The 72,089-nt window shown below is 37.7% G+C and overlaps 1 long non-coding RNA gene across 1 annotated transcript; it reads left to right on the plus strand.

The window, feature by feature from the left end:
* The first annotated feature begins 3,035 nt into the window (after positions 1-3,035).
* LOC120542550 lies at positions 3,036-13,819 on the plus strand. The gene is made up of 3 exons (XR_005636202.1): positions 3,036-3,127; positions 9,409-9,799; positions 11,389-13,819. It is a non-coding gene; the product is annotated as an uncharacterized LOC120542550 (long non-coding RNA).
* Positions 13,820-72,089: the final 58,270 nt, after the last annotated feature.

Below are 72,089 nucleotides of genomic sequence, written 5' to 3' on the forward strand. Positions count from 1 at the left end.
CAACTAAAGGGCTTGAATGTATGTGATTCCACACCGGACCAGGGGGTGGCGAAGTGCACTAATTTTCCCTCTCAATCTTTTGCAGACCATTCTAGGGAAATCCCGCCCGGCTCTGGGGCAGCCAATGACGTCACTTCTGGTTCCAGTAATGACGACATCACCTCCTCCACTGGCCTTTAAAGCTGCCATCCTGTGTCAAGAGAGGCAGTTCTGTTTTGGACTCTGTTATGTAAATATGACAACTATTTGGAATCAATTTTGCAGACCTTCTTAACGTCTTATGGTCGTTTTTGTGACACTCCATATACAGTATGTTCAAGTTTCTTTACTGTAATCAGACATTTAGTCAATTTCTATGCCTGCAGCTGTAATTTGTTTTTCTTAATTTCTCTCTTCAGATACCTTTCTTCTGCAACTCATTTAACATCTCACAATCTAAATACAAGCTAAAATTGGACTAGCGTGTACCATTGTTTGAAGTCATGGGTCCATACAGCTGGAACATCTTTTTGTTTCTATTTCTTCAAACTTTATTCTTCCATCAATTTGATATAAACACCTCATAAATAATAACATTTTTTGTCATTATTATTTTATAGAGTCTCATAAGTTTTCTCATTCAGGGACGATGAGGGAAAGGCTCCTTTAAGGATTGCTTTGACTTGAAGCTGTGCCACGTAGCTAACTGAGCATGCATTTGCCCAGCATACAAAATCAAGCATGCGTCACAGAGGCTATGACTAAGTGCACAGGAATTGCTATTATGTGTTAAGTAGTACTCATAATATTCTTATCATGGTCAGACAATGTAAAACTCAAATAAAAATACGAAAAATTGTTTTTTTTTAATACATGCTTGGTGAAAATCCAGATGGTAGTGAGGTCAAGCATGTGCAAAGCAGATCAGGCAGCAGTATAATATATAAGGAGTGTCACACACATGCAATGATAGTAACTACCCTTCAAACAAAAAATCTACGCTGTCATCGAATGCCTCTCTTCTACTTTCCACAGTAGAAAGAAAGATTGATGGACTGGCTTCCAATTATATCACTTCTGGTTTTCAATCTATCAAACCCACCTTTTCCTCTGAGTTTCCTACATACAACACTATCTTAGAACAGTCGGATGATGACCATCTGAAGAAGACTTGTCTATTCGGTTTGCTAAAATGTTATCATAATATACAGTACATGGATCACTTCAATGCCCAAAACCTTCATGATAATTTTCCTCTGTTCTTTTATCGGTGAAATATGCTGACGATACTCATGTGTGAAAGTATGTTATCAACATTGGCCTCATTAGAGATCATGGGGTGCTGATAAAAAAATGTTTGTCTAAGCCAGCTGCACTGCGAATTTCCAAGAAAATATTTTTGACCAATAAGATCACTGGCAAATACAGCATATTTGCTGTAAAAATTGTTTATTGAATTTCGCCTATGAACACTAGAAAGTTCATATGCCTTCATAACTATTTAATATATAAAACACAGTGACATGCTAAGTATTGGTTATATTTGCTGCACAGACCCCTAAGTAATGCCCATTGCCACTAGTATAGGCTCTATCTTTCCACCACCTAGCAGTCAAATAAACAGTTTCAGAAAATTAACACTCAGTGAGTTTTTTTTATCATGTCCACTTATTTTTAAACTGTTAATATCCCAGCATGTATGCTGGTATATCTTTATATTATCTTCTGCATGAAAATGCTTGCTACATAATGCACTAAATAAAAAAAAAATATGTCTTTGTTTTTGTGACACTTTTATAGTGATCTTCCCCACAAGCTGCTTTACAAAGTATTTTTCTCTTTTCCTCCATCCATTTATCCCTTTACTACAGTATATCTGCTTAATCAAATGTAAGGGTTGTGGGTCAACCGAGTACAAACATAAAGGATTTAACAGAATTAAAATATAATATATGAAATGATTTATGCATATAGGAGCAAAAATAGACATTACAGTAAAATCAGGAGAATAATACAGGAAACGTTTCAGTTTAAGATTAGAGGGCAGGCATGCAAATGTTACATTCATTGGGAGCTATGACATATTTTTGGAAGGTACAATGTAAGAGGGAAAATAAGCAAATATGTAAAAGTATGAATATGTTCATGATTTGCAAAATTAGTTTTTGAATTCTATCAAGGCTGAAAGGAGCTATTTTGAGTACATTCCACCGCAAACCATCCAAGTCCCCAGGTTTTCATCATAGCTTTAACTACTACTAGTAGAGATGAAATACAGCTGGATGATTATACATTAATGTGAATTTCAGTAAAAACATTACAGTTTTAAATAAGAACAGTTCTTGCTCTTTCAGTACTGAAGAAACACTGATCCAGTGTGAAAGCCATGATAATGAATTTTAGGTTAGCAATGAATTTGTACCGCTTTGCCTAACAATTCAGCTTTACTTTAATTCCGTTCAGCATTTTCTTTCCCGACACGCTGGACTAGCAGATTTCAAGACATTTGCCTGTATTATGGCCACATAAGCCACTGGATCTACTGGAATTGCCATCTGCTCTTTTTCTAATGAAAAGATTTGCCACCACACATTTTGCAGCATTTACTGCTGTTTAGAAGTCAGTTTAATCACTGGAGAAGATCCTCCTCAAAGTCATTGAAGAAGGAAGAGAGAAGCAGAATATATGTTAAAAGGCTGTGTGGTCCACATTTTTTAGGGAAGGAAAAAGAAAGTGCTGTTTAAAGGCAGGTTTGTTCAGGAGAATATAGTCATTTGAAAAAAAAAGTTAAACATTCAGTGGAAAACATGCAAGAGAACCAAGATCAGTCCCTCTTCCTTGATAGTCTAATATTTTAGCAGGAATAACATTAAATACAGTATGCATTACCTGTCAAAACATGTTCTTCTATACCACTTAGCAAATCAAATATCAATCATGAAACAAAAGATAATGTGTTGAATGTGAGTCACCAGATTATTGAATGCTTTGCCTACAGAGTTGGGAACCATGGGTGGGGAGCTTCAGTAAACCTGTAGACCCATTTCATCCTCAAGCAAAGACGTTCTTCTGTTAGTTACTGTTTTTACTAGCAAGAATGTTTTCCAGCATAAAGGAGAAAAATCAACCACTTGCTGTTCTATGCCAGGTAAGATTTGCCAGCTGTTATGATCAGTACCTCTATAGGGAAGGGCAAAAGAAACAAAAAAAAGAAAACTAGACTAAACAAAATTCTAAAATATTTAATTAATTGATTAAAAAATTCAAGATTAACAAATTCTATAAAGCAAAAGTCAAATGCTGAGTTCCAAAATGGTTCCCAGAAAGAAAAAAGTTAACCAAATGGTAAATAATTAATTATCAAAATAATTACTTAACTAGAAATCTAAGTCAAAGTTTGCTAATCCAAAATTTTATCCTTAAAGCAAAATTAAAGTAAAAAAATTGCACTATGAACTCAGTGGCCTAGGGACTTCAAAAAGAAGAGTTGAAGAACATTTTTGCAAAGAGCAACTACTATCACAGCAAAGATGCTTTACCTCTGGTAACTGCAGCTATAATGATGAAGACAACGCTTGACGGCTGTAACCTAATTTGATGTCATTTGCTCAGAATATTAATTAATAACAATTAACCAAATTACATTATTAACAATAGACAAAAGGTAATTAAGGAAACTAAAACAACACACAAACATTTGTCAATATTATTATTATTATTTTTTTTTTCTTGGCTTTTATTTAAGAATTGTTCCTAAGGTTTTGAAGACTAAAGAATATTTTGGTAAATATTATTTATTGCTCCCATTCACTTTCATTCACTTACTTACTTCTTACATTCTGTTACCATTCTGTTTTTCTTATGGGTGCCACCATTCAAGGAGATTTTTGTTGACAGCTGCTAGACTTAACCACCGGGAGTGTGTGATCCCACTAACGTGACACCACAAAGGTTATAGTATTATACTTCCTGGTCATCCAAGTTTTGAATTAACAAACAGGAACCTTTTTTACTTTTTGTTTCTGAATTACTGGTTACAACTTTTTCTGATCTCTTATTACATACTAGCAAAATACCCGCACTTCGCAAAGGCGAAGTACTGCCTTAAAATTTTTATTAAGAAGAAAATTAAACCTTTTTAAACTGAGGGAAAATCTACCAATAATTATTTGTTAAGGATCTCTTTGTATACCACATTGTGAGTTCGGCCCTCCGATTGTAATATGACCAAGCTGTGCGCTGAGCTTACTCTTGAGCATGTAACGTACAGTTGGCCATGTGAACAGTAATCTTGTTTCAAATCTCACAGCTTGGACTGCTGCTGTCATAATCAGTTTGAGTTTCATTGGTTCTTTCAATTACGACAGTTTTGTTGAAATGACATTCGGCATCTGTCAAGCGTTGTAAGCACACAACCGGTTTCATCGATAACTTCACATCCAGCTTTTGAGAGTTTAAAATTCATAAACATCATAGTGTCTGTGACGCTATAGCCTCACCGTAATGCTGATACATGATGGTTTAGATGGATATGGGGCAGGACTATCTAAGTTTTAAGTGTGAACCACGGTGAACAATATATCAGCAAGTTTACCACGAGGGGGAAAAAAAGATTTTTTTTTTCTTTTAAGATTTTTGGTCTTACCCTCCGGTTGTTTAGTTTATTTTCTAGGTGTTTCACGTGTAACATACTATTTTTACACCGGGGTTTTTTTTTTCATTTAACAAGGGCACAGATGCTAAATGCAGTCACAGGTGCCTAGGAAGATCAAACGACAGCTATAGAGGGAGTCCAAGTTGTGTTAGTTGTGTACGTGTGTCGTAATGTTTAAAGTTTGTTTATTAGTAACCTCGATGTTAGAGATAAATGTTTTTTTGTTTTGTTGTTTATTGTTTTATAATGTATACGTTGTTGTCAGCTATTTTGATTTGTACTTGCAGTGTACAATTTCCCCGGCAGGACTTAAATGGTTTCTCCCTATGATTAGGTAAGCTGATCCTGGCAATGGAAAAGGCTTTATAAGTATTATTGTGGCCGCAAGAAAGGGGGAAAGAAAGGATCGCTTGGAGAGAATTAAGAGGAGTAGGTAGTGCGAGGCACGCCAGCCTAAGAGGTGCCTAGTGGCTGAGCTGTTGGTTGCTGTAAAGGAGTGTGTTAAGCTCCTGAGGACCAAAAAAAAGACTCCTGAGATTTTTTTTTTGGAGGAGTTGTACTGGTGACCTGGACTGAAACAGAGTCCAGTTTGTATTGTTTTAAGGCTGCCCTGGACTTTTCATGGACGGGAATTAATTATATTAGGGTAAGAGCCTTGGTGTTTCCTAATTTCTATTTGTTGTCTTTTTTTTTTTTCTTCATAATTTGATTTTGTCTTGTCACTGGATTATTTATATGTTTTTGTTCATCCTTTTTTTTTTTTTTCCATCAACAACTATAATTTTTTTTTACTCCATCGTGGAATAAATAAATTACCTTCTGTTTTGAACATCTGCCTCTCTCGTGCCTCTCTTGTTACTCCCTCAGTCCTGATTGGTCCCAAACTACTAGCAGGATATCTGCTTTAGTAGACGGCTTGTGACAGTGTCCACTACTGAAATCGTCACCTGTGAATCTAAGATGTTTAAGAGGCATTGGCGGTTGTCGAAAGGTGTAAAATATTTGGCCATTTTGGTACACTTGAAAGCGACAGCCGAACAATTCAGCGGCAGCCATCAACTCACATGCAGATGCATAGGTGAAGGGCTTAAGCATTTCACTCTTCTAGTGCTCCTGGGTAGAATAATTATCTCCTGTACCGTCATCAGTCCACACCTTGAACCTGTCCCAGTCATTCAATACATAAGACACAATGTTCCTCCGGATATCAAGAGAGAGCCTGATATGGCCGTGCAATATGTAACAAAGAGAATGGAAATGGTAGGTGCCATCTCCGGGCATGGAAACCACTCGGTAAGTGACAGTTCTTTGATTGATGGTGATCACCTCGATAGACATGTTAATGGGGGTACGGTTGGAACGATAAAGGAAATGGGTACCTGAACAATGTAAAGTAAGTCTAAAATACCTACACAATAACTACAATCGTAATAAACGAACAATAAAACAGTGGAGAAGCCGTGGATTAAATAAAAAGGCTGTAGTTATCAGCAGGGAGACGTGAATCCCGTGGCGAAGCAAGGAAGGGAATGTAGAGACCAAAGCGACAGACAGCCTTATATAGGCAGGCAGCCAACAACGTGGGAGGCATTGGGATGGGGGACCCAACGCCGCCTCACACGGTGACCGAGCTGCAGGCTATGGACGTATATACAGTATGTACGTAAGTAAGATTCATTTAGCGTTGGGAACCCGCGTACCAAATTTCTTGAAGATGGGCCCATAAGTAACAAAGACCGTTGGAAAGTTCAATATGGTGGCTGACAGTGGCGTCATACCACCGAAATAAGTTAGCGCAGGAAAGCCGCCTACCAAATTTCATGAAGATGGGGCCATAAATAAGAAAGTTCAACATGGCAGACGTTGTGGACCGTTTTGACCGTTACGTGTAGAATTTCGAAATGAAACCTGCTTAACTTTTGTAAGTAAGCTGTAAGGAATAAGCCTGCCAAATTTCAGCCTTCTACCTACATGGGAAGTTGGAGAATTAGTGATGAGTGAATCAGTGAGTGAGTGAGTCAGACAGTGAGGGCTTTGCCTTTTATTAGTATAGATAATACCTCATTTTTTTCTACTCTAGTTATATATACACTTCTTGGCTTATGATTTACTACTCTGTTCTTTGACCATAATTCTTGTTTCATAGTCTGATATTTGTTTATTTAATATTGGTGCTCCCAATTACCACTCTTGCTTGAACACTGATCTGCCCATGTCATTCCTGATTCCATTCTCTGTTTCAAAACAGCTGCTTTAATGTGCACTTAGAACAACATTAAAACACAAATAGCATGTTAAGAGCTTGCCAGAAGGCAAATGAGAAATTATGAGGTCAACTGGAAGAAGATTCCATGGTCTGAGGAAACCAATATTGACCTTTATGACCATTAGACCAAAGGCCATGTTCATCATAAGCCAAACACTACCCTTTATCAAAAACACTCTATTCCTACTATGAAGCATAGAGTTGGCTGCATCATGCTGTAGGATGCTGGTCTGCAGCAGGCCCTGAAAGGCTTGTGAGGGCAGAGGTTAAAATGAATGCTGCTAAATACTGTGAGTCTTGGGTGGAAAACCTGGTGCAGCCAGCAAGAAACCTGTATGTTGAGAGAAGATCTGTTTCCCAGTAGGGCAATGACTCCATATATAAAGCCAAAGCTACACAAACAAAAACAACAATGTGAATGTCCTGGAGTGGAGTCAGAGTCCAGATCTCAATCCAACTGAGAATTTGTGTCTGTAATTAAAAAAAGCTGTTCACTCACAATCCCTATTCAACCTGACAGATATTGAGCTGTTTTATAAGGAAGTATGGGGAAAAAGTGCAGTGTCCAAGTGTGCAAAGCTGATAGACCCCAGTCCACATAGACTGAAGGCTGTTATGACTGCCAAAGGTGTACCTGCTCTATATGAAGTTCAGATCTTTGATGCTTGCCTACAGAGTAGTCAATGGGTCAGCCCCTATGTACAGTATATGAAAACACTTATAAGGTCCTATGTTCCATCTTGTCCACTCAAGTCTGCTGGTGAACAGTATTTGGTCATATCGCCTCTGTGCAGCATCAAATCTCAAACCAGACTCTTCATGGGTAGCTCTGTCTAATAGAATGAGCTGCCTACCTCCATTCAAACTGGTGACAACCTCAATTTGTTTAAGTAATGTTTGAAGACTCTTGTTCTGTGACTTTCTGTCTAACTGATAATGGCTTTGATACGTGCTTGTAGTGAAATAAATGTAAGTTCACTTGCATTTTGTTCTGACTTCTGAGCTCTTCACTTGTAGTGATAAATTTCATAACCTTGTCCTATCACACTAATATTTACTTGATTATGTTGACATCTTTCGTAAGTCACATTGGATAAAAGTGCTTGCTAAGAAAACAAATGTAAAAATAAATGTACTAAATACTTATTTGATCAATTATTTCATGGTTCATTTTTGTAATTAATTTCAATAACTTTGCAGAGATTTGTTTTCATTTTGATATTAGGTAGTCTTTTTGTTGATTAAAAAAGCCAAATTAAATCCACTGTGATTCAATGTTGTGTAATAATAAAATTTGAAAACTTCTAAGAGATGATTTTTTTTGTAGGTATAAAGTAGTCACAACAAAGGAAGACTTACCTTTACTCATTTACCAGAAATTAAACTCATTGCTTCCATGCTCTAAGGAAACACAACACTTTCCATCACTGATTTCAGCATTTGCCAGATGAGGACCCCCAAATTTTACTCTGCCATAGCCACACTAAATGGCTTTTTGGTATAATTGCTTCACATTTTTGTAGTTGAAACATTATAAGTGTCTTCATAAATTTCTTAAAGAAAGAGTACACGTGTCAGTAGAGCATTCAGACAACATTCATGTGAAAAGGAGAAATAGCCTTTATGATATTGGTTTAAGGTTATATATGTAACAGTGGTCTTTCTCGAGTCTTAGTTACTAGTTTATGCCAGCTTGCTTTTTGAATTGCTAATTTCATCACATTTATTTTCTGTTTTGTTCATTCTCAAATCCCTGCTTAGTTGTTTGATTGTAATTTCGGGATATTCATTACAAATTGAAGTTTACTATTTCTTTACCAAGACTTTGTGGCCTTAAAAATAGTAGACACTCAGGGGAAAATTATTTTCTTAGTTAGAACACACCTCTTTCAGGTCTTTTGGGTGAAGCTTTAAAAAAGAAAAACACATTTCAGACTCTTAATGTAGCATGTCTTGGCCAAAACAAATGCAGTAGACCAGAATGCAGTGTTTGCTTTTGCACATAACGTGGATATTTTCAACTGATTACTAAATATTAGAAGGAACATAAATTAAAAGTGTCTAATTATTCTTGTTTCTTAATGCATCAGTATATAGACTGGAGATACATCTGTCACAAAGATGACTAATGAGTCTGCTGTGTATTTCTTCAACATGCATAAGAAATGGGGCGAATTATGTTTTGTATGTATCCAGGAAATTAAGGTCGTATAGGAGAAGACAGAATGGGAGTCATTTTAACATGCAGAAACTGATATTAGTACATATTATATTATGATGTGTTAGTACATGTGAAACTGATATTAGTCATTAGGTATAAAATGAAAATAGACAATTTAAGTAGAGAAAAATATTGCAGACATTGAAAACCAAATAGACAAATGGGTTTGGTCAAAAATGCGCATCAGAGGATCACCCTCTATATACTGTACATCCCATGTATGTGATACCACCTTAGGCTAAAACAAGATGCTGTTGTTAACTGTCTTGTCTTTTTCTTCCTCCACAGTACAGAGTAACGATCCAGTGAAGGCAACTCACTCTTCCCCTTCTGGTCCTTGGGCTATAAAAACATGACCGCCCGGAAGAAGGTGTCACTTCTCTCCAGAGCAAACAGAGCTGAGAAGCTCCATAACTTTTAGATGGCAGACAAAACAGCCATAATTGTACCAGCCACATTATGCTGGTGACCACAGTTTTTTTTTTGTTTTCTGTTTGTTACACTTTTACGCTTGTGGACGGCCGGGCTGGTGCCCCAAAATTTATTTTTGTTTGAGCCTGTTATTCCTTTGGATGACCTCAGTTCAAACAAAATCTTTTTAGGAAAACAAATGCAAAGATTATTGTGATTTATCTCAAAGCTAGGATAACAAGCTCATGGTGTCACCATATTAAATAAGGTAATGTCATTATGTTACATGCATCTACACTGATGATAACATGGCAGCACAGTCATCGTGTGCATATTGATATTTGAGTCAGAGAAAGGTGTGCTTTCACTATTTAGACTTGTTTTAGTTTAAAAGAGAACACTAGTAAGAGAGATGCAGGATCAGCTGTGTTAAACATCTTAACATGCCACTCTTATATCACAAAGTAATGAAAGTCTTTATAAGTCCATGTCTCTGTAATACAGTCAGCATTTTCCTGGTTGTGGTGTCTATCAGTTCTCTCTTGGAGCTAGTGGTCCTACCCCTCTAAAGGAGAGCATGCTGTAATGAAGACGCTGTTCAGTTTTATCAATATCAGGAAGACAGAAAGAGAGTCACATTTTATTGAAGAATGCTTAGATTTGATTTTCCATTTTAATTGTTACTACAAGACTTCAAATCTGCTCATACAAGTCCAGGAGTAAAGTATGATTTGAAAAGAAACTGTTTATAAGCTTCATTTATGAAACTCAGAGCCCAGAACATGAAAATACACAATGGTAATAAAAAATAAAAATGAAAGAACAAAATCTGACAGAGAAAATGGACAAAAATTAAAATACATGCATAAAAATCTTGAATCAGCCTATAAGGTGTCTGTTTCCTCTTTAGCCTCAGCTGGAAAAGCGAAGATATTAAATTTTTATCTGCTGGCCATTCATCATATGTTTCATTGTAACTACAAATTACTGTATATACTCTCGGATAAGTTCTCCCACGGATATATCGGGACTTGATTTTACAGTATAATTTCTAGTATTTTATAATGTTGCTCATATAAGTTGAAAGCAGAAAACTCATGCTATTGGTACAAGGGATTGTGATATGCTAACGACCTGAGAGAGACAGAGTAACCATGGAGCACACTTCCTTTTTTTTCTATTGGGGTGCGGCAATGTGCTGTATCAGTGCATACTCCTAACCTCTCTCTATATCTCTCTCTCTGTTGTGCCTATGTGACCACACAGTAATACCCAAACTATTCCAAAGCAACGTTTGCACTGGTTTGTGCTTTTTGCATCTCACACTCTCATACATCTTTATCGTAAGAGCATCCCTTATCTATGATGGAGCGTTCGATCAGAAGAAAATATGAAGCTGGTTTTAAATTAAATGTTGTTAAAGTAGCAAAATAAATTGGTTACTACTCTTCTGCAACAAAATTTGATGCGTCTGAGAAATTGATTCAAGATTGGAGGAGGCATTTTTGAACGGGTGTATAAGTCAGGGTCTGATTTTATGATCGATTTTTCAGGTTTCAAGACCCAACTTATACATGAGTATATACAGTACTTATAATGTGTCTTCTGTTATAGCTTACTCTGGTCCACAAGGCTCAAACCTTAGACATTCATGGGTAAAGTTGCAACATATTCCAGGTTAAGGTGTTATGCTGCCACCTGTGTTATGAACGTGATAGTACTTCACATCTGAAATAATTTCCAGTAAAATCTGTGGCAGAATAGTGTCATGCATGGGCTTAGGCAAGCTATTTAATACTACTCCAGGATGAGAGTGGGTGCTATTGCTAACAGTATTATCTGTTTTTCTTTGCACAGTGTCGTGAAGACGACCAATGAGGGCAACTGAATCCTGCCTACAATGTCTTCAGAAGACCCGCTTCTTCTGATTGGAACACTATAAAGACAGAAGTCCCTGAAAGGTGTCATCTCACTTTGGACTTGAGCCACCACATGATGGAGCATGACCCACTCAAGTCAGCTAATTTAGCAAAGCAGCCAGCTTGTCTGTTAAGGCAAATATGAAATCTAATTTCTGCTGCGCTGAGCACTGGCGTTTATTCTGTTTTCTGGTGCATCTTATTAAATTGGGTGGCCAGGTTGGCACCCCAACTATTGAGATTTTGAGATTCATCTAGTTATTTAGCCCTTCACAACAGGCAAGAAGCCCCTATTGTGCAGAATCTGTGAACTAATGGATAGACTGGAGTTCTGAGGATGAAACAAAGTGTAATATTATTGTTTTAAAATCATCTCAAAGTGTGCTATCGCTTCTGCACAAAGCACACAACAAGCGTGAAATTTGTTTAGCAAAATATGGACTAAAGCATAGAGGACAGGTTTTCAGAATGAAACATCTGTCAAACAAAAAGTCATGCACTCCCTGAGGTGTCTCAACATCTTTTGGAAAAGCCCTAAGTGACCTTGATTGAAACTGTACCTATATCATGTTGGCTTCTTTTCAGGAAAAATGAATCTAGCAACATTAGGTGCTTACCCAGAGTGGATTTATGGTTCCCTAATGACAGCTGCAACTGCTGAGTGAAAACAGGCATACTTTCTCTATATGGGAGCTGCCTGAAGTGGTCATAACAGACATTGGTCCCCAGTCTGTGAGTGAGCTATTTTTGGAGCTCATGTTCTAAAACAGTGACAAAATCATTCCAACTATCTTGTACCCTGAAGCTTCAAATGGTGTGACAGAGAGGGCAGATCACATCATCCAAAATGAACCTTGGAAGATGTATATAAAGGAGGCAATGAAATCAAGTGTTTTTATATCTTCATTTTAGAATCACTAATCTAAATCACAGGGAAGTCAAAAGCAGAAGCACAGAGCAAGCAGGATTCTAGGCCTGATCCATGGGACCCTGTCCTATAGAGTTGCTCTGACTACTTGTCATTCTCTGATTTTGAACGACCTTAAAATGATGCCATTTTCAAATACATTCTATAAATTTGTGGAATACTTATTAAACCTTGTCATTTTATTAAGGCATTCACTGTTTAATGACATCCTCAGTTTTAATTAGCATTGTGTTATTAATGAAGGGCTGTATCCATGTCTATCTGCAAAAGGAAACATAGACACAAAAATTAAAGAGCTAGTTAGAGAATTATTTTGGCCTGTGTAGCCTTCATCTATGTCACTGTCTAAAATGGAAAAAAAAATACATTGAATCTCCAAATGCCTTCAACACAGTGTCAAAATTGTGCCATTGGATTGCTGCCCCAGACCATAAATGGTCTCTCATTATTGCTGCCAGTTAACTAATGACAGACCTTAATTTCAAACAATTTATTGGTGGATTGCTTTGTGATCTGATATTTAGGGAGGCCAAGATATTAAGTTAAATTGTCTGTCATGATCCTGGAACCATCTCAAAACTTTCTAAGCCTTTTGGCTTTCAGCATGATCCTATTGAAAAAGCCCACCAGGATACTATCATGAAGTTCTGTCATGTACTGCTATTTTTTGGGACTATGGAGGATTTTACTTAATTACTTAAACGAATATTGTTTATTTTCCATGAGCACAACCATCTTGTTTATTGTTGCCAGGTGTTTGCCATCATGTGGAATAAATTGCATAATGTTTGATTTCAGCACTGTCATGCTATTTAAGATGTTGGCATGCAGCACTCTGTGTCCAGCTTGTTGGATAAATAATAACAAATCTTTTGCATCTAAAAGTTATAGTTAGGGGGATACATTTTATGATTGTGTTCAGGAACCTTTAGACTTTCTTTTTTTGACTTTTACTGTTGTCATTTACCTTTTCTTTTTGGTAATTGATCTGACTGCTCAACCTCTTGGTGATACAGTATCTGTTTCTTTTAATGGTCATTTTGAAAGTTGTAATTGAAATTCAGATTTTGTTTCTTTGTTTCTATGAGGCAATGTGTACTTTAAAAATAAATTAATACTTTTACACCAGCAATGACAATTTGCATGGTTGTCTCTGGGCGGAATGAATCAATGATAGTTTTTACTATAGCTTAGTCCAACGATAAATCTGAACCAGTAGAAACAAGGCTTCAAAAGATCAACCGACATCTTACCATTGCACCAGAATCTGTGTTCCCTAGGCTTTTGGAACCACACAGAAATTAAATTTGGTTGAACTGCCAGTCTTTAACCACCAGTCTGTGACAAGATACAAAGACATAAGGATTCACTACGTTGGTGGCACTATTCTACGTAGCCATTACATGAATGACTTCTGATTATTCTGCCTAAGTTGTGCTGGTTTCTTTATGACCCCTTTGATCAAGTCTCTTTTCAAGTCCAGGACTGCAGATGGCTAGATATTTTGCATGTTGGTGAATTCTTGATATAGCTTGGGAAACTGATGTGTGAAAATTCCAATAAAGTTGCTGTTCTTGATACATGTGTGCTGATATCAATGCCAATTGTTAATAATACATGTGTCTAAATGCTCAAACATGCCCTGTGATTGACTAGCGTCTGGTTCACAGTTGCTTCCTGCTTTGGAGATCATATTGCAGAGGTGGGTTTTGGTTCCCAGTGTATTGGAATAGGTAGTGGAGGTTGAGGACTGGGAAATAAATTAAATGCACTTCTGATGTTATATTCTAACAATATCAGACGTGCATTTAAGATGGCTTTGTAAAGCTGACTATCTACAGTTGTAGTTATATTGATTTTTCTATAGTAGTCAAAAAATATTGGCCATGGATAATTTAGGTTTTGGTAATTAATTAAGGAAAACACCTAACTTTAAGCAAAAGCTTGGTGTGACTATACCACATATGGAAATTAGAATAAAAAAGTGTGATTTTTACAAAACAAAATATAAAAATAATTGCTAACAATTTTCTTAAAGGTAATGAAAGGGTGGCCCCGCAAAATACAAGGAACATGGTACAATATGTGCTGAGCTGATGGAGGACATACTGAGGTGCTGGAGGACATGCTGACATCAACTTTGCAAATGAGATAGGCAGCTGAGAGTTGTTGTATTTTCTGTGGTGGGAGAGTTGATTAAAAAGATACATTTTGCTCCTATAAAGTTGTGTTTTGGTTACTGCTAACGAACTGTGCGGGAATTTGTAAAGCTTTTTTTCCCTTTAGAAGGGTTTTTTGCTGTTTTTTTCACCCACACAGGAGCAAAAGTAGCTGGGTGTTTTGGGGTGTTCTAGGAAATGTTACTTGTTATATGTACTTGTTCTTGTTATGTGCATTTGAACTTGTGTCGAAGAGGTAGGGCAGAAAACAGCAGTAATTGATCATAGAAATAAATAATTAATAAGCAACAGAAACAGAGATTCCTTAGTTTAAAAAAAAATTTGAGGGAATACAAACAGTGCGAGTGCAGAACTTTTAAGTAAAGAATAAGAGGAGCGCAAAGTTAGGAGAACAGACAGAGAAAAGTAAAGTTAACCTCATAGAAGGACAAACAGCAAGCAGTTAAGATGGAGAACATTACAGGAGCTTAAGGGGCCAGAAGGTGTAAAATAGCACTTCTACTATCTAATTTCTTTGTCTTAAAGTTTTTTAGTTTTACCGTTTACATTAAATCATTTAATTTTAATAAAAAAAAAAAAAAGAAAGTTAAGGCAGTTTTAGTAATTCTAAATCAAATTTTAATAATGAGGCCAGTGCATTGCAAGCCCTGTTGGATGTTGGGCCTTTCAGATGATGGTTTGGAGGAGCCATTCTTCTATGAGGGCTACATCTCCAGGAGATGCCAGCTGATCCAGCACCTTGAGCTCAGGGTCCCTGAACTGGAGGAGGAGTTGGTAAGCCTGTGTTGTAGTATAGAACTGGTGGAACTGGCTCAGGTGTCCTTTAGAGAGACAGTGTAAACCCCTAAGGTGGCATGGGAGGAGATTCCAGACAAGACAGGTGGGTCAGGGTCACAAGGCATAAGGTGAAGGGTACACTCTTTCCGGGGGCATCAACCCCAGAACTGGAAGTGTTAAACCGTTTTCAGGTCCTTGCAGAGCTGGATGGTGTCTCTGATGATTCAGAGGTGGTAGGCAGGGATGAGAAGCACAAACAGACCACCTGAAAACCAGTTCCCAGAAAGAGAGAGGTAGTGTTAGTTGTGGACTCAATCATTAGGGGGATTGAAGCACAGGTTTGCTCAAGAGGCAGGGAGTCTCTTTGAGAGTGTGTTGCCTTCCTGGTGCACAGTTGGGAGACCTCTCTGGAAGGGTGGATAGGCTCTTGGCCACAGCAGGGTAGGATCCAGTTGTCACTGTCCATGTTGGAACAAATTACATACATAAGGGTAATCTGTCAGTTCTGCAATCCAAATTCAAAGAGTTACGTGCCAGGCTGAGAAGCAGAACTGACAAGGTAGTCTTCTCTGAAGTTCTTCCTATGCTACGCACCAGTTCTGGCTTAACGTGTGGCTCACACCTTGGTGCAGGGTAGAAGAGTATAGGTTTATGGGGCATTGGGACTCCTTTTTGAACAGATGGGACCTGTTCCGCCATGACAGGTTACATCTGAACTGGAGGGGCACCAATGTACTGGAGAGGCATATGAGTAGGTTAGTGAAGGATTGTTTAAACTAGGGAATGGAGGGGCAGGGCGTTTAGGACAGACCACGTTTAGAACTATACATGGAGGAACAAACAATTGTGTAAAAATAAAAATGCGTAGTAATGTAAACCCTCTGCGGTGGGTTGGCACCCTGCCCAGGATTGGTTCCTGCCTTGTGCCCAGCAGACCCCCGTGACCCTGTGTTTGGATTCAGCGGGTTGGAAAATGGATGGATGGATGTAAACCCTAACCCAAAATTAAATGTAAAGGAAGTATGAAAATAAAATAGCTTGCTTAATGCTAAAAGTATCAAAAATAAGGCAAGTGAGTAGGAGTCATATGTAGCAGAGCATAATTATGATATTATAGAAATAACAGAAATCTTGGTAAATAACAAAGATGGGAGGGTGTAAAATATAGAAGGATATATATTTTAAGGAATGATAGACAGAACAGAATAGTAGATGGGGTTGCTGTTTATGTCAAACAGAATTTAAATGCAAGCCCTGTTCAATTGGATGTGAGGACATGTGGCTTAGCCTGGAAAGCATTTGGGAAAGACACCTTATTTTAGGAGTGTGTTTTAGACCACCCAATGCAGACAGTAATTTCAACACATATCTTTTTAGTAACATTAAATAAGCAAGTTTACCGGGAGATATTATAGTCATGGGGGACTTTAACTATCTGAATATTAACTGGGATATCCCTGCAAATGGCAGAACACAGTTTTTAGAAGTAATCAGTGACTGTTTTTTAACACAGCATGTTAAAGCACTAACTCAGGGTGAACCTGGTCTGGATTTAATACTTTGTAATAATCAGGAGAGAATTAAGGGTGTAAAGATGATTGAACCACTTGGGTCAAGTGACCATAATATAATAAAATTCTCAGCGTTTTGTAAGGGTGTGGATGCAAAGTTAACTTTGGTAGGTCAAATTTTCAGCAGATGTGGCAAAGTCTAAGGAGGATACAATGGGATGAGCTTTTAAAATGAGTTCATCAAGAACAAGGGGACACAGTTGGAAACTTGTTAATGGTAAATTTCGCACAAGCATTAGGAAGTTTTTCTTCACACAGAGAACAATAAACACATGGAATAGGCTACCAAGTAGTGTGGCAGATAGTAAGACTATACGGAATTTCAAAACTAGACTTGGTGTTTTTTAGAAGAATTAAGTGGATAGGACTGGCAAGCCTTGTGGGACTGAATGGCCTGTTCTCTTCTAGATTTCTCTAATGTCTTTCTTTCTATATTTTTAAGATTCTTATAATTCTTGTTATGTATGGAAATCTGTGTCTTTTTTGTATGCTGCTGTAATTCTACAACTACCTTCGGGATTAACAAAGTTTCTATCTATCTATCTATCTATCTATCTATCTATCTATCTATCTATCTATCTATCTATCTATCTATCTATGTAATTGTAAAGCCATTGAGAGACGATACTTGATCAATAAGAAACAAAGGAATAAATAGACCAGGGCTGTGGTAGCAATCTATTACTGTACAGACTCCTGCACACAGGGCCAATTTATCACAATAAATCTAATGTGTGAGTGGAAACCAAAGTACTGACTGCACTAAAGATCCTTTTATAAAGCAATGTCAATGTTGATGGTTGATTATAAAATTGACTAGTGCCCCAAAGGACTGAGGGAAGTACCACAAATAACAATAAAGCCCAAAAAAGTGTCAGATCTTTTTTTATGTTGTCAAATTTTTCATTTTGTAGAAATAGCAACAACAATGAAGAAATGGTGTACTGAGTGATTTGCCACACGGAACCCTCCCAAATTAAATTAGAGAATACACAAAGAACAAGAGATGGGAAATTTAAGCTTCCTGCAGCGCTCATGCATCTGAGATTTTGGCGATTATTTAATTCTTGCTTAGACTGTGATTCACAAATCTAAAGGAGTCCATCAGTTACAGCTCAGTTGGTAAATGATAGATTGACATGCCCAGATTTACTCTCTCGTCCTGTAAAGAGGCAATGTGACAAACACTGCACTGCAGGATGATATGCAACACATTTAATCAAGTAGTTGGAATGGCATTTCTCTCATAACCTTCATCCTGCCTTGCCAACATGAAGAAAAAAAAATGTCATGAGAAAAACAACAGAGAGGCTTTGAGGAAAAAAATAGTAACTATCAAACCTGACAGAGTTGATTCTGTTTCATGTAGTATGTTGCTCAAAGATGAATTATGAAAGTAAATTTAAGAAAACAAATATGAATTATTTTACTATTTTTATTATTATTAAAGACGGTATATATGCAGATTCATCAAATTAAAACATTTATAAAAGTTACTCATTTATCCAAGAACTAAGTTTTAATCTAAAAGTTTTTACACTCTAATTAAATTCAATTCAACTTAAATTCAATTTATTTTTACATATAATTTACAAATAAATTATAAGTTACAAATAATGGTTTATTTTTACATAATTACACATCGCTGAGTACTGTGAACTCAGCGCAAACTCAGAGTGCTGTAACAAGTGTACAGGTAAAATACAACTTTTAACATTTTAAAACTTACATCATGTACACATATAAAAATTCAGGCAAGGCTAAACTAATTTAATATCACAGTTGGACATGGAGGACCCACTGTTGCCTTTTATAAATGTATTATATATGAAGGGTCTATACTGGTAATTCTGGTAGCCCTGTTTGTAATCAGGGCTGACCTTTAAATATTAGAAATCAGCAGAATATTAAATTCAGCTGCGAGAGTCTCTTTTTAACCTGAAAATGACTTTGCATGGTGTAGGGGTTATTCACGGCTCCACAGCCAATAAACCTAGCAGCCCTTTTTTTTCTTTCTTCTTGGCAGGTGTTCTTTAGAAATGGAGCTCCTTTGCAGGTCAGGAACAGCTGCCAAGCCTGAAGATTTGCTTTTTTTAAATGACACCTGGAAGACTGTCAAATTAAAATGTAACGCTTAGATCTTAAAAACAAAACAAATCACCTCTGATCTCATCACATACACTTCTAACTTTAGAAGCATTTAGCTGCCCAGTGCAGCCAAAGTATCTTGAACTCTTGATTTATTCTGTTATATTTATGGCTCACAGAATAACAGGAATTCTATTTTAATACATTCATTTATGCCTTTCTTACAGTTTCTAATCATTTTACGTACACCAGTAACTAACAGGTAAAAATACAAAAAAAAATCCTTAATTCAAGACTGCAATTATTTATCTGTCCATTCACATATTCTTGAGCTCATATTTTCCTTGCAAGGGTTATGGGAAACCAGATTGTGTCAAAGAACCATTAAGAACAATGCAAGACCTAAGCCGAGAAGGGATTTCAGTCTGTTGTAGGGCACATTTATGCCACACACATTCAATCACAGCATGTGCATTTAAAGATATCAATTAATGATGAATTAAATGATTCACAAAAAAAGATGAATTTGCAGCAAAACTCAATGTTTCATTTCACAAATAAATTCATGAAATAAACTGCATTTCACTTTCTAGTGAAATGTATGCTATTCGCACCAGAGGAAAGGTATTTACTTTCTATAGTAGAGAATACATAACTTAATTCTGAATGAGTTTGGTGAAAAAATAAACACTGTTATTGTGCAGCTAGGATAAGGCAGTTGGCAGATAACAACGATTTGTTTGGTAGCAGCAACTTCACATGTATTGGAAAGTAAAAGAGCAGTTTTAGTGTTTCTTCATTTGGGAAATATGCAGTAGTATTTTTAAAACAAAATACTGGACTCCTCCACAGTGATGTGAACAAGAGGTATAAATCTACTCTGCATAAAGTTGTGTCTTGCTTAATGACAGCATATGGTTCAAACCAATTGTGCCCTGTGTTGGCTGGGATTGGCTCCAGCAGACCCCCGTGACCCTGTGTTCAGATTCAGCGGTTTGGAAAATGGATGGATGGATGGATATATATATAGATATATATAGATATATATATATAGATCCCCTGGCGGACCGTGGGGTTTCTTTACCCCGCGGGGCTGTGTGCACGCAGTACCCGCGGCACGTGGTTGGGGTCCCCTGCTGCGCCGTGCCGTCCACAACAACATTTCTTGATTCAGGTCCCAGCCTTGGAACAGGCGGAGAATCCTGCCGGCTACGCCAGATGTGGAGCCGACCCGGACACAGACAGGCGGACATGCTCTTAATCACCACCACACGTTTATTTACAATAATAACTATTTACAAAAGTCAAGTGCACAAACTCCAAACACACACAGTCCTGGCCACAATATGCCTTTCTTCGGGCCGCCTCCACTGTCCTCTCTCTTGCCTTGTCCTTCTTCCACCCGACTCCAGCCCTGAATGAAGGGAGACGGCCCCTTTTATATCCTCCCGGATGAGCTCCAGGTGATTCCCAACACTCCTTCGTTGGCCACGCCCCAGAGTGGCGGAAGTGCCGGCTGTTCTCCCGACAGCTCTCCGGGCGCCCTTTTAATTCTTCCCCCCAGCACTTCCTGGTGTGGTGGAAGTGCTGAGGTAGCAGGTCCCCAAGGCATTGGGGCGCCTCCTGGCGGTGACCACGGGCCCCTACAGAGTGGGGCTTCCATGCCCTCAACCCGTGGCCCCCAGAGCAACCAGGAAGGCAGTCCCCACGTGATCCAGGGTGGGCGCAGACTCACATCCAGTCCCTCACGGCGTCCCGGCCGGGTCATTGCCCCTGGCATCCCTGACAATATATATATATATATATATATATATATATATATATTAGGGTGTGGGGATGTGCCTCCATGTCTGATGTAATTTACTCCACGCTGACTTTGTCTGCATTGCTGTGCTTAGCATTCAGTGAAAACCTTGCCGCATTCCAGCAGTACACAAAGATGTGCCTTTGTGTCATTTTCACCGATGACGCATCAAGCATACCCCTGACCTGACAGACCCTACCTGATGCTAACCTAACCTCAAGTAACCTAACCTAATATTATCATAATACAAACATCACATAAATAAAAAGTTATTGGAATATAGTAGTAATAATACATTTATAAAAATATTAATTCTGTAAGGTTACAATAGCGTTTCGACTTTGATTTTATTTATTGCATCACTATGGAAGCTTCATCATTAAAGTGTGACGTGATTAGTCAGTGCATTTTTAACCAAATCATGACTTTACATAAAATTCTAATTTCTGTCACACTAAAAATTTTCTTGGTCTTAATCAAAAGCTTATCACCTGTATGGTCTGGAAAATCAAAAAAGTAAGCAACCTAGCGGGCAGTATATGGGTGGGCACAAAAAGTAATAGCAATTAAAGCAAAGTCCCACAAGCCTTTTGTAATATTTTATTTTTAGACAGTAGGTAGAATTGATTTCACCTCTATGGTGTGGAATACATACTTATGCAGCTGCAGAAAAGAATACAGATAGGAAAGACTTAGAGAGCAGTATTCCTTGTTTTTTTTTTCCATCCAAAAAAGGTTTAAACCCAAAAAAAACGTAGTGAGATTCACTTTTCACAAATGAGAAATTTTTCCAACATTTATTTTAGTGTCAGTTTCATAAAACTGTTTACAAGCTGAAACTTGTCTGTTTCACTCATCAAAAGTGTCACCCAACCTAACCTGCTTGTATTATGGATGCTGAGGGAAACAGCGGCGCTCTGATTAAACCCACACAAACATGGGGAGAATTTACAAACTTCATACAAATAGTGGCCAAACTGTGAGTTGGACCTCTATCTTGATGCTTCTGTGCTCCATCTAAAGGACTTGTATTCTGCTGCAGGAAGTTTTTGCAAAAAACCCTCAAAACAAGGTGTTGCAGTAATGGGGAACCACCCTGGCCTTGTAAGCCTTCAGTGAAAGCATTAGAAAGAAATCTTGATTGAATTTTACAAAATCAGCAAATTCACAGGAGAGATTACATTTTTCTGTTTTCTAACTGACAACTCTGACATCTAAGTTTACTTTCTGAGAGCTTTTTATATGAGTATGGGAAAATGTTCAGCCATATTTTCATTTATTAGTAGAACAATCTAACTCTGACGTGTCATCTTGTGCCTGGGCATTTACTGACTGCATTAAGGGCAGCTGTTACGAGGTGTATCAAGTCATGCTTTTCAAGTGAATTAGCCAATCGCATTTTGATCTGCAATTACTGTAGTTCTTTTTTAATAGCCACATCATTTGGAAGTCTTTCAGAAATGTCATTGATTTTCTGTTGAAGTACATTACCTCAGAGTTTCTTGAGTTAGCAAACCATGTTTTGAATTGTAATGAATGGCATTTTATGGTATACTAAGTGACTTACCCCCTGCTCACTTCGCTTGCCTACCCCCCTTGCCTGCGTTACACGACAGGCACTTCGCGTCTCTGCCACTCATGTTGTGAGGAGGGGGGTTGAACGCACCCCAAGGAGACGCGGTCGCTGCTCAGAAGAACCCTCTTAAACGGTGAAACAATGGGAAAAAAATACAGTTTTTTTTTACCTCCTCTTTGCTCAATTAGCTGCTGGCTTGCTGCTGCCACTGCCGTCGCTGCAGCTTTGTCATTTACTCTTTGTCTTTTATTTCCGGCCCTGGCCGTGGTTAAATCTTTTGGCACAAAGTCCCGACTTGTGAGACATGAGTTCTTGATATTTTTTAGTTTATAATTTAAAAACAGAATAAGCATCTGAAAATCTAACAACATCACATTAAAGTTTGATAAATTCTGAAAAGAATGATACCAAACATATATATGTAGGTTTTAAAATAAGCCCGATTTAAAGTGTGACAAAAAAACATGACATAAAAAGTCACATAAAATCGTTGCACTTTTAGGCTTAGGATTTTATATATAGAGAGTATATAATTACAAAGGAGGTGGCACAGTGGCGCAGTAGTAGCGCTGCTGCCTCCCAGTTAGTAGACCCGGGTTCGCTTCCTGGGTCCTCCCTGCATGGAGTTTGCATGTTCTCCCCGTGTCTGCGTGGGTTTCCTCCGGGTACTCCAGTTTCCTCCCACAGTCCAAAGACATGCAGGTTAGGTGCATTGGCGATCCTAAATTGTCCCTAGTGTGTGCTTGGTATGTGTGTGTGTGTGTGCGTGTGAGTGTGTGCCCTGCGGTGGGCTGGTGCCCTGGCCGGAGTTTGTTTCTCTGCCTTGTGCTCTGTGTTGGCTGGGATTAGCTCCAGCAGAACCCCGTGACACTGTAGTTAGGATATGGCGGGTTGGATACTGGATGTGTGGATGGATAATCACAAAGTCTGTACAATCAGATTTGAGACCAAGACAGGAAACTCTATAGATGGGGAACACTTAATTGAACTAAACTACACAATGTTTGAATATGGGATAAAACTAAAGTACCTGTAGAAATCTCATGTTAATATAAAAAGAACATGCAAACTCCACCGACTGTTAATTTGCTCATATTCTGATGCCATTCATTCCTTTCTGTTGTTGGGTTACTAGATAGCCATAGCCAGGCACACTCACACACTCAGTCATAGAGGAGCAATGCAGAGTCCCCTTTCAGCCTAATCTGCATACATTAGGTATGGAGAAGGAAAACGTAACACCTCGAGAAAAACTGACACAGACTTGCAAGAACATGCAAAAGTCACTCACGCAATGACCAGGGCAGAATTTGAATCTGAACATCTGAGGCTAAGTGTTCAAATGAAATAAAAAATTGGAATTCAATTTTACTTGATTAATGATTTTAAGACCCACAATACAATTCAGTTAAAGATAATCTGTCCAGTACATTTGCTATCAAAATAATAGGTAGGCTATAAAATATTTCAGTTCCATCTGGAAATACCTCTGGTCTTGTAGAAATGCTGCTGCTTCCAGCTACTTGCTAGATTTGATAATACGTTTTGATAGTCTTGTGCACTTTCTATTCCAGTGCCTTTAAGGGAGTCTGTTTTATTATTCCTTAAACATGTCCATTTCCTTTTTTTATCACTTTTCTGCACCAAAAGTTTGAATTTCAGATTTGTATAAAAAATGACTACTGTCTTTCAATTAAAGAGTTATTTTTCTCAGGAGCACCCTGTTGCCAAAAATGGGATTATGCTATTCGACCTACGATGTCTACATCATTTCTTGTTCATTTGCTCCCATTTTATACTGTATTAAGTTAAGGGATTGCTCATTTCCTAATAGATTTAGTGCTAGTTTACTGACAGAAGTACTTCACTCCTCTGCAGGCTTCAGCTTGGATAAAAAGAAAATACATTATTTTGAGCAGATGTGAATTGAGACAGTGCTTCGGGCATTTGGGAAAAATCTTAAGCATTTGCTCAACACAATGGCAGGTTAAGGTTACAGCAGGCAATTGACCAGATAAGCCAACCCGCTAATGACCGCTGCTGGCAATTACATCTAATCCACTAATGAAGTATTGTCTTCGCTCAGATAGCATCAGCACTAAGTGTTATACTAATGACTGAATCAGGAATGCATCCGTCCTGCTGAAACACAGCCTCCAAGTGGGAGCGACCCCCTTCTGAGAGTCTGTCAAGATGCTGATATATAGGGTGACCTTTGACAACATGTTTCAGTTTATTTCTTTTTGTTTACATAGTCTATAAATGTATGAAAATATTAATACACTTAGTAAGTATCTCCTTTGATTTACATGTCTATAAATAGTGAAGAAGGGGCCTGAGCTGCCTCAAAAGCTGGCACATTGTAATCGTTTTAGTTAGCCAATAAAAGGTGCCATTTTGCTCGACTTCTCATTATATCTATAAATATAAACTTATACAAATACATACATTTGCAAAGTTGGCAGTACTGTGAGAATTGTATTTTGTTTGGGGACAAACTCAGGGATATGCAGGTGGATGAGCTGGATTATGGACTACCTGTCGGGCCAAAGTTTGTGAGACTCAAGTACTGTGTTTCTGATACAAATGTGTGCAACACTGGAGCACCACAAGGAACAGTCCTGTCTCGTTTTCTCTTCACCCTGTACACCTCCAACGATAAATATAACACCAGGTCATGTCACTTGCAGAAATTCTCTGATGACTCTGCACTTATGGGGCATATTCAGAAATGGGGTGACACAGAGTATAGCAGGCAAGTGGAAAAGAGAATTGTCTGCATGTTAACATCAGCAAGATCAAGAAACTGGTTATTGACTTTCACCACACCAAAGTGCCTCTACAGTATGTCTGGTCACTATTCAAGGACTGGATGTAGAGGGGGTCCACTCCCACAAGTACTTGTGGGTCCACATTAAGGACAGGCTGGACACAGAGGGACGATATAAGAAAGAGCAGAGCAGGCTCTTTTTCCTTAGGAGACTGTCTTCCTTTAATGTGAGAAGTGTCATTGTTCACATCTGCTACGATTCTGTGATGGCCAGTTCAGTTTTCTACACTGTGATGTGCTAATCCAGTAACATCACTTCAAAAGAGGCCCACTGAATCAGTGAACTAAATAAAAGGCAGTTATGAGACATACTCTGGATCCCCTGGAGGTAAAAACCAAGGGGAGAATGAAAACCAAAATGAGTGCCATTGTGAACAATGCTGCACATCCTCTCTCTCTGACACACTAACACTGAGGACTTTCAGCCAATGGATTATTCAGCAGAAGTGTGTCAAGAAACACTAAGTGGGCTCCATTATGCCTGCATAATGCCTCACTGTGACTGGGACTGCCAAGTCAGAAGTTTTCTTTCTTTTTATATTTTCTTTCGTTTTAGTCACTCTGGTGTGTGTTCAGAATTAACATTTAGTCTTTACAAATGGAAGAAACCAATCATCAAAAATGCCATGAAGTGGAAGCAATGGTAGAAACTAACCACTGAACCACAGGTGCAAACTGATTCTGTTGGTGAGAGCAAGTATCAGTAGTTGTTCTTCAATTTGTCCTTTCATTTTCTAACCTAAAAAAAAGCCTGAAAATATGTGACAGCTACGAGTGCATGGGAAGAAGCAGTAGTAAAGAAGGCACTAAGTCCTCACAGGCCATTTTGACACACTCACACTCCAATGGTAACACACAGAGGACTACTGGAGAGTCATTAACATGACCTCCACGTCTTTGGAATGTGTGGCAAAACCTTACAGACACAGATACAACATGCCAACTCCACATAATGAGTCGGTGGCTGGGATTTCAGCCACATCTATTAGAGCTGTAACACAATGGTTGTGACCATGTTGTTCGGCTCCAAGGAATTTACAGCACATAAGTAGAACAATGTCTGCCTGTCTTTTGATTCTCTGTGAAGACAGAGAACCTGCAGACCCCTATTAATTGGCACCAGAGGAAGGAACTGAGGTTTGGGTAGCAGTGCCTACTTCTGTACATCCATGCCAGCCTTTATATTTCTGATATTTAAATCCAACATTGGATTGCTTTGACTTATTAGTCAGCATTGCCTCAAGGTGCCTTACAAAGCAGTCAAAAATAACTTAAAAAGCCAAATGGAGCAAAAGGAATGGAAGTTCTGAATCTGAATTTCATTCTGAAGAATTACTAAAAATATTTTAATGACTATGTTGTGAAGTGAATATAAGTTGGCACTGTGGCACATTGGTTAGTGCTTTTGCTTTCCAGTTCAAATGTCCTGGGCTACTGTAAAGGCCCGAGTACTGTTAGTGTGAACTTTGCAACTCCATTTCGGTTGTTCTCCAGGTACTCTTGGATTCATCTACATTCCAAAAATGTGCCAGGTTTATTGATGTTTCTCACATGACATGATATGGGTGTGTGTGAGGAAATGTGCTTTGTGATGGATTGGCACCCTATCTAGGGTTGGTTCTGACTAATGATGAGTGAAATAGGCAAGTCTTGATTTGCATAGTTTTGTGAAAATGACAATAAAAATTAAAGAGTTTTTTTTTGGGTTTAAAGCTTTTTTTCAGTGAAAAACAATGAATACTGTCCTGACACTTCCATGTTTACCTGTGGTCTTTTTTTACCTTTTTGTAAGGCATGTAATCTGTACCAGGCCCATCATCCATCCATCATCCATTATATTTTAACTACAGGGTCACGGGGGTCTGCTGGAGCCAATCCCAGCCAACACAGGGCACAAGGCAGGAAACAAACCCCGGCCAGGGTGCCAGCCCACTACAGGGCACACACATATACACACCCACACACCCACACATTAGGGACAATTTAGGATCGCCAATGCACCTAAGCTGCATGTCTTTGGGAGGAAACCCACGCAGACACGGGGAGAACATGCAAAGTTCATGCAGGGAGGACCCAGGAAGCGAACCCAGGTCTCCTAACTATAAGGCAGCAGCGCTACCCACTGCGCCACTGTGCCAACCCATCAAATCAATTCTATTTATGGTTCTCATTCACATCACCACAAAAGAGTGCAGCACCTTTTTTAACATGCTTTACAAACATATTTTCAAATGAGGACACACTAAAGCTGCACATACACTGTGTAATTTTAGCATAATTTTATGCCTGATTTGTTGTCGTCAACTGGTTTTCTGAGTTGCCCCAAATTTCAGCTTATCAACCGTAATTGCATGTCCAGTATGAGAGGGGTTGCAATGCTCGATTGCATCTTATGACTGGGCTGTCAAACAATCAGGAGAATTTCGGTTATGCCAGATATTTCAGTCAGCTGTCTTGTAGAGTGAGCTGTCTTACGTGCTGATTTTCTGATGTTGCCATCAAATTTTCCGAATTTCAATGTATAGTGACATTCATTTTACATTGGGTATTACTGTTGTCCTGTTCATTTTCATCTTTTTGATTTAAAAAAACTAACTATCATATAGTAACACATATACAACTAAATGACCAAAGACAAAAATATCTTAGAAAATCTTTATTAGAAGAACCCAAAATACACACAAACCGCAAAAAACATTATTATTATTAACCTCTAAGTCTGTCTGTAAAATAGACAGACTGCATTGTCCGCACCTTATCAACCATCCACTTGTCAAGTTACGCCATTTTCTTTCCTTTGTATTTTCATAGCACAGTACAGCAGGAGCCAGCAATTGAAAACTAATATGTGAAAAGCAGCTACCAATAATATAACAGAACAATCTCCAACCCACTTTGTCATATTCAGGATCATGGTGGAACAGAACTTATCCTGGTAACTATGCGCACAACACTGAAACAAAGCTTCAGCTTATTAAAGAGTCCACCCTCACACAAACACAAAATGTCCAATTTACAATTACCAATTAAACTAAAATTTGAATATTTAATATATGTGTAGGAAATTTAGACAAGGAGAACATGCAAACTCCATAGAGCAGGTATAAAGACACAGGATTTGAAGGTAGGATGCTGGATCTTTGAGATGACCATGCTTTCTACTGCTCCATTATAATGGCCTCCAAAATAATATTCTTTGTTGTAATTTCTAGATTGAATTGGTGTTTTAGTGATCATCGTAATGCAATCAGTTAACATGGGCAGGGTGTAAATCAGATGCATACGGTACATTACACACGTTTTCTTACTGATTGCTGGAAAGAGGTGGAATTCATCTCATTTAATGAACAATACAATGCTGCAATAGAGTGTCGAATTTTCAATGTGTTCTTTTTTTTCTGGATGGCATTCAGTTCTTACCATGAAGCATGACAATGAACTCAGGAGCCATTCAACAAATTAAAACCTCTACATGTCACCACAGGCTTTCTGTGGCAAACACCTGTGTTGAACCATCTTTCTCAATGAAAAGATCTTTTTTTAACTCCCCGATTTAATGACAGCAGGTTTGAGTCCTTGTATATTACGACCTCACTAAATTAAAATGACTTATTGCCCTGCAGCAAGGAAATGTAAAGAGTTAGAACAAGCTTGGTAGAGAATGTTACAAAAGAAAAATAATAAAATATAACTTCACTTTATACAAAACTCTTATCACATTTTTCACAGCAAACTCCACAAGCATGTCTTGACTTCACAAATCAGTCTGTTGCCTGAGAAGCAGCATGATGGCACAATGGTTATGGTACAGTCTCATAACACTAGGAACCTGGGGTCTCATTTCTAAAATATGTGTATGCCAAAAAACAGGAAAATGTATACATCAAGAAAAAAAATCAGATTTCTAAAAGCTGCTCTAACACAATTTACCTTTATAAATCACAGTCATCTTGTAAAGTACATGAGTACATGAAAGTGCCTCAAACTCTGCCATTTTGAAACAACCATAAATTGGACATGCTAATCAGCCTCATGCATATGCAATCTCGATGCTGCAGACTTTCATTGGCTGGTGGATCAGCCTCCCACCTAATGGCACCTGCGTTTAAGTCCTATGGTGTATGGCATTGAAGTGCAGGGTCGGGGAAAGGCGTAAGGCACCAGCATCTGAGCGGGTACCCACTATCACTTAGCACATACAGTATAATGACATGATTGCTGTTCGAATGAATAGTGTAGGCCAGGCCTATTCATGATTGAAAATACGACCAAAAATAGGCTTTGGCGATTATCATTTCTACTTAGTTCGCCAGTTGCAAATTAAATCATTGAAACTTTAAACTAATTATATTGTAACAGATTCAAACAGCCACGTTTTATTGTTGAGCGTATGTACCGGTAAAATATGTGTCAGTACGGGCTGCCCCTTGCATATCACTGAGCCACATAAATGCCGGTTTATTCCCCGAGCTGGGTGCGAGGGAGTCATGGAGAAAATAACATCACATTTCGAGACACGCACCGGAAAAAGCCACACAGATGAGACGGTCATGAATTTCAATGAGTGACCGGTTACGCTTGTGCTAAAATAATGAACGAAGGGCTGAATATAATCCTCAAAAGAAAAGGTAGGCATGCAAAATATTTGAAATTGATCTGCCCATCATATAGGTCCCCTGTTATGTAGATGACGGTGCCCCGTGGAATTCAGTTATCCCTTCTGATTTGGAGTGGCACACTAAGGTGTGATTGTCACTGATGTCCTTGTTCGCACATCTTTGCAAGCCGTTTCCCTTTTGATTTAACGCATACTCCTTCTCCTTGCAAAATGCCAGCCTGTCCATCAGTAAACAAGTAAGAGCAGTCGATCGCTCTCCCGCTGTTTTGTCATGCACAGCGATGTGATGAAGTTTGGTTTTAAGGTTGCAGGTGTATTTCTGTCATTTTACTGGGCAGCTCTGTGATAGACGGCGGACAGTAAACTTTGTTAAAATGGTATCCAAAAATGCCACTTCGCTAGTTGTTACTTCAGTCGCTTTGGTGCGCACGCTATATGTTCCGTTACAAATAAATTCTTCAACATGAGCTTGTCAACAAAGAAACATGAAAAATGATTTAGTAAAAATATAATATTAGTAATTATTATAATTAGTGATTTCATTACTTGACACCCAAGAACTCTGTAGAAAGTCTTTTTAAAATAAATCCACTTTCACGCCATATGCGCAGCCTTACTCCTAAACATCTACTCAGGTAGTTTTTTTCTGGGGGGAAAAAATTCCACGGGAAGGGCGTTGTTGTGGAACTCAAATGTAACCTCTGTTATATGAGTGTTTAAAACCGCGCGAATTTTTGTTATTTTTGTTTTATGAAAAAAATATCCCCCGCCTGTCAAGACCACCCTTTTAAATTGGGGGAGGATCTCACATTTCAAAAGGGAAACAAACGTTATTGCTAATACTGTGCAATTTTTTTTTCATTTTTATGTACTTTGGGATATGCCTGGGTCATATGACCAAAATGTTTATTTTTTTATTTAAAAAGTGGAAATAAAAAAATGTTGCTACTACCTCAGAGTCTGTTCAATTATGGCTTTTTTTGTTGTTTTTTCTTATACATTTTTTGATGTCCCTGTGTCAGATGTGATCAAATTTAAAAGGGAAACAATGAATAAACATTACTTGTTTTTAAATACATTCATTTCTCTTTATTTAGAATGTATCATTACCTGCTGCTCGTAATGTCTAGCCAATCTAAATTTTTTGGTTTGAAAATGTGGTTCAACTGAATTTGTAATTGAATAGCCCTGGTATAGGCCATATGATAAACTCAGGGTTCAGCCAGTTACCTTACCAACCATCCAGCCATCACATTTAGTACCACGAACAAGCCATCTGACCAACTCTGCTTTGCTACGGAATAAATTAATCTTGGGTTGACAGCGTCTCATGGCATCAGAGATGGTTTGTGCATTAATGGAATGTCGCCGGTGACAATTAAAACAATCAGTGTCATTCTCACTGGGTGCCCTTATTACTGTAAGTGGTGTTAATTACCTAAATTATATTAGGAAAACTGAATGGTTGTTAGGAACCTAAATCTGCTCATAAGCCAATCATGATCATTGGCAAATATCCCTAAAAGCTCATTCCTTTCATAAATGGCCATTTGCATTGTTTTCCAGCAGCACCAAACCAAAGCCCTGTTGTGTCAAACAATTATTCTGTGAATATGCTATAGAGCACCATATTGAGAACCTACTGTACGCAGGGAGCAAAACATGTTGTTTTTAATTGTGCTTTGGTTTCTAACCCTGAGAACTGAAAACCAGTAGCTGATATAGACTAATGAAAAAATAAAAAAAGTTCTTCAGTGCAAATATGCAGCATTGGACCACTTGAAAGGTAGCTAAAATATGTATATCATATTCATCACTTTTATCTTTAATATGTTTGTTACGTCAACATGCATTATAATAACAGCTCAGTGATGAATTATTGTGCGTGGAAGTCGTCATTTAGCTAGTTTGATTGCATTTTCATACTTGATTAAAGGTATCATGATTTTCCAGTTTCTCCAAAAATGTTGTGTACAGGTGGGTCAGAGTTGCTGCAAGTCCTCTGGTGAAGTTTTCCTTTATAAATCCCAATTTGTTCATGGAAAGCTGCATACGCATCTTTTTGTGCATACCATTTTTACAAATCTGACCCCTGGCTAGTGTTTGTGTGAGTGTTTCAACTTCCCTGCATATCCATGTGTTCTGATTTTTGCACAACAATGGATACAAGCTCCTATTTAAAGCTTCTACCTGACTCAGTGTGAGTATGGCTAACAATGTTTTCCATTCCATCCAGAGATGATTCCACCTTTTGCCTGAGACAATTAGATAGATAGATAGATAGATAGATAGATAGATAGATAGATAGATAGATAGATAGATAGATAGATAGATAGATAGATAGATAGATAGATACTTTATTAGTCCCAAGGGGAAATTCACAAGAAAGTGGTAGGAGCGATCAGTGAAATAGAGAAAAACAGAGAAAAAAGGTAGAAAGATAAAGTCATACACAGAGCTGCTGGAATGGCTGCCACTCGTGGCGGCGCCTGAGTCATATATTGGGACAATTATACAACAGAATTGGGACAAACACCACTCTACATATTACTGGATGAAGAGGACTGAAGAATAAATGGATTGATGGTGCTTGTTGAAGACATTAATGGGCAATAATTACAGATAAAAAGCATTTGACTGAACATTTTTTTTGTAAATTCATTTCAGCTTTATACAGTTATAAGTTCATACAGTATATGTCACAAGGCATGAGATTTTAAACTGAGGTGTGATGCTTTTGGGCTACAGGATGGCCTTGATTTAAGGACCTAAGTGTTTTTCTAGCTTTTTAATGCTAGATCAGAATGCTCCTAAACCAGATGTGAAGTTCTTTGACTTTATTTTCAATGACACTATTCACATCTAAGTGTTTTATCAGTGGGGGTTTTCGAAAGCTCCTCTCTGCAGCAGCATTTCAGTGATTTCAGCAAAATGCTTCTTCCATCAAAAAGAATAGTAGTGCTTGTAAAACGCTAGTAAAAAAAGAAAAAAAAAACAAAACAAAACACAGTATTAACAGCTCTTTACAGGAAGTAACTGCCTTTTCCTGGATGAGCAAGGAGTGAAACAAATCATCAAAACTTGGAAAAAAAAGTCTAGTCTTGTTGTGCACACACATGCTTCATTCATCAAGCTGTTAAAGGAGAGAATAATTACACACGAAGCTTGCAATCAAGAGACTAGAACCGAGCAGTTACCAGGCATACATTTAGTTTTTCTCAGGTTAAATTTCAGTAAGTTTGGTGTAGATATTTACAATATTTCACATCGCCAGGGTCTGCATGGGGTCTGCATGTTCTGCCCGTGTGCTTATGGCTTTATTGGTATCAACTGCAGATAATAACCTGTTTTAACACTGAATACTGAAAATGTGTCAGCAATGCTACATTTACAAAAACATGCTGTATCCCTATTCTCTGTGTGCTGTGAAATAAATAACACCCATCCCAAAGATATTTGGTATGAACACTAGCTGCTGCACCACCAGATCACACTGTTTCAGAATATCAATAGCAAGATAAAACCTAAACAGATGCTTTATCTGTTACTTTAGAAACATACATTATTTATAGGTTTCTTTCAGCGGATTACATACAGTACCCTCTTTTCTAATTGGCTGTGAGCCTTACCAAATGAAGTGCAACTGGTATACTGTCCACCATATTTTATGCTTGCCTTGCACTCAGTGCTGCTGTGATAATCACAGGCTCCCTGTGACCCTAAATTCATTGTATTAAATGTACCCCTCCACACATGCAGGATTTCCTGTAACATCTGCTCAGCTCTTACCACTTGATTGCATGCTATGCACGTACTTTACCTATTTCTCACTGGCTGTCACTACATGACTGGAACATGCATGTGCACTCCTCATCAGTATTGTGAATACCAGGATTAAAAGCACTAAAGTCCTAGAAGACATTCTGGAGATACATGAACCTTATAACACTAGAACTCCTCACAACCCACAAAATGAAGAAAGGAAAGGTCAAACATATTTTCCCTGAAAAACGCTTCTTTGGAACCGCTTGAAAAAATGCCTGAAAATCATATGGAAAATGCCTGAAAACCTCATACAAACTACTGAAAAATGCCACTAAAATGTTTGAAAAATGGCAAACAAAACACTCAGTTGGGAATGGGCCTTTACTCTTAATCACAATGAAGCATTCTTTAGGTTATCCAATTCAAGCCGAACCAGTACAGGATGATCAGAGGTCCGGTTCTTGGTGGAGAGTGTCTTATAATAAAATGTAATCTTTTCAGGATCTCTGCTGCAATGCCAGTGTCTGGAAATACACCCACATCTTACACCAACATCAACATTGGCCCTAAAGAACTAGAAGGAAGCCCTGCCTCATAAGTGTTTTCATGTAAATTATCCTTTTTGTTGTTTTTTTTCAAACGTTTTATAAACATTGCTTTTAATTATAGCTTTGTTTTCTTGTCTACATGTGTTTTCTTAATGAATATTTTTGTTTAAGTAATTGTTCTATGTTTTTATATGTTTCTGTTCTTATATATCTTGTCTCTGCTATTTTGAAGCTAGGGGATTAGGACCACCTGATACTGCAGTTGGGAAATCACCTCCAGCAGTATTGAAGAGCCATCTGCCCCCTCAAACGGGGACTTCAGTTATTATTGTTCATGTGTTTTTGTTTTTTTGTTTCTGCTCGCTTTTTCTGCTTAAGGTTTCTTCATTTTATTAAGATACTGATTTTATGTTTCTGGGTTTGTTTTGTTAACCCTTGGTTTGCCTCTTGTAAACATAACCTTTATCAATATCTTTTGCTTTAGTTTTGTTTTTAAAAGTTTCTCATTACTTATTTAACTAGATTATTATTCTTGTCTTTAGGTCAGAGGATTTTATATTTTTCCTCTCTCCCTTTGTGCTATTTTGACAATAAAAGCCTTTGCCTACTTTGGAGCCTGTGCAGGCCATCACTCTTCATCTTGAGTTTGGGACTAGGACAGTTAGAATAGGTGACACATACAATTTTCTTAAGACAGTTTTTCAGCTTGCAACTTTTTTGAGTTTGGTAAGGAAGCAGAAATGTCATTACATCTCATAAATTACCATATTTCCCCGAAAATAAGACTGGGTCTTATATTAATTTTTACTCCAAAAGATACACTAGGGCTTATTTTCAAGGGATGTCTTATATTTATTCATGTACAACAATCTACATTTATTCAAATATTGTCATGTCATCTTCTTCTAGAATATCGTCATAACTCTCCAGATTCAATTTATGAATTCCAGCCTGAATTTCTTGCTACTCCAGCCGCTTTTAGGATCCTCCAGAATCAATGTGTCTTCTTTGATGTTTGATAAATGGTTCGATGTGATGAAGCAAAATGTCGACATACAAATGCATTTGTGGTGCTTTGATATTCAAGCGTAGCATATTCCCCAACGTGATGACACGATACATTTCAAAGGTCTCGTGTACCATTTTCCGTGACGTCTTTTTTTTTTTTTTTGTACCTTCACAATACCATCAGAATGTACGGCAGTGTATTTGAGCCACAGAAAAAAAATTAAGGACATTGTGAAAAGTTCTGTTTTGTGATTAAAGAGGAAATTTTGGTTTTAATCTTGAAATGTCCACTTTAACCTTGTAGTTTACTTTATCATTAAAGTAGACCCAGTTGTTAATCACTACTCACTTTTGGGGTTTTCTCCTGACCTGAGAGCAGCGGCAAGCAGCAATAGATCACCTCACAGAACACATTAAATGTATGATATCCCAACTCTCTGCACATTTAGAATCCTTAAATTTATACTTGATATCACTTTCATGATGAAATGCAGCAAAGTATGTATGTTACATTTTACAGATAAATCATTAATAATGTTAATAACTACACATATGGGGGCGGCACGGTGGTGGAGCAGTAGCACTGCTGCCTCGCAGGGAGTCACATCCCTGGTGTTCCCAGCCTGGAGTTTGCATGTTTTCCTGATAGGTTTTTCAGTGTACTCCATTTTCCTTCCAAAGACATGAAGGTTTGGGTGATATAAAATGATGCTAGTGTGTGTGTGTGTGCTTGTGTTGAGGTTGCAATGAGTTGATGCCCCATTCAGGGATTTTGTTTCTGTCTCGTGCCCGATGCTTGCTGGAATGGGCGCATCCCAGAATTGATGGATTTAATCATTAAACATCCTTTTCAGAGGTATTGTGGCAAGGTGTCCTTGGAATTTAATGGATGTTTCAGGCAATACACAACACAGTGAAGCCGAACATCTTTTCTCCGTAATGATATCTTGCACTGCCACCTTACTTTTCAGCTGACAATCTTGATTAGGGCTTATTTTTGGGGTAGGGCTTACATTGCAGAGCAGCCTGAAGACCATGCTAGGGCTTATTTTTGGAGTAGGTCTTATTTTCGGGGAAATACGGTACATAGCTCATTATATTATTCACGGTACACAACATATTACTCATACAAAACATCAATGATAAAAAAAGTGGAAGCAGGCAAGTTCAGAGGACATAAACCAATACCTGCAAATTTAAAAATATTAAATAGAAAGCAGTAAGCAATATGCAGCAAAACGCACAACTGCAATATCTAAGAATGTGTCTAAGAATTCATCCTAATAAACAACTAAATGTACAAAATTTGACGTCATGGGATCTGAAGGTCAGTATCAAACCTACTGTGAGATTCCCTGGTCCACACACAATTAGCCCACAGCAGCCACAGCTTGAAATTAATTAAGATATATTAATAATAAAAATTAAAACAAAGCAATAACAAAATATGGACAATTCACAATAATATAATCAATAATAAATTGACACACCAATATGTACGGTACTGATTATAGCCTAGAGAACTAATGATAATACATGAACGTTCATGAAGATAAACATTTTCATATATTTGATTTAAATTCAATGGGATTAAGTAAATAAACAGCTAAAAAAAGTACAGTCCTACTACATTTATGGATACAATCTAAAAACCCTGGCTTTCCTCAACTTGTGGGATGGTCCTCTTAACTTGCACGTTCCCGAAGTTCTCTTGCAGTGGTTGTGACTGCATAGTATTTGGCAAGATAACATCTCTTCAAGGTGTTGTGTGAATTTCAAAAGAATACCCTCACAGAAAGCACCTCTTCCAGTTAAATAACAAAATTTAAGGTCTCGACCTCAACTTACTAAAAACTCAAGCTCTCTGCCCAGACACTACCGAATGTGACATATGATGAATGAAAAACATGTTACTCTTACCAATACAACTGACATCGCCTTTGGTAGCTGCACGCGAAATCCCCAAACTGACTTTAAAAACGTTTTTTCTTAGTTAAAGGTGTTGGGCTGGTGTTTCTCTGTCTAAGGACAGTATTGATCACATGAAGTAATTTTTTTTTTTTTTTGCGTAAAGCATTCTTGGCTAAAGCAAACTTTCTAGACAGCAAACGTGAAGACACTGGGCCAATGCTGTACCCAGCTAGTGAGTTTCACATTCACAGGGCATCCTTGTATTGCATTGACAAATAATAATAGACGTCAAAGGACCAGAAGTTAAAAGACAAAAGTCAGAAACAAAGCAGTATTACAAAATAAAAGTATTTTGCTTCAAAGTCAACTCAGAAAACAAAAGGTAAGTCAAAAAATCAGAGCCTACTACTTAATGCTGTGATGACATTCTGACTCCCTTTTATTGTCTTTACTAGTTCATAGTTTACTAAATTTCTTTATTCAAGGCCACCTCCAAGACCAGAATATATCAAAATGAATCTTTTAACAACTAAAGCAAAGGAAGGTAGGAAATAATGTTGCATTTGAAAGTTCAAAATATTAACAAATACACAAATCAAATTTTTATGTAACCATGCAAATTTTAATCTTTTCCTCCAGAACGTTTGTAGAAATTCTGCATAAAGTTCCTTCTGCTATAATATTTTTGCTCAATGAGTCTGCTACACAGAAGCCGTCTTGGTTTGGCCAAGATTGACAGCATCAATAAAGTATTTTTGTGAATTTAAATAAAAGAATGTATTCAGTGGTAGGAAACTAAGATTGCACAAAAGCCTAATGATACTATGACCATTCAAGACCCAGGTTCCTTATCTCTACTTTAAAAAATGCAACAAAGCTCTTTTTACATGGATCATTTACATATCATATGTAAATTAGGGAATATTTTATAATATGCTTCTTTTCCTGAGCTATAACAAACTTCAGAAATTTGTAATTTTCAGAAAAAAAAAATCAGCACAGATTTATACTGTGTGTCACTCACTGTGCTAACAGGCTTTGCAGGTCTACTGGCTACAAGGACTGGTTGCTACAGAAGATACAAGGGAGGCCAATGGGCAACACAGGACCACACTGAGGAGCCAAGAAAAGAAGAACAATACACATTTAACCATTAAATGACTGAGCCAGTAACAATATAAAATACAACAGCAACAACAACATTTATTTATATAGCACTTTTTCATACAAATGATGTAGCTCAAAGTGCTTTACATGATGAAGAAAGAGAAAAAAGACAAAGTAAATAATTAAAATTAGGGAACACTAATTAACATAGAATAAAAGTAAGGTCCGATGGCCAGAGAGGACAGAAAAAAAAAAATAAATAAAATCTGCAGGGGTTCCAGGCCACTAGACCACCCAGCCGCCTCTAGGCATTCTACCTAACATAAATGACCTCACAATCAGTCCTCATTGTATTCAGGGTTCACTTGGAAGAATTTGATTATGATGGTCATGTGGACTTCTGGACTTTAATCCATCAATGTAGGGATATCATGGTGCTTTGATTAGGTGGTGGTGGCGAAGATCAATAAGAAAAATAAAAAGTAAGATACAGTAAGATGGCAGGAATTAGGCCATACTTGTAGAGATAGAGAAATACTCACAAGCTCTTCAGGGCCTAAAGAACCATGAATCCTGTTGGTGAATAAACCAACCACATCAACCATGGAAATGGTTTGGAAAAAAAGGCTACCATCAAGCATAAGGACTGACTATGGGTAGCCACCAAGAGGGACCAGCTCTCTGAACCTTCATGCACTGCAGGATACAGTGGAGATATAGGTTTTGCCATCTTTGTACATATTGTAGGAATGCCCTTGCATATAGTCCTTAAAATAGGGTTTCACTACTGTGTTGGCTAAAACTTTAAATATTATTTTCTGGCATTCATATGTACAGGGCAGAGACACAGAGCCTTGTGCTATATGAATGATTGTTTATCGCTTGCCTGGATGATTCTTGTGCTAAGGAGGAAGTAAATGAAGATCAATTACTGTGTCAGGGTTATCCACAGCCAGCTCAGAAACAACCCCATGCTGGACACCCCAGAGGAAGACAACTGGTCCACCAACAGTACTTTTCCTACTCTTTCCTTACAAGCGTTTCCAATCCTTTGCAACAAGTCTACCAGAGCCACCCATCCATATGTCGGTATTAAATGTTGCAGGCATATGCTGGACATATCTATACTTGGATAAAATGTTTGTCACTGTGCAATTTTGTTGCCGCTCATTTGTCAGTATGCCTTTGTCCTTGTATGCTTTTTCAGTGCACTTTCACTCTATATGCTTTGGAGTAGACGTATTGTCACAAATGATTTACCTATTTTCAAATATCTTCTATTGAAATGTAAATTATAATTGTTTGCCTAATGTATAATCCATTTCAGAATATGGCTGATTTAAATCTATTAAAATCTGGACTTTAAACCTGCCTATGTATATGTACTGTATATGTCTTTGCATGCATTATGTTTTGTGTTTGTGACACATAAATTTTAGTCATAATATGTTTGTAATTATTATATATATATATCTCTGAAGATCATCTAAACTCTAAATTTGAAGTGCACTTTAAAAATTAATTGAATGTGTGGTGTACACTTGACACGTAGTTTCTACACGAGCATCTTAATGTATATGTATTCATGAAGAAATGTGTATTATGCAAACTCTGCATCAATCAGCTAGTGGCCTGTAAGTCATATCTTTTAGTTCAGCTGATGGCACACTGATTCAGTGCTTCACCAAATAGATCAAGAACATATCTAATATAAAAAAACGGGCAAAGGACATCACCTCTGCTTTACTGGATACTGCAGCATTTGAAACCAAGAGTGATGATCAAATAACCACACCAATTTTTTTTCTCCAGATCTCATGCTTCATGTAAACAAAAATGGGTGATGGCCTTCTAATTAACAAAAATTTTCACTGATGATACAGAAAGCTGAGCAGTAATGCAGTATTACTTTTCATGCAATAGTTATACAGAAGTAGAGCCAAAGAAGCCATTAAGCAGAGACACTGGGCTATGTTGGCATTGGTCCTTTAAAAACATGCACTGTACGGGTATAATGACATGCTGGTGTTGAAGGATTACTGTGATGAAAAATATAATCAGGAGATGATTATGTGAAAAAGCAAAAAATAGTAGCCAAATGGAAAACCACATCAAAGCCAAAATATGACAAATAAGATAGCAACCAAAACGAGAATCAGAAATCGAAAAGGTTATCAAAAACCAAGAAATGACACCCAATGCAAAGGCCTACTTAGAAATGAAATGATCTATGCTTGAATTAAAGTTCAAGGAGCGTTATCCGCCGAGAAATAAAATGTAAAATTATGGCCACCATATTTACAGTGTCACATTCACTGATGCAATGACTGGGGTGACATGACATATTTAGCCACAACACTTAAACAAGGACATAAAATGGGAATAAAATAAAACTTGTTTTAAAATTTCCTATAAAATAATCAAATTAACTCACAAAAAATAAAAAACCCAAAATACATTTAAAAACACGGTGATTGTTACAATGAAAGGGGCTTTAAGCATTGATTATGATTTGCTGTATAATAAGTCGCTTTATAAAATTTATTGACGATATTTTTGATTTGATTATGTCTCTCTATTATATAAAAAAATCCTGCTACACATCAAGACTTTTTGGACGATTTTTTCAAGTTCCATGAGATGAGACTTTGGCCCTCCTCTCAATTATTTTCAACCACACACACACAGTAATCTCACCTCTCATTCATGTGAATGCTTTTGACAGACACAGTTTCTGCTCTCTCAACCTTTATACATTTTAAATTTGTCCTCACTTGAAGTTCCCAATTAAAGAAGACTTATTATGTCCAAATCATATTGAAGAATTTCATCACGAAGGGTTATCAACAGAAAAAAATAAGTACACAAGCAATCCTAGCATCGAGAAACGATGAAGTCAAACAAATTAGTGCCAAAAATGACAATTGGTTACATGGCAAATTGGTTAAATGCTTATCAATAGACTATGGTGAAATAGTTGGTGGTGATCATGCAGATGATGAAAACATCAACTTACAATATCCCGGATGTCTTCCACCATACAAATTACTGTTGAAAGAAGGATGTATCCAAGAAAGGTAATGTAGTAAATCTTCCGCAGATAGCATTACACAACAAAGGAGATCTTGATATGCCATTCGTATTAAAACGTTAACAGTTTCCTGTTAGAATAGCTCTTGCAAAGACAATTAACAAATCTCAGAGCCAAAGATTCGAAAAAGTAATTTTATTTAATAGTAGGAAAGAAACGAACTTCAATCACAGGCAGTTACACTTTGCGTTGTCACGATGAAAGTCCAAACACAGAATCAAAATTCAATGCGATATTAACAAAAACATATTTAAAACAATTTTTTTTACTGAAGTTTTACAGTATAAGTGTAAGTTTTAAAAGTATTTGTGCATTAATTTCAAAGCCAAACAGAACAACGAATAACTCTTTCTTAATATGGTTAATCAATTGCTGTAATGTAAAATATTTCTATTATGCATATATAACAATTCCCATGAAATAAAAGTCTGTTTAAATTGTGCAATCGCATCCCCATATGCGAGCAACAGAACTGCAAAGAGGCTAGCACGTAGTGCAGGCACGGGGGTTGGCAAGCGAAGCGAGCGGGGACAAAGCCCCCTACTTTTAAATATTATAATATAATCTTTACAGTATTGTGTGTCTGACTGCCTAATTTTAACACATTTATTGTAACTGAATTTACAAAACTAGTAAAACAATATGTGCACCTACTGAACTTCGGAGACTAATTTATAACAGCATACCCTGTATCACCAGGCTTTATAGGCAATGCATTCAGTTCAGTTTCCTAATAACACAACATTCTCAAAACCCCTTACTCTTGTAGGTGTAGGGGGTCAGAGCCTATTTTGGCAACTTTAGGCTAAAGGCTAAAGCTCTTGGCAGAGAGTTCACTCACAGACACACCAACAAGAGGTCAAATCAGATTCACCATTTATCCTAAATATACAAAGCATTGAAATGCAGGCATATCATGCAAACTCTATTCTCTCCATGACTGGGCACTGGATTTGAATCCATCACAATGGATCTGTGAAGCAACTACCACTGAACCACCATGCTGTTCAAGCTTCTTTGTCAAACTTTGTCAGATATGCCTATTGTTTTAAACAAGGTCCAAAAATAATTTGTTTTTGTCATTTACAGTATAATGATAAAAGTCTTATTTTTGGTTTTCCTTCCTTTACATCATATTATTTTTCCTTAGTTCTCTGCACACTTTTCTGAAAAGCAGTAACTTTTGCATTATTTTTCATTGGACATGTAATTGTGAATTTCCCCTTGGGATTAATAAAGTATCTATCTATCTATCTATCTATCTATCTATCTATCTATCTATCTATCTATCTATCTAATTTCAATACTTTCTTTACTATGAGACTTTTTTGCTTGCATGCAGATGAATAGTTCCACAGGATTTTAATTGCAATGACTCCACATCAAAGGAACTCCTCTCGAATGAATATATCACATTCAGAGTTACAGGCCATACACTACATGTAAACATCTAGAATTGCCTGGTGGTCTTTAAAGTATAATTAATTCTAACATACTGTAACAGTATATTTGCAAATGAGCCTCATGGACCACTTTCCTGGTCGGGTCAAAGCCTATGCAGAGTTTACTGCATATGTTCTTCTAGCAGTTGTGTATGTCTGCCCCCACACTACACCAGTTTCCTTCCACAGCCTCTGCTAATTGATGATTTTAAATTGATCTGGCAGGTGTAAGTGTATGAGTGGACATAATTGAAGGTTGAAATGTATTGGCGTCCCAAAGTGTGATATGAGCCCCATCTCAAATCCTGCTTTTATATGTTGTGCACCCCTAACCCCGCCCATCTAGCTCTGCTGCCTAGCAACAATAATGATGCAACAATCGCAATAGGGCTGGGCTGAGCAAATCAACATGGAACACTGCCTTGCTGTCTTTCAGTGATGTGGAATTGTACCTCAATTGCTACAATGTATTTTAAATCACATTTTGTGAATTAGACATTGAGTATTAATTATTTTGACCTTTTTTCTGTGTTTTGGTTTCTAATTATTGTTTAGTGTTTTGGATGCTTTTTTTGTTCTGCCTGCTTTCTTTCTGCTTATTTGTTTGGATTATTCTTTTTTGATTGATTACTTTTATAAAGTTCATTTTTATTTCTAACTTGCTGCCATTGTTCCAGGGCTACATCCCTGCTTTGTGTTATGCTGCCAGGCAGTTGTGTTTGAGTATTGCTCTCCTGTCATCCCTTCCAGCAGAAGACCAATGTCATTTGTTCAGAAAGAAGTCAGACTCTTTTACTTTTTACAAATTTTCTTACGTTGCAGGCTTATGGTAAGATCATTTAAATTCATTTTATACTTCAGCAAGCAACACTCAATACCCCAGAATGACAAAGAAAAAATAGGATTTTAGAAGTTTTAGAAAATTTATTTAAAATAAAAAACTAAAATATCACATTGACACAAATATTCCGATCATTTACCCAGGACTTTGTTGAAGCCGCTTTGACAGAGATTACAGAATGTTGTCTTCTTGTTTTTGACAAGTCAAGCTTCGCACGCTTGGATTTGGGAATTTAATGCCATTCTTTTCTGCAGATCTGTCAGGCTGGATGAAGACCATTGGTGGACATATATTTGGAGGTCTCTTCAGGGATGCTCAATTCGGCTCAAGTCTGTGTTCTGGTTTGGCCACACAAGAACATTCCCTGAGCTGGCCCTAAACTAAACCTGTGTCAACTGTGCTTTGTGCTAATTAAGGATCGTTTTGCTGTTGGATGGTGAACTATCTGCCCAGTCTGAAGTCCAGAACACTTTGGAACATGTTTTCATTAAAGGACATCTCGGTACATTGCTATATTCAGCTTTCCCTCAACCCTGACTAGTCTTCTAGTCCCTGCTGCTGATGAACAACCCACAGCATGATGCTGCCATCATCATGCTTCACTGTTGGAATGGTACTGTACAGGTGGTGAGTGATGCCTGTTTTCCACCAGATGTGACACTTAAAATTGAGGACAAACAGTCCAAGCTTGGTTTCATCAGACCAGAGAATCTTGTTTCTTTGTTGAGACTTTGCTGAGTCCTTTAGGTGCCTTTTTGCAAACTCTAAGCTACCTTTTAAGTGTTGTCTAGCCATTCTGCCATAAAGCCCGGATTAGTGGAGTATTGTTGTGGGGGTTGTTCTTCTGGAAGTTTATCCCATCTCCGCACAGATTATCTGGAGCTTGTCCAGAGTAAACATCAGGTTCTTGGGCACCTCTATTACCATGTCTCTTCTGCACCAACTACACTATTTGGCTGGGCAGCAAGCTCTAAGAAGAGTTGTGGTTGTTCCAAATGTATTCTGCGTAAGAATTATGGAGGCTGCTGTGCACTTTAAATCTCTTAACCTTGCAATAAAATTCTTATAGTCTTCCCAGATCTTTATCTCAACGCAATCCTGTCTCTAAGCTCCGCAGGCAATTCTTCCAACATCAAGGCTTGATTTTTGTCAGATACACATTGTCATCTGTGAGAATGTCTATAGGCAGGTGTGTGTCTTAGATAATCTTGTGCAGTCAATTGAATTGACCAACAGTAGACTCCAAACAAGGTGTAAAAATGGTCAATGATGATCAATAGAATGGGATGTACCAGAGCCAAATTTCAAGAGTCATAGCAATGCAAATAGCACTTGTGTCAGTGTGATATTTCAGAATTTTACTTTTAATAAATTTACAAAAAAAATCTAAAATACAGTCTTCACTTTGTCATTCTGGGATATAAAATGCTCTTTGGTGAAGGAAATGTGAATTCAAACAGTTTAAACATAAGGCTACAATATAACAAAATTTAAAAAAAAAGTGAAGGGGTCTGAATGCTTAGGACAACAATGAAACTATTAGGAAAATACTGGTGTAGTTTTGGGTTAGCTTTTAAAGAATATTCAACTAATGTCAGTGTTTTTTTAAGGTTTAGTTTGTTGATAACAGACTCTGGGTGCTAAAATAGATCTGTGAATACAAAGCATTTACACATAACAAAAGTAACAAACAAATAAGGTACAGATCCATAAACTACTGTATGAAAACAATTAATATCGTGTTTAAGATCCTGCCATCTTGCAATGAATTAGAAGAAAAAAATAACCACATATCTTATTTTTTGATATTTTAATGAATTTATTTCTGTTAGACTGGTCTGTTCTGGAGCTTTTACCTTGCATTTAGGGTTAAAACGGTCAGTTCTAGTAGAAAATTGTTAACTTCAACGCTCCCATCTATTCATAAATATACAGAACCGACCTAATCCATGTTTGGGACTACAGAGAGCAGAAACAGATACAAGGCAGCAAAGAGCTCTTACTGGGGCACCAGTCCACTAGTAAAGAACTTAGAAAATAAAGATGGACGATTTCAGAATGTCGAGGAAAGCTTTTTATTTTCAGTAGTTCTACAGTTAAGTGCACAGTGTTTCAGTTTGCTCAGTCATAGCCTAATGACTTCCAAGTCAGATCATCCACACTCCCAACAATTGAATTCTGCGACAGAAAAGAAGCTTACTTGCCTGGAAAAGTACGCAAGTGGCACACACGACAGTCAGACGAGACTCAACCATTGTTCTCTCAATGTTTTTCGGCTGCATGGAGGAGACTGCCTGGGCCTTGTTTGCTTATTTTCTGTACATAATTCCACCTAACATAAGCCTACAGACAGTGCAAACACAGCTTATACAGTGACCTGTCAACAGGTAAATCTGCCCCGGAGCTGTCAGCTACATTCTGAGAGGTACACTGTGCAATTAAACACAAAAGGGAAAAGGGGGCCTGTTTTTAAAAGCTGTAAAGAAAAGAGGAGGAAAAAAAATAAGGATTATTTTTGTCATTTCTTTAACCAGGTATGAGAATGCTGACCTCTGGGGAGAGTCCTAAATCCGCAGTTCTTGTGAATTAATACGGCCTTCGGATAAAGTCTAATTGGAGGCCTCTGGCCTTTCTTACAGCCGTCTGGACAACTCTTCATGGGAGGTCCTTCTTTGCCGATAGCTTGCTTAGGTGTAGCTAGGCTATGGGGCAAAATTTCTCTTTGGATAAAGGCCTAAATGTTTTACAGAGGCTGCTCAGACATGTCCATGGTGTGCTTTAGCAAGCAGGCTTTCTTCTTTCTTGCAAAGCAAACAATAATCTGTGGGAGATGGCTGGATATTAAATAATAAGAAAGCTTAAAATGCCCGCTGTTTAAACATATCCTCCAAAAGGAACATTAATTGTGGGAAAGCATAGCTATTGCATAAACCAAATGAATACAACGTTTTGAGAAACAAAATGTTTTACTTCCTTTGAAGCTGTTCTTCAGTAGAAATGTAGTTAAATCTAAATGAGGTAATTCACAGTGACCATTGTTGGATATCATAGAAAAATGAGAATTGTACTTCTACATTTGCTGGTTTCTCATAAGACAATGTAAAGTGGTAAAGAACATCCATTCATCCATTTTCAAAATCATTCAGTCCAGTTCAGGATCATGGGGAGTCTTTCCAGCAGCACTTTGCATACAGCAAGAGCACTGGACAAGGGACCAGTCCACAGTAGGGTCCCCTCATGCTCACGCTCACAATCACTCATGAAGAGACAATTTGAAGGTGCCAATCAGTCTTTTCAGGGTGCAGAAAGGAAACTCCAGGATTTTGTGTAAAAACACAGGGAGAACATGCAGATACTGTGCACCCCAGCCAGGATTTAATGCCTTATGGAGCTGTGACGCAGCAGCACTAGCGCTACCATGCCATTCAGTAGTCAACAGTAGATACTGTAAATGATATCAAAAGGGAACATCCTCATCATACCACCTAAATTTTGGTGCAAAATCTTTAAAGATGGGATGCCCAGTCACAGTAAAACTAAACCTTTTGTATTCCATTTTGTTTTCAGTGCAGTGGTTCTTTACTGTGACCACTAGTGATAAATAAAACCCATTATTTTGCATCACTTCAATTTGGAGAAAGTGCAGGAATGTTTAGGAATTTCAACAAAATCAGCAAAATGCTTTGAAATCTACATGGAAGGAAAAATTAATTTGATTTGAACGGATTATAATGGTGCAATGGTCTTTTAAGTGTTCCAGAAGGCTCTGAAAGTATCTGCCAGCTAAACAGGATCAATTATTGTGGTCAGAAATGTGACCCGATATATGATATAACAGTGCTAACAATTGTGCCTCCATGATGATGTCTCCATGAGATAAAGTTATACTTCATGTCCACAGTACTCTGAGTCTTTTATCTCTGTTTATGTTTCCTGAGCTCCTGTTACTATGACTAACTAATACCCACCTACCTGTGATGCAAAAGATCAGCATTATACACTCAAGGGTCTCTCCCTGTCACTACCCAATCTGATCTACATTGCAAGGAGCATACAAAGCTAAATCCAGCAGTGAAGATACAATATACGATGAATCTATAAAGAATAATGAAGTATTATCATTTTAACTGAAGTACATGACAATACTGCAAGTTTTATTTTTTTGATTTGCTTGTTATGCAGTGCTAATTGGGTACATACCTCAGATCAGGTAGTGACATTTAGATTTTTTTGATTTAATGTACTTTATTAATCCCCAAGGGGAAATTGTATTTGTACATGACCTTTAGGGGTCAGAGCCCAGTATCAGCCAATGTATAGCACCCCAAGTATCAATTTTCAGGTTCAAGGGCTCAACAGAGCAGGATGCCTTTTGGCAGTAACTGACAACTTTCCAGATACCAGCATTGATCCTTAGCATCAAAGCTGCCACTCCACCCATCCCCATCCAACATGGCTGCTACAGCTCTGTGATGTCAAGCTGGCCTGGCAAAGCATCGTTTGGCAGCGGGAAAAAAAATGTTTGCCTAAGCCAGCCACATGGCAGATTTTTAGAGAAAAGTTTAGAGAACAAGGTTACCAGTGGACCCAACAAATTCACTGCAAAAATCCTCTTTGGCGAATATTGTGTATGTACACAAGTTTCCACCTTACTAGATGTGTTGCTCTTACTACTTAATTGAGCTTCTGATTATGAATTAATTACATCTGTAGTCTGGGCAGATAACTGCGTTGAGCTCAGTCCATGACAGTTAGTCTTGCTCACTCATAGCTTCATTGATTTGATTTGGCCAAATATGGCCCAGTTGTCTTTCCATATTCCAAATATGTGCCTTTGTGACTCATGAACTGCATTAGTTTAACAGAAGTTTGATGGATACTAAAATTCTTTTTTGAAAATTAGATTTTTTTTTCTTGAATTAGGATTCAGTATTGATGAGAATATTAGGCAAAAAAGAAACATTAGCTTTGATCTGAATATTAACTAAAATACGTTTTATTTTGAAAATCATGGAATAACGTTCTACGCAGATTGTCATTAAGTCTATTCCTGACCACAGGACTGCTGCAGGCCAGATTTGTCCTTTTTTATGATGGAGTATCTTCAATCCTGTATATTTATAATATTTTCTTGTGTCAAAACACAATAGACTGCACTACACTAACCTACACATACCCACTACATGCTGTCTTCAAAGCTAGTTAAGTCTTTATTGCTGTCTGTTCCTCATTATATTTGCACACTGTAGTATTACCATCAGAATGCACAAGTAATTTTATTTGGTTTACTGTATGCTTTTTTAATGTTAGAATTTAAGTTTTATAGTTAACTATTTTATTTGATACTTGATTTGAAAGAATTTATTTTTATTAATATCTTGTTTTATTTATGTGATGCTTTGAATAGTGTCACATGACTGTTCTGTTGCGATTATCACATCACTGAATGTTACAATAACAATATGGTGACACACACAATATTTGCAATTCCTCAGAGGATGAACTTTAAATCTTTGAAGAATTCTAGTGTTACTTTGAACTAAACTTTGTCCTATTTACAGGATTTCCTTATTTCCTTTTCTGAACTTCAACTAATGATTTTTGCGCTGTCCATTGATTTTGGTTGCTTGTTTCTTTTTACCCGTTTCCATCTCCTTTTCTTGCCACTTACTTAAATAATTCCTAAAGTTCCACGGTCTCTTAATACACACATATCTATATATATAATTTACTAAGCGAACGCAAGACAGTGAGCGCAAGACAGAGAGCCCTACCCGCCAACTCACAGAGCCCCGCCCACCAACTCTAAGACCGTGGGATACGCACGACAGAGCCCTGCCCGCCAACTCTAACTCTCCTTCCGCGTCATGGGATATGCACGTCAGAGCCCCGACCGCCAACTCTGACTCTCCTGCTGCATCCACCCTCGCTCTTGAGGCATGCGTACTGCCTGCTCATGTGCCCGCACGAAACACCTCACCAAACACAGCCTCAGTCGCTTTCGTCTCTGCTACAGTCCATATGAACCTCAGAGCCATGTTGACTTTTCATTGTTCTTTTCGATTCTGGCTGCTTTTCTATATATATAATCGACCAATCGCCCGACCATGGGGTATGCACAACAGAGCCCCGCCCCGCCATCTCTAATCCTCCTTCCGCGTCTACTGTCACTCTCGAGGCTAAAGAGAAGGCTAAATCAAACAACAATAATTAGCAAACAAACAAAGATAACTATCAGTAACAGTGCAAAATTCAAAATTGGTATGCCAGTTTGAAAAGACAAGTTTTGAGGGTAGTTTAAAATGTGTTATTGAATCGAGCTGATGTATATGAGAGAGAAGAGAATTCCCGAGTTGAGGAACACCATGAGAAACGCTTGAGCTCCCGTAGTACAAAGTTTGATGTGTGGTATAGAAAGTACAGCTGCAGATGAGAATCTGACTGAGCGAGAGGAGTGTCAGTCTGTAGGAGATCAGTGAGGTTATTAAGAGCGGTATTTAGTATTGTATTCTGTAGTTAACAGGGAGCCAGAGAAGTTGAGAGAGAATAGGTGTAATATGTTCAGTGGATTTAGAACAGCAGGTTATTATCCTGGCAGCAGAATTTTGAATAAATTGTAAGTGATGGATACGTTTCTGTGGGATCACAGATAGAATAGCATTACAGTAATCTATACGTGAGATGACTCGGGCATTAACCAATACTTTAGTACTGTGTTGCGTAAGAACAGGACAAAGTCTAGAAATGTTTCGGAGATGGAAGAAAGCAGTCCGAGAAATGTTACTTATACAGGAGGAATTATTTAATAATAATAATAATTATTATTATTATTTAATAATTGCCATTATTAATGTTGTCATAAAACACACAATGAGACATAGCAAGGTTTGGGGCAGCCACCCGTATAATGTGGTATCCTGGCTGCAATTCGTCTTTTTAAATGGTAGCACTGTTGTGTTCAAAACCGAGTCCAATGCAGAACTAAGGGAAAAAGGAAAAGGGGCAGGCTTTTAAAGGGGAAGACAGGAAGTGAGATCATAAGGATTGGGCATGTGGTCTTCAATCATTGGATCACACCCGGACGTGACATCAGAGGGGCCGAAGCTAGTAAGGTCTACTTCCGTTGGCTCGGTCCCGGAAGTGACGTCAAGAGAGCCAGGTGGAATCTCCCGGGAATGGTCTACAGGAAAGGGAGAAAAAGAGTCAGTGCACTCTGCCACATCCCGATATGCCTCAGAACTGCCTCCACTCAAGCCCTTTAGCTGCCTCCCATGCGCAAGTGTGGGACAGCGTATAAATGGATATAAATAATTGTATGTAAACGATTCGCCAAAATCTGTTGTATGTAAACGGTACTGTTTAAAACATTATTGGTTTTTCAGAAAACCCGATTTCCACGTCTACCTATATTAGTTTAAATGGCACTTTTACCACTCGCAATAGTGCGGACGCGCTGACTTATCATGTCGACTGGGCAACACAGTGAATGTGGCGTCTATCTATATACTGTATGTCTATGTTTTCCGTAGCCTGCTACAGGAAGGTACTCTCTCGACCATTGGCATTGGTTTCGCTCCTTGCTATTTTCGTTATACTGCGACGGTGGTTTCCTAAGCCTTTGTTATACTGAATTTCTTTCTCATCGTTTTCCGTTCCTATTCTTACACCGCCGTATGCTACGATGGGCTTCGGCTAGTTGTAATTCTTTCATGATAGCAGCTAGCATGTGGGAATGAAGAACAACAACCCTGCTTGTTTTCACATACAACATTGTCAGGTGTATTGAGAATCTGTCATTCGAAGATCTTGTGGTTAGAGAAACATCGCTAATTACAAGAATGGCGTACACAGCTTAAGGGTAATAACTTGTGGGCAACACTTAGTCTTCTAACGCCAGTTCTGAAATAGACATACCAAATGCACAATTTATTACATCTGGTTGCTGATGTGCTATTGGAGCCAAAAAATAAATTAGATTGAGTACTGATAACACAAAACAAATTTATTAATTGCTTAACAGGATCAAAGTAATATGTCAAAATTTGGACAACACAATAGAGAACTATTAATTTGCTTTCTAGAACTTACACTGTGATGAATCCATATTTTGGCACCTTTGATACCATTTTGTTTCATTTATAAAATATTTGTACATGTAATACTTGTTTGTTTATTTTCTTGTTGGCCTAGTGACACCATTTTGTGTTCCATCTTCACCATTTTTTAAATGTCTTTAAATGGGCACAGACATATTGTTTACTGCTATTAAGACTGTTTCCAATCACACAACATATTGGGTCCTGGCCTTTGCTCTGTTTAAGATGGTGGTGTGGATCAAATCCTCTCAAACAAACCCAAACTATTACAATTTCTAGTGCTAGTCAGGATAAAGCCAAACATGTTTTGGTTGACTACAAATTTTGGATAGCATTTTTATTGTAGGTGTGAAATTTAAATGATCTTCCTGATTCTGACCCTTTCTAGTGTATCTGACTATGCTTCACACTCTTAATAATGGAACAAACACCAAAAAACAGCAAAGTGAATTAGTCATTTAATATACAAAACAGCTGGATCTGCAGTTCTGGAAAGAATACAGTTTAAGTCAGGGTCAGATATTTGTGCTAGGGCTTCTAGCATACTAGTGGTTTAATAAACATGGGCACTTACTGCACAAAGTACACCGAGTCTAGAATTGGGAGGTAAACTGAGGCAAAAGTGAGACTGGAAGGAAGAGGAAGTGACCAGTAAGTATTTACTTGAGAAAGAGGGAGGACATTTTAACAGTAAGACAGGGGCACATACCTTACCCATGTAGAGAATTTTGGCTTTGTTAAGATAAGCATTCACTGCCATGCTTTGTCTTCTACTGATTGTAATCCCTTCTAAATAAACAGAAAAACACCATAAAGATGTATTTTGTACTTTTTTTTTGCATGGGGTTAAAGTTTTATATGATTTATAAAGCAGAGGTTAGTATAGTTTAAATGCAAAACATATTTTGTCTGTTCTATAATGGAGTAGTAAAAAGCATTACCAATTAATCAAGCTAACAAGATTTGCAACTCTTTCATGCAGATGTCATGTAGCACAATACCGTCTGCCTGTCAGACAATTTTGGCAATGCTTGCTAATCACACCTTCTATTCTATTAGTGCTTATAATAAGATACAAATGTAGTGGCAATAGAATCATAGTTTAAGAAATATAGTCATAATTATTTTCTGCATATTGCAAAAGAATGGAGACTCTTTAAGAGGTGAGTCATTTAGTGATTCAAACTATTTTTTTGTTTCATAAGAACGTGCAGCTCTAATGATTCATCCCAATAACTGTGAGCTGGCCTAGGTCTTTTCCTGATTTTAGAAGTCAACTTCTTTGCTCTCTCAACTGTAGAGATTGAACTAAAGAAAAAAATCTTCACGGTGAAACTGACATGAAAAAGGGCTGCTCTAGAAATTATAGGCTTTACATGCAGGGATGAATGTCAATAGAGGAAAATAATTGGCCTCTTGTTTAAGCTTCCGTAATTCATATAGTTCATACTGCAGGTCTTTTATTTATCCAGGGAAATAGCAAATAAATAAATGAGTGCATTTAAATGAGCAGAAACCTAAAGTAACGAATGAAGACAATGGGCTTAAAAAAATGGATGTTTATGCTGAATTTCCCAGCTCAGACAAATCCCGTCCTTTGCTTGATTTTGGCAGAACCTTGTGCAAGCCTGTGATACCACTGGAAGTGCATCAGTTGGTGTGATTGGAGGGATTAACCTGTCTGCCATGAAGCCTCTCCTCCCAAAACAGCAGACGGAGGTGTTGCTTGGCAACCGCTTTTCAATCCCTTTTTTTTTTTTTAACCCTTGCTGAAAGAAGAAAAACTCAAACGAGCCAATCCTCGAGGTGTGGTTAAAGTCTGAAAAAGCGGTTATGAGCCACTATTTCCTTTAAATCACTATTGCACTGTGCTTTACTCTTGAGCCCAAAGGATTACAGAAATGCTTAAGCGTTCTGAAAAGTACTAACAAAATGTAAACACAAAGCCACTGGCTTCAAAGAACTAAGGAATTTCCCGGAATGCATGAGAGATTTGTAAAATAAAGTTTACCTGCTGTAGTCTGTACAACACTAAAGTAAAAGTTTTTTAAGTTTTTTGAGCTTTTTTTTTTTCTGGTATTGAAAAACATTAAGAAGTGGATTTTTCAATGCAACAAAACAAGTGATAATGACACACAAACTAAACTCAGCCTCACTGCTGGATTTAGCAGGAGCTGGCACTTTAACCAAACCACATACAGGAAATATACAAATAAATCCAGCAGGCAGCAAAAACAAATAAACAAGTGCCAATCCTACAATATGATTTCTTCAGAATGTAAGGACACACTTAGGTTTTTCTGTTTTCTTAGAAAGATTTGAATTTGCTGTTGTGAGAACCAAAATAGACAGATAGATAGATAGATAGATAGATAGATAGATAGATAGATAGATAGATAGATAGATAGATAGATAGATAGATAGATAGATAGATAGATAGATAGATAGATAGATAGATAGATAGATAGATACTTTATTAATCCCAAGGGGAAATTCACATACTCCAGCAGCAGCATACTGATAAATAACTGATAAATAATAAATAAACTTAACATCTTAATGAATAGTATCTTAAATTCTATTTAATAAACCCAATTATTCATGTTACTTTTTATTATGAGTTATTTGCTAATTTACAAATTGCATTTATTTGTTTTTTTTTTCTTTTCTATTTCTCCACTTTATGTCATTGACAGCTAATTCCTATGCCAGCAGCACTGGTACAAACCTGAAACAAGTCCTGGAAGGTGCATCAGTCAAACACAAGGCACACACACACACCCAGAATACCCACAGAGAGAAGTACACAGACACAGAAAAGGCGTGCAAAGTATAGCCAGGATTTAAACCTACGACTCTGGAGCTGCAAATCAATAATACTAAACTATGCACCACTCTTTACATATTACATCGACTCAATTTCACACTCAAAAATGAATATATACAAATTGTTAATTGGAATACATACTATGTCAACAATAAGATGAGTATAATTTAGAGGTGAAATGGAAACTATTATTTAGACCAGCTGATCTTAGAGTAACAAAATATGTGGTATACTAAAGATCTTTAACTCTCAAAGATATTTTTATTACAAAATGCTACACTGAAAAAACAGTACAACTAAGCAATGCTTAGGCGCTTGTTTTCCTTCGTTGTAATGGCAATATTTATAAAAACCTGATGCTCTATTACATTTGCTTTTTTGGCTGATGCCTTTATCTCAGTCCAACTTACAAGATATGAGACACTTGTGTTTTTCCAATTGGAGTACAGGTAGGTGAAGTGACTCGCCGTTCATTGTCACACAGTGTCAAGAGTGGAATTTGAACCCATAACTTCAGTGTTTAAAATCCAAAGTCTTAACCACTACACCACAGCAGATGTTTCCATTATTGATGATCTCAGAAACTCTTTTGCACTGTCTGCTTGTTATGTTAGTGACAATTGAGCTTGCTTAATGATAATGTTTTGGTATAAATTATATCAGGAAGATGTTGGTTACCTTCTAATTAAAGGCTACTTGTTCTTAATGTCACTGACATTTTTCTAGCCCCCAATCATTTGCAATCAGATCCTTATAAAAAATATTTAATTCAGGTTTCTGCTTTTTTGTGTGTATGTATGTTCAGCTTAAGTTCTGGAGCTAACTTAGTCTCCATGGCTCACACAAAAGTATCTGGTGAGTGCTTACGATAGGTAGTAGTGTTGTCATATGTAAAAAAAGATATCACTTCCATGTCAAGAAGATCATGGACTCTGACCTAAACTTTAAATTGCACATACGTCATATAACAGGACTGCATTTTTTAATTTAAGCCACACTGCAATATTTAGACTTTTTAAGACATTGCAAGATGCTGGGAAGTTAATGCATGCTTTTTTTTCAGTTGATTAGATTACTGTAATTCACACCTAACTGAACTACCGAAGAAGGACATCAATCCACGGGTTCAAACACAGAAGCAAGAATCTTAAATAGGAAAACAAAATCTAAGGTCGTCCCACCAATTTTAGCATCATTGCATTAGTTACCCGTATCGTTTAAAATTGAATACTACTAATGGTATAAAAACCTCAAAATAATCGTGTTCCTGCCTAAATTTTGGAGTGTCTGGTCTGTCCCCTAACATTCCCAGTCATAATCTAAGAGGTTCTAATATTGGTCTGCTTATAAATATTTATAAATATATAAAAAAGTAGCAAGGTGGCAATTGCTGTTATGTACCAAAACTCTGGAATAGTTTAACAACAGAAATATGCCAGGCTAACACTGTGCAATGTTTTACAAAATCTCTAAGGCCCCACATTTTTAAATTTGACTTTCTCATAGTAGTATATGATTTCTACTTCTAATAGATTTAAATATGCATAAAATGTCATATTTTTCTTAATTTGCAATCATGAGTAATCTCTACTTTTCTCTGCTTTCTTTTCATTGGCCATATTTTGCACCACTACTGCTGCCTGATCAAAGTACTGTGAAGCTGTCTGTAATGTTTGAATGAAATCGGACACTCCAACTGTCCATGAGACCCACTGCGTCAAACCATACAGGGAAAAACTTTAAAAACAATAAAGAAGTACTTAATCACATTCATGTTAGGTAGAATGCCCAATGTGGTCTGGGAGGTCTTTTAGCTTTGGAACCCCAGCAAATTTTTTTTTTTTTTTCTCCAGCATCCTGCCCCTTAAGGGGCGGCACAGTGGCGCAGTGGTAGCGCTGCTGCCTCCCAGTTAGTAGACCCGGGTTCGCTTCCTGGGTCCTCCCTGCGTGGAGTTTGCATGTTCTCCCCGTGTCTGTGTGGGTTTCCTCCCACAGTCCAAAGACATGCAGGTTAGGTGGATTGGTGTTTCTAAATTGGCCCGGGTGTGTTTGAGTGTGTCCTATGGTGGGTTGGCACCCTGTCCGGGATTGGATTCCTGCCTTGTGCCCTGTGTTGGCTGGGATTGGCTCCAGCAGACCCCCATGACCCTATGTTCAGATTCAGCGGGTTGGAAAATGGATGGATGGATCTTGCCCCTGAAGTTTTTTACATTTTTTTTTGTTTTTATCTTTCCCCAGCCATCTGACCTTATCATTCAACACTGAAAACTAATCCATAAATGAGAACTCTACTTACCTGCAGTATGGCTTATATATTTGTATTATGTATGTATTGATTTATTCTTATTTACTAATTTTACTTATTTACTAACGTATGTCATTCATTTATTCCTATTCTTATGTATTTTTAATTCGTTTTTCTTTTCTTGAAACATTTTCTTTGATATCTTCAAAGCATTTTGAGCTACATTTGTGTATGAAAAATATGCTATAGAAATAAATGCTGTTGTTACACTGTGAAATTATTTTGTATTTAGTACTTAACAAAGAGCTACAGTTGCAATGAAACTGTAATCATCCATTTTAAAAATGAAAGTAAAGCAAAAAATACACTGTCGTGGCATGCCAAGCACTTTTATTTGCTATTTTAGTTATTTCAGTAAAAAGTTATTCTTAAAACGCATTCTCATTTTTCTACCTTCTTGCTTAGAATAGAGCAAATGTTCTGCTTTTATATGGAGGCCTCACTATACTGCATTTTATACTTCTGATAACATGGTGGTTTTCTAATTCAATCCAGTGCCTGTGTGTATTTGTTCAAAACAATTTCTACTTTCAACTAGATCAAGCTACCTTAATTAACCAAGCAGTTATTACCTATTTTGTCTGTTTTTTGTATGAAGCCAGAAATGAACTAGCAGTGGCAACTTTTTTAATGAATGAAGTAAGAATGTGTGTGCATTAGATGGGTAAGTATTAATTTTATTTAATACTTTTTATTATTTTTATCATTCTGTATATTTAAGTCATTATTTATTAAGAAGTACTCCAAGGGTAAAGCTGAAGGAGCACCTTCTAGTGTTCAGTGTTGCTTGCATTAGTGTCTGCTCTTCTTCTCATTAATAGCGTTGATCAGCAAAATTCGCCAAAGTGTTTTTTCACAGCGAATATGCTGTATTCGCTTGAGACCTTGTTTGCTGAATATTTTCCTAGAAATTTAGTTTGTTGCCAGCTTGGACAAACATTTTTTTTTTCCGGCAGCCCATGATGCATTGTGGGTCTAGCACACTTCACAGAAGTGTAGCAGTCATGCGCAGAAATTTCACAGATGTGCTGTAGGCTTATTGCAGATCTGCTTTGGACATGTCAAATGTCACAAACTGATCAATACTCCAGCCTTCCATCCTACACGCATTAAAAAAAAAATTAGAGAAGTTTCATTTGAGGGGTACATTAGATGACTGTAATGAGAAAATTGCGACTGGATATCCAACACTGATCCCTGTACTCTAGTAGCACAGTGCTATACAACTATTTTACATGTATAGTTAGCCATGTGGTGCAGCTACAAACCAAAACAAGCCTTATAGGATTCCTCCTCTTCCCTGAGAAAGGAAACACATGCAGTTGTGTGAAATAATAGTAATAATAATGAAAGATACACTCCGTAGCAGTCCAGACGTCAGCTAACTCTTAACAATTACTCAGGGCAGAGGTTGTGGACCCTCCTGTGCTTGTTGCCTCACTACCTTTCGTAAGAAGGCACAGGTGATACCATATCTTAGCAGAAATTGCTGGCATATGACTCCTATTAAACTTTGAGTCAAGACGATACCTCCAGATAGACAATATTTTTAATGAAAGCTTCAAACCTTCCCCTATGTTGCTGAAGTGTTTCATGGCGTTTGCTACCTTTCATTGTTGTGTTTCATCATCTGTGTCATTAGCATAACATCGCTGTTGTGAGGCGGCATTTGCTGCACACAGGTCTTTTGTAGTGAGATGCATGCAAACTCTGAAACAAATTAGAAGCGCATGTATGCGCCATCTAGTGGCTGTGGTTGAGTGTAAGCAAAGTGGACTGCTCCCTACACACACACAAATACACAATTACACACACACACACACATCTTTTGTTTATATGTGTCTAATTTTTTTTACTTATAGCTAGTTTGTGACTATTTTTGCATTTTGCTTGTGGTTATTGTTCTGTGTATTTTGCCGGTTGAAGCACAGTGGCATAGTGATTATCACTGCTGCCTCACAGGTCAGATCACATGTTTGGCATAATAATTGGTCCTTGGTTTTTCATGGATTTTAAGGGACAAATAAACACCGCTGCACTATTATAATCCACTCAAAGCTAGTTCAGTTCCTTCTTCCAAATGACTTCAGTGTATTTTGTGGAGTTCAGCAAAGTTCTGTAACATGTATATGAATTTCAAACTCACTGTGAAGCTTATTCTACAGAGTTTGCTCATCAGTAGACATTAACTGTTGTGAAACCTGGCCCCGGCACAGACAGACGGACAACATTGTTTCACCACACACCATTTATTGTCACTAATATTATCTACAAAATGGCTCACGTGCACCCCCTGTGCCTTCTCGCACCGAATTCCCCAAAGTCCAGGCCCACAGTCTCTTGTGCCTTCCTGGCCGCCTCCAGTCCTTCCTCTTGCTCAGTCCACTTCCACCCGACTTCCACACCCCGACTGGAGGGAGGCGGCCCTAAATAATGCCCCGGATGAGCCCCAGGTGCTTCCGCCATCTGTTCCTTGGCCACGCCCCAGCGTGGCGGAAGTGTCGGCTGCCTTCCTGGTAGCTCTCCGGGCGCCACATAAAGTCTTCCCCCCGGCACTTCCTGGTGTGGCGGAAGTGTCGGCTCCGGGATAATTAGGCATTGGGCGCCGCCTGGCGGTGGCCACGGGTCCCTGCAGGGCTGGGCTTCCATGCCCTGTACCCGAGGCCCCTGAACCAGGACGGACGCCCCACTCTGTCTGGAGGAGGCACTCGCCCTCCTCCGTCCTCAAGGTGTCCCGGCCGGGCTCCAGCCCCAGCCGCGGACCGTCGGGATAAACCGGCATCGGGCGCCGCCTGGCGGTGACCACGGGCCCCTACAGGGCTGGGCTTCCATGCCCTGTACCCGTGGTCCCCAACAGAACCAGGACGGACGCCTCGCGGTGTGGAGGAGGCACAAGCCCTCCTCTCCAAGTCCAGCTCCTGCATGGGATCAACCGGCATCGGGCGCCGCCTGGCGGTAACCACGGGCCCCTACAGGGTAGGGCTCCAGCCCTCAACCCGTGGCCGGGGACGCCTCGCGGTGTGGAGGAGGCACAAGCCCTCCTCTCGTCCTCCTGGGCGTCCCGGCCGGGCTCCAGCCCCGGCCGGGGACCACACTGTATATATACAGTTTGTATACAATTAAGAAAACAAACTCCACAGGAAAAAGAGAATTTAAAAGAAAATAGCACAGAGTTAAACATTTTAAGATATGGCAAAAAATGGAGGAGTTAGAGGCTAAACTTGAGACAAGTGTGATAAAATACACACAGATGACAAGAGCATGCAATGGAATAAGCAAGCTGAAGAGAAGCAAAAACATTTGATGATAATGATATGCAGCAATTAGTGATTTTATTATCATATAGTTTGTTGACGCCTTTACCCAAGGCGACTTACAAGGTCAGAGTACATTATCACTGCTTACGTTTGGAGTACAGGCAGGATATGCAACTTGCTCAGGGGTACATAGTGAGTCACAGGCCAGATCTAAGCTAGCAGTCTTAAGAGTTTTAAGGCCAGAGCTTTAGCTTTTAAGCCAAAGTGGTGCTTGTATTCCTTATGTGGATCCATGAATATTTCTGTCTTGCTTACTTGGTGTAGAGGAACATTTTTTGTCACACAGCAATGTACAGTTCCTATTTCCTGAATTAAAATTAAAAATCCTACTTAAAATGCACTGTTACATTTATAATGTCACAGGGGCTTCCAGGTTCTGTTTATGATTACAGTAATTTCACACTTCACACCAGTAAATTGACCAGGTCTGGCTGTTAGCAATATTTAATCATGTATTTGTTTTTACAAACATAACTAAATATATCACATTTAATTCTTCAAAACTCATGAAGAAATTTTATCAAATTCTCCACTTACCCTTTTGAATTCTCAGAAATTCTGAGCTGCTTTGCACTTCTAGGTTTTGCATCCAAACTGACAAAAGAAGGGAATACAAAAAGACAGTATGAATATATACATTATAAGACAGAGTTTTTCGCAAGTTGTACGGTTTATTAACTTAAACAGCTCTTTACCTTACAGGGAATTCTAAGTCCTGCTGTGCTCTTTTCACACACTGACAAAGGAGAAAGTTAATTTTCACCTTCAGTTCAGCCATGTCTCTGAAATAGTTTGATATGCAAAAGAGTCCTGACTATTGCTTCAGCACACGCCATTGCTTATGTATGTTCTGCTGAAGAATATGTTCAATTGGTCTGGAGGAATTATAGTTTGTAAAATAAGACTGAATGAAAAGACGGCACAAAACAGTGAAATATTTCAATAAGCGGCAAAAATACTCAACCCATTCAACTGTCAGGCATACAGTAAATATAAATGGTATTCACCCCCTAAGAAGTTTTCCAATTTTATCATTACACAAAACTAAATCACAGTGGATTTAAATTGGATTTGTAACACTGATCAAGAAAAAAAACTCTTTGATGTCAAAGTGAAAACAGATCCCTGCAAAGTGGTGTAAAAGATTTACAAATATAAAACACAAAATTATTGATTACATACTGTAGGTATTCACCACCTTTAAGTAAGTATTTACGAGATGCACTTTTGGCAGCCATGACAGACTTGAGTCTGTGTGCACAGGTCTTTGTACATCTGGGAGATGTTCTCCTATTTTTCTTTGCAAAATTGTACAGGCTCCATCAGGTTGCATTGGGATTGTGAGTAAAATGGTAGATAGATAGATAGATAGATAGATAGATAGATAGATAGATAGATAGATAGATAGATAGATAGATAGATAGATAGATAGATAGATAGATAGATAGATAGATAGATAGATAGATGGCACTTTATTTTTCTCTAGGTTGAAATTTTTTAAATCCTGTCACAAATTCTCATTTGCATTGAGATCTGTGGTGTAACTGAGCCACTCCAGGACTTTCTTGTTTTTAATCCCATTTCTATGTCATTTTGGCCTTTATTCTTGGGGTTGTTATATGGCTGAAAAGCTAATCTTTTCACAAGGTGTATGTTTCTTTCAGACTGCATTAGGTTTTCCTTCAGGATTTCCCTGCATTTTGCTGTATTCATTTTACCCCCACAAACCTTCCAGGGTTGGCTGCAGGGAAACATCCTCAACAGCATGATGCTGCCACCATTATACCTCATGGCAGGATAGTGTACTTTTTTAAATTGTGCATTGTTTAACTTACACCAAACATGGCATTTATTCTGCTGGCCAAAAAGCTCACTGTTGGTCTCATCAGACCATAAAACCTTCTTCCAGTGACTTCAGAGTCTTCCATGTACCTTCTTTCAGTCATTTGCTTTGCCATTCCCAAGATTCCCAGCTTGACCATACTCATTCCTTTTCTAAATGGCTGATTTTATGTGATTCAAAAGGATATTCACAGACTTGGATATTTTCCTGTCTCCAACCTTGACTTGTGCTTTTCAATCCCCTTTTCACTGAGTTGTCTAGAGTGTTCTTTGTTCTTTGTCCTACTCATCACACGTTGGACCTTCCACATACAGGTTCATTTATGCAACAATCAATTGAAGCCCATGGAATACAGACAGGTGATCACCATTGAACTAACTATGGGACATCTAAAACCAATTGTCATATAGTTATGCAATTAATTATTTTATGTTTTATATTTGTAATCACTTTAGATCACTTTGCAGAGATCCATTTTCACTTTGACATTGAAGAGCCCTTTTCTGCTGATCAGTATAAAAAAAACTGTCAGTGTAAAGGGATGCATACTTTTTTAGGCACAGTTTTATTATTTTATTAGTGATCAGGGTGCTTTTTAACTGTTGCAAGCCTAATTCAAATTCTCGCACCTCTTCTAGTCATTCCAAGCCTATTCAATCAATGGGATCTCGCTCATTTTCTCTCAGGGAGATGCCCACTTCTTACTGTACTGTCTCTGCTTTGTATATAACTGGGTGTAAGAGCTAATTTAGTGGCAGTGTAATTTGAACAATTTCCAGGGATAAAAAATTGGCCCATAATGATGATGAAAGACTTCAGAAGAACAAATGCAGACAGGATGATAAATTCACAGGTTGTAGAAAAAGGTGCTCAATTACGTTAAACAGGAAAGTACAGGAGTGAAAACAAAACTTAAATATAGTATAATAAGAGAAGCAGTGATTCTATGTGCAGTATTACATTGGGATTCGATACTATGAAAGGATACAGACACATGAATGATGCTACAAAACAGATTGCCACATTGGGGATTTTCAAAGGAACTTGTGAAACCAGAGCTTCTCAGTGGTCATCTTACAGTTTCTGCTGTTTTGAAGACTGCCCTTGCCCTTTCCTAAACCATTCACACAAAACAAGTTGCAAGTCAAGAGAAACAACATTTTTCTGGAAACTGTTGTTTCTGTAACTAAACACCAGAGTTTAGCGCCATGCCTCAGAACGAGAGGGGAGGCTGCCTTGGGGCATATTTAGTGTCTAATAATGCAAACTGTGATGTGTATTCCCACATGCTAACTAGGGCTAAACAGAGGATCAGGTGTGTAGAAGGGAAAAGGAATGTGGAGTGAACACCAAAGACAATGCTTAGCCTTAAAGATGAAAGACAGTAAGCAAAAACCCACTCTTACACGTTGGAAGGCAGTCGGGTATATGTGTGTGTTTCTATAAATAAATCTATGTTTATTTTTTTATATTATTACAAGCAGCATGCTCAGCATTTAAGTGAGAGGTAATGCAGTTTAAGTTCGTAATCAAATATTTATGTTAAAATTTGTTTTAGGCAAATGCTAGATATGTTAAAACATTAAACGTTAAAAATAATAATTATACTATACATGAGGTAACAAGAAATTTTGCAAAACTACTGGCATCATATCATATCTAAATGATTTCTTTAAAAATCCCCATTACATTTTAAGGGTGTAATTTATTTTAAATGTATTTCTTATTAATCTTTTCATTTGTATTTAGAATTTGCTTACAATAATAATAGGTTGTGAGGGGCTGTATGTAGCATCAGCTAATCAGCAACATGGCAGAAACCAAACCTGGATTAAATGCCAGTCCTTTCCAGGGCACACGCAAGCACACACATAAACTTGCTCATGCTTTCAGAAACAATTCAGAGTCTCCAGTTACAGGTAACTGTAGTTATTAATTTTTCTAATGTGAGATAAATCCATAGCTAACAGAAGTGACTTGTATGGACACAGAGGAGAACAAACAGGCAAATAGATAAGCATGGTGTAGTGCTTAGGGGACTTGACTTTAAACCAGAAGAATGCCAGTTCAGTCTTTGTCATCTGTTTATTGTTTAACCTCGAGCACGTCACTTGCCTGCCTGTGCTACAAATGTAAAACACAAATACGTAAACAATGATTCCCAATCTTGAAAATTGCCTTAGGTAAAGATGTCTGCCAAATATACAATATTACTGAAAGACAAATGTCACACAAACGGTGCCCAAGGCAGTATTTGAGCCAATGGCTGAGGACCTGAGAAGAGGAAATATTAAACACTATAACACCTTTTTATTTTGTAATAGAGGTACGTCCAGGGGTATGACAATTCCACAGATATGAATAAGCACATAAAAAGTTCTTTTAAAGTGAATTTAATTTTTTTCATTTATCAGCTCTGTTTTTTACTTATTAAAACAGCAAATTAGCTCTGACATGGATTGCAAACTGTGGTTTAACAGCCATCACTAAGGCTGAGACATCATACAATAAAGTGTGCACTTTGTCACCATTTTCAATCATTTTATGCTTTTGTTCGCAAATGTAACTGGAGATGCATGCAGCCACACAATATGCTCAGTCACATGGAAATAACTAGATCAGCAGCTGACTGTTTAGCTGAATGGTAGAAGCCATTATTTGTAATTTCCAGCTTCAAAAGTATGTGCCCCAGCCATGCCATGTCAGGGAGTATGGCTACCAGCAGAGGGATTTGGCACCCTAAGTAATTCATCAGCACCATGTGTATCTCATAGTTAACAGTTAGTGGTGGATTTTCATGACATTATTATGCCTTTTCCATCTCTGTGAGGCGAGGTAGGATTACCAAGTTCAGTTTAGTTGAAACTAATTTAAATTATTTGTGTTCTGTGAGTTAAAGTAAAATACTGAAATAATATTTACTTATTTCTCATTTTATTAATTAGTTTGAAATATTTCAATAACTGCGGTGTGCTGGCACCCTGCCCGGGGTTTGTTTCCTGCCTTGCGCCCTGTGTTGGCTGGGATTGGCTCCAGCAGACCCCCGTGACCCTGTAGTTGGGATATAGCGGGTTGGATAATGGATGGATGGATATTTCAATTATGGATTTTGCCAGTAGTCTGTTAATGGAAAAGTTTTGACCGCCATACAAACAAAAAATTGTTAAAGCAATTATAATTGCTGCTCAGCATTTGTCACCTCTGCCATCAAAGCATTTGGAAAATACTGGAGCAACCTGCAGAATTCTATAATGACTGGTGTTCCTTATTGTTTTTCTGAACCAATTTTGTTGATCTTTATATGTAATTATAGGTTTTTAGTGTTGCAGAGAGTTGTGAATATTGTTCTCTTAATTTGACTCCCTATTGATGTTCATTCTTGTCATCATTTTAGTTGTCCCATTATTTGAACACACTGTTGGTTATCAGGGGTGAGGCCTTAGAGACAGCAGCACCTAACATCATTGAAGAATAAGGTTAAAAGGTTATCTGTAATGGCATACCCTCATCCAAATTTGCAAAGAATTCAAAAGAAATCTCGGTGTGGTTTTTGTCTTGTTCTTCATTAATATAAATAGATTGCTTTTTGGCTTCAACTTTGATTTTTGTTTTATGATTAGGCTTTGACGACAGATAAGACAGATCCTCACTTACAATCTTTTCCCAGTCACTCGCATTACTGAAAATGTGAACACATTTAGTGAAGATAATGAACTGATGATTGCTGATTTTCCTGCCTTCTCTGCAGTGAACCAGAGACTCTTAATCTTAAGATGTTCTTCTTTTTACAACTGCTTTCAACGTCAGAAATGAAATCAACATTAAAAGTTAAACTAAAGAAAACATCCTTGTCTGATTCATGACAAATAAAGGCTGGGTGAGTGTAAGTTTTTAGCTGTGGTTACAAGAAAAAGAAACCATTTCTCATGGAATCATTGCTTCTTGAGAATTGAACCCTGAACTATTCTAATAAACTTGTGTTTAGCAGAACTAATTGCAGAACTTTTCATTTTATTAGGTAGTTGTAAGACATACATATTTACCTAGATTATGCCACACAATGGCCCAGGCCTTCCTTGTAATGAATAGTTTAGCACACATCCAAAGTGTTGATTACAATTGTACCGCTAATACTAATCCATTCTTTGATTACCCAGGATATTTATTTAAATAAAGTCCAAATGTTATTTGATGCTCAGTTGCATACTCTTTTGAGTCTGTGCTGAATGTTCTTTGTCTTGTTTTCTGGAAACTTTTTCTATTTTTGAGTAATATTTCTGTCTAGGATTTTGCCATTTATTAATTTTTCTACATTTAGTCAGTAAAGACTTAGGTGCTGCTTACTTTGAAAACTATTTATTTCCTCTTTTAATGAAGGTTCTTCAACTTGTATCTGTAAGAAACGTATCTGTGAATGTAAGCTATTCATACTTCTTTAATCACAGCCAAGTCCTCCATGCATATGACTGTTACGGATGGATCCATATTTTTGTGTATTTAATGTTTTATTGTGGCTGTTAAAATATAAAAAATAATAATTGAAGTATTTTCCATTATTTTTGTATGTATGTGCCATGTCTTTAAAAGTCTGCGGTGGGCTGGCGCCCTGCCTGGGGTTTGTTTCCTGCCTTGAACCCTGTGTTGGCTAGGACTGACTCCAGTAGACCCCCGTGACCCTGTAGTTAGGATATAGTGATGGATGGATGGATGTCTTTAAAAGGGTTTCCATTTCATGCACTTTGTGGGTGGAGCCCCAGGATATGGGACCACCTCAATGTCACTGCTGCTGGGTTCACTTTTTCCATAATCTTTAGGCCAGAGTGAGAGACCCAAGCCAATAGATCATTGTGAGTTGTTTGTTGGAATATTACATGTATTCCTGTTTTCTTTGATTTCTTTTGGTTTTGTTGACTTCTTGCTTCTGTTTATGGATTACAAATCTGGATTATTATTTTGCCACTTGTTTACTAAGGGATTCTCTTTAGGCAATTTCCTATTTCTGGTCTTTTGAGCAATTTGTTACATATTTTTATTCTTTGTAGTAAACATTTTCCCTTATAAAGATTCTTTGTGAGGTTTGTCTTTACTATTCAGAATTTTCACATTTTTTCTTTTATTGAGGTAGTTTTTGTGTATTCTTTGGACTAGTATTGTCTTTTTGAACTTTCAAAGCCAACTTCCCATTTTGTGGCCAGCTAGACTGAAAGCTAGCAGGTAGTTGTCAGGGACAAGGTGGTCTGAAGTAAGCCTCTTCTGGGATAGCCTGGCCTGCTTTATTGTCATTTTGAAAGCCTCAAACCACTTTTTGTCATATTTGTGTCTACAGTTTCCCAACAATGACTAGGCATGTATGCCAAAGTGAAGGTAAAGCACAAGAATATGCCCAGAAAGAGAATAACATAGGTACATATAGATTGAATGTTCTGCCAAAACAGAAAGAGCAAATCACAAAACAAAAGACTTGGAAATGAGAGAAAAGTCAAGTTGGATAAAAACAAATACAATAAACAAAAGTCAAAACCGAAAAGAAAACATGCCAAATTCCGGTAACCAAAACTCTTTAACAATAATTCAGAAACTTGGACTGCAGCCATGTTTTATAAGTGAGGTGTAGTGACATTACACATTGCACTTTCAGGAGACACATGATGGCACTTGAAGCACCACTGCCTTCAAACAAAAGACATAACAATGACACCTGCAATTAAAAATAAACACAAAATGGAAGCAAAAATATACTAAGCTATAAAATAAACTAAGCAATAAAAGTTAATAATATTGTGAAAAAATAATAATCCAAAAATTGAAGTGGAAAATTAAATCTAGTAGAGAATAAAACTTGACACCTGACAGTTATGTGTTATGTAAAATGAGTCAAAACTGTGTTGTCACAGTTCATTTGTCCTCTGGTCACACAGGGTCAGCCACTACAAGGGCAGTGAGAACTCTAGATGCCTCAAAGCCTGTTCTACTTTCTTGTCAGGAAGGAGCCATAAGTGTGTTACTCCAAGTATACTGAGGAAGAACTCTGAATGGACTGGGGAGCCAACTCACCCCACAAAATTCAGAAAGGGGACTGGTCATTATGGTCACATAATATGAAAGGAATTGGGAATAATGTAAGTGTTAGTGCCTAGTGCCACCAAGAGTGTAATTCAGTCTAAAAGCTTATATTATTTTATGAATGACAAGAGAACATCCCCATTATCTTCACCATTAACAAGGACTGACTTTAATAACTTGCCCATCAGGTAGATATAGCTTATTTATTTATTTAGTTAAGGTCCCCCACACCCAACCTCCACACGCTCTGTTAGCCAGGATTATTAAAAGAATTAATAAAGTGTACAAATAATCATACCCAACATAGTCAGATTTATTAAAAGTACTAATTGTTAAGTGCCCCCTAGTAGTCACAATATATGAATTATATATAAACATAAATAAAAATATTTAAAAAGTGATCTTTACTTAACTTGCATATATATCTATAAATCTAGAGAGGGTTATTAGCTCATAGAATGAATGGCAATAGATAAATCTATTTTAATTTTATTAAAAGGTTTTATGTTCTCCAAAACTAACATTACCTTTATGGTTCTATGCATCCATTTGGTCTGAATTATTCCAACAAAATAATTAAATAAACACAAAAAATCTCTAATTCATCATTAAACAAACCTGCATCCATTTCTTTATCTTTTTCTCATCTTGGTTTCAACTACTCATTACACAATTGTTTAATAGATATAAAGTTTGCTCCAGGTGAGTCAGCAATCAGGTTAATAGGTTTTAGACCTGATATTTGGTTACTGTTTTATGAAACACTTAGATAAATGAAGAAAAACGTATCTGAGTATGAGCTCACGGCTCTTATTTTCCATGAATATTCTGTGAATGAAATTTGATTTAATATTCTTGACCCCATCTCTGCTTTTACATTTCTGTGAATGTGGACTTTTGAAACAGGACCCTGTATCCTGGGAAATTAATGTAGCAGTTCTAGTAAAAGATCATGAAAAGACATACAGCCTGGGTATTTTGTAAATTAAAGTTTGCTCAGGTCAGTTTTTCTGCTCTTTGTCTGATTAAATTTGTTTTGGGGCTTAAACGCTGACTGTACATAATTCAGCTTGGACGGGAAATTAAATTTTAATTTCTTATTATATAAACCAGAGGACACAGACACCATTGTTGTTGCTTCTGTATTAGATAAAGGGTATTATTAGAATGATTGTATCCCTTTGTAGGACATGAAGTGTGACAAGTCTCTTGAGATGAGTGGTACTGTCACATTTCAACACCATGACAGATCCAATGTTTAAAAAGAAATCAATGTGAAATGGCTGTGCTGTCTTGACAGCTGCATTTGCATATTTATCATACCATTGGTCAAGAAATCCTAGTATCATTTAGATAAAGTAAAATAACAAGTCTTCTTCAACATACATCTATGACAATGGAACTGGAAAGTATAAACAGATCATTAGAGCTTACTTATTTCAAATTATGTTGTAACCAGAATGGGACTTTCCCAAGAAAGGAAAGAGACAGAAGCAAATCTTCAGGTCAGGAATGAGGCAAATAGTTATTTATTGGCACATATATATTTTTGAAGCTTATGACCTGTATGTCACCTCCAACAAAGTCTCACTACCTTCCATATAGACACAGAAATCAGCAATATAGTGTATTGCAAAAGGCAGGAGCAGGAATTGTCCTCTAGAATTCTACCATTATGTCCTATATCCTAGAGGCAATCTGGAACCAAAACACATAGAACATTAGAACATTAGAACAATCTAGACGAGAACAGGCCATTCAGCCCAACAAAGCTCGCCAGTCCTATCCACTTGTTTCCTCCAAGAAAACATCAAGTCGAGTTTTGAAAGTCCCTAACGTCTTACTGTCTACCACACTACTTGGTAGCTTATTCCAAGTGTCTATCGTTCTTTGTGTAAAGAAAAACTTCCTAATGTTTGTGCGAAATTTACCCTTAACAAGTTTCCAACTATGTCCCCGTGTTCTTGATGAACTCATTTTAAAATACAAGTCTCGATCCACTGTACTAATTCCCTTCATAATTTTAAACACTTCAATCATGTCACCTCTTAATCTTCTTTTGCTTAAACTGTAAAGGCTCAGCTCTTTTAATCTTTCCTCATAATTCAACCCCTGTAGCCCTGGAATCAGCCTAGTCGCTCTTCTCTGGACCTTTTCTAGTGCTACTATGTCCTTTTTGTAGCCTGGAGACCAAAACTGCACACAGGACTCCAGATGAGGCCTCACCAGTGCATTATAAAGGTTGAGCATAACCTCCTGTGACTTGTACTCCACAGATCAAGGCGCTATATAACCTCACATTCTGTTAGCCTTCTTAATGGCTTCTGAACACTGTCAGGAGGTCGATAGCTTAGAGTCCACTATGACTCCTAAATTCTTCTCATAAAGTGTGCTCTCGATTTTCCGACCGCCCATTGTGTATTCAAACCTAATATTTTTACTTCCTATGTGTAATACTTTACATTTACTGACATTAAATTTCATCTGCCACAAATCTGCCCAAGCCTGTATGCTATCCAAGTCCTTCTGTAATGATATAACGGATTCCAAATTATCTGCTAATCCACCTATCTTGGTATCATCTGCAAACTTAACCAGCTTGTTACTTATATTCCTATCTAAATCATTTATATATATTAAAAATATCAACGGCCCTAGCACTGACCCCTGATGGACACCACTCTTAACATCGGCCAGTTCTGATGAGGTTCCTCGCACCATCAGCCTCTGCTTCCTGTGTCTGAGCCAATTCTGCACCCATCTAAAAACATCACCCTGAACTCCCACTTCTTTTAACTTGATGCCCAACCTCTCATGTGGCACCTTATCAAATGCTTTCTGAAAGTCCAGATAAATAATATCATAAGCTCCACTTTGATCATATGCTTTTGTTGCAACCTCATAAAATTCCAGCACGTTAGTAAAACATGACCTCCCTCTTCTGAACCCATGCTGACTGTTCAGAATAACTCCTGTCCTTGCCATGTGTTGCTCAATCTTATCCTTAATAATTCCTTCCATTAATTTTTTTGTGATACATGTTAAGCTTACTGGCCTATAGTTGCTTGGATCTGCCCTGTCACCCTTTTTATATAATGGGATGATATTTGCCATTTTCCAGTCCTTTGGAATCTCTCCAGTTCACAGTGACTTCCTAAAAATATGTGTCAAATACATACAGTATGTCTTGATCAGATACTGCAGCACATTTACAGCTTATAAATATGGTGTGTTGAACCGAAGAGGTGGTGCACTAGTTTGTGTTGCTGCATGAGGAATCTAACATTCTGGGATCAAGGGCTACATCTAATTGTTGTCTGCCTGGAGTTTGCATATTTTCCCAATGTGAGCCTGAGTTTTAGTTCAGGTACTCCTGTTTTCCTCACACATCCATGTATATGCTGTATGTGTGAATGGGCTGAGTGAAGAACTGCTCTGATTCTCACTGCCACCCCGACAAAGGCAATAAATCTAATTTCAAAGCAGTGGTTGATCCCCATTAACACATACAAACAATTTGTAACCCACTTCAGTTCACGATGCACCCACACAACTACATTTTATTTTAAAAACAGACATATTTTGCCTTTTGTCCACACTTCTCTGGTGTTTTCTACCCCTGAAAATTAAGAACTTTGAAGATGCTCTCCAGAGCTGTATACACTGGCCCCATAATGCAATGTGGATGGATGAAAACACAGACTAATCACACTACAATTAGTTTGTTCCTTTTTCATATTCCAGCACAGCAGATACAGCAGAACTGTTTCCCATGGTGCTTTTTGTGTTGCTTATTTGTTTGTTATCTAAATTGTATTTTGTAGTTTGAATGCTGCATATATACACAAAAGGCAAAACATTTACTGATCACTGCAGTGTTTCACATCATTTTGCTGGACATGGCATTACCATCCCTTCAAGGATTTTTCCACTGATGGGCACCTGCCCAGTACAGGTGAATTTCTAGGTCATACGCGTTTTTAGCTGTTTTATTGTGGATGGGGGTACTTTTGAAAATGATGTGAAAACGCTAGTGTGTATAGAGATAATTTTCACCTAAAAAGGCCACTTTTACTGAGGTGGGCTGACGCCTGGCCCGAGGT

Source organism: Polypterus senegalus, chromosome 13 (genome assembly GCF_016835505.1).
Source record: "Polypterus senegalus isolate Bchr_013 chromosome 13, ASM1683550v1, whole genome shotgun sequence".
Taxonomy (NCBI): domain Eukaryota; kingdom Metazoa; phylum Chordata; class Cladistia; order Polypteriformes; family Polypteridae; genus Polypterus; species Polypterus senegalus.